Source organism: Neopsephotus bourkii, unplaced genomic scaffold (genome assembly GCF_033783945.1).
Source record: "Neopsephotus bourkii isolate Nb327-2 ecotype Australia unplaced genomic scaffold, CSIRO-AGI_Nbou_v1 NB_1292, whole genome shotgun sequence".
NCBI lineage: Eukaryota > Metazoa > Chordata > Aves > Psittaciformes > Psittacidae > Neopsephotus > Neopsephotus bourkii.
The window spans coordinates 10,483,592-10,555,680 of NW_026901776.1; the positions used below are offsets into that span (position 1 = coordinate 10,483,592).

The 72,089-nt window shown below is 40.2% G+C and overlaps 1 protein-coding gene and 1 long non-coding RNA gene across 2 annotated transcripts; both read right to left on the bottom strand.

Annotated features, from left to right (window-relative positions):
- Positions 1-11,951: 11,951 nt before the first annotated feature.
- LOC133219025 (uncharacterized) lies at positions 11,952-13,290 on the bottom strand. Its single transcript, XR_009727339.1, has 2 exons — positions 12,385-13,290; positions 11,952-12,338 (listed from the first exon to the last, which is right to left on the bottom strand). It is a non-coding gene; the product is annotated as an uncharacterized LOC133219025 (long non-coding RNA).
- A 10,757-nt stretch (positions 13,291-24,047) lies between these two features.
- On the bottom strand, positions 24,048-58,451 carry KCNK5 (potassium two pore domain channel subfamily K member 5). The gene is made up of 5 exons (XM_061365986.1): positions 58,075-58,451; positions 32,039-32,150; positions 30,449-30,615; positions 29,157-29,325; positions 24,048-28,360 (listed from the first exon to the last, which is right to left on the bottom strand). The coding sequence occupies exons 1-5, from the start codon at positions 58,258-58,260 to the stop codon at positions 27,540-27,542; spliced, it is 1,455 nt and encodes a 484-aa protein (XP_061221970.1). The 5' UTR covers positions 58,261-58,451; the 3' UTR covers positions 24,048-27,539.
- Between the last annotated feature and the right edge of the window lie 13,638 nt (positions 58,452-72,089).

The window sequence follows — 72,089 nt, forward strand, 5'->3', positions numbered from 1 at the left end:
CTTAGATTGAATAGGCTACCATTGGTACCATATCGAATATAAATGCTGTCTTGTTCGTCGAGGTCTGCCGTAGCCCTTTGAAGCATCATGCTGAAGAAGATTGTGAATAAGGTTGGTGCGAGAACGCAACCTTGTTTCACACCATTGGTTATTGGGAAAGGCTTGGAGAGTGCATCGCCATACCTGACTTGGCCTTGCTGATCCTCATGTAACAGAATAATCATTTTGAGGAACTTGGGGGGACAACCTAATCATTCCAAGATCAGCCACAGACCTTTTCTGCTCACAGTGTCAAAAGCTTTGGTGACGTCAACGAAAGTTACATAAAACCCCTTATTCTGTTCTCTAGTCTTTTCTTGCAGTTGTCTGAGAACAAATACCATGTCTGTGGTACTTCTATTAGCTCTGAAACCACACTGACTTTCAGGTAGAAGTTCTTCTGCGATAGCAGGTACTAGTCTGTTCAATAGTAGTCGTGCAAGAATTTTACCAGCAATGGAGAGCAGAGTTATACCACGGTAGCTTGAGCAGTCTGACTTGACACCTTTTTTCTTATACAGAGTGACGATGATTGCATCACGAAAGTCTGATCGTATTTTGCCTTGTTCCCAACAGCACACAACTAGCTCATGAAATTTAGCATGAAGTGCTTGGCCTCCATGCTTCCATATTTCAGTTGGGACTCCGTCAACCCCAGCTGCCTTGCCAGTTTTCACCTGCTGTATGGCCTTAAGAGTCTCTCCCATGGTAGGGGCTAAATCCAATTCGTTTTTCACCGGATGTTGCAGAATGTGCTGGATTCCTTCGCCTTGGACTACACGATTAGCACTAAAGAGGGTTTGAAAATGTTCAGACCAATGATTCAGGATGGAGATTTTATCTGTAAGAAGCGTTTGGCCATCTGCACTAAGTAAGGGGCTTTGAACCTGAAATGTGGGTCCATACACTGCCTTCAGAGCCTCATAGAATCCTCTGTGGTCACCCAAATCTGCACATAGTTGAGTCTTTTCTGCTAGGATGAGCCACCACTTGTTCTGGATGTCTCTAAGTTTCTGTTGGAGTTTGCTACATGCAAGACGAAAGGCTGCTTTTCTTACATGGCAGAGTGGCTGAGTGAGGTGGGCTTGATGAGCAGATCTCTTTTTTGTCAGCAATTCCTGGACCTCCTGGTTGCTATCATCAAACCAGTCTTTGTTTTCCTTTGAGGAGAACCCAATGGATTCTACGGAGGACTGCAGGATGCTATTTTTGATATGTTGCCAAAGCGCTTCAGGAGAAGAATCTATAAGTTGGTCTTCAAGCCTAGTTTGAAGGTTAGCCTGAAAGCTGTCCCTCACTGCAGCTATTTGGAGATTATTAACATTGAGCCTCCTCCTCGGAATGCCGCCCCTCTTAGGTTTGGGCTTGAAGTGGAAATTAAGTTTGCAATGCACAAGGCGGTGGTCTGTTTGACATTCTGCACTAGGCATCACTCTGGTCTGGCAGACATCACGAATATTTCTCTGGCGCACTAAAACATAGTCAATAAGGTGCCAATGTTTAGATCGAGGATGCATCCAGGTTGTCTTCCAGCTGTCTTTCTGCTGGAAGATAGTGTTGGTGATGGTAAGCTGTTGCTCTGCACAGAACTCTAGTAAGAGATGACCATTATCATTGCAGCTGCCAACACCGTGCTTGCCTAGTACTCCTTTCCAGGCTTCAAAGTTCTTTCCTACTCGGGCGTTGAAGTCACCAAGGATTATGATCTTATCTTCTATAGGAACTTTCTGAGTGAGGTGACGCAGGTCGGAGTAGAATTTTTCTTTTTCTGCAGGGTCAGCTTGCAGAGTTGGAGCATATATGCTGAAAAGAACAACATGTTGCTTATTGTGTAGTGGAAGACGTAAGGAGATAATACGGTCGGAATGACCTATCGGCAAATTTTCAAGTTTAGAGATGATGGAGTTTTTAATCATGAAGCCGACTCCAGAAAGATGACTTTCAGTTTTGGGTTTGCCTGACCAGTAGAGTGTATAGCCAGCACCATGTTCTTTGAGGCTACCTTCCTCATGAAGGCGAACTTCACTGAGTGCAGCGATATCGATGTTAAGACGTGACAATTCATGGGCAATTAGCGCAGAACAGCGCTCAGGACGCCCACTGTTCACTGTATCAAGCATGGTTCTGATGTTCCAACATGCGAGTGTCAATCTGGACACACCTTTGGAGGCAGGTGTATGCCTTTGTCTCTTTGTTTTTAATTGACCGCAATAGAAGATGCCCGTTGGCCGCGGCTAGCCAACCAGGTGGAGGGGAAGATGAGCTTTGGTTAGGCCACCTTTTCTAGGCCTCTCTCCATATGGAGCAAGCAGTGCTGTCCTTGAAAAAGGCTGCTTGGTCATTCAGGATGCTGCCGAACAAGACTGTCATCTCCTGGGTCAGACTTGAGTGACCAATGTCCTGAACCGCCTGCATGCAGGGTTGGGTCTGCGACTTCCAGTGCACCTTATCACCTGCCGTTTCGTCCCTCGCCTGTCGCTGCAGGGCTTTGCAAGTGTGGGTAAACCCTTCGGGCCTGCGCAGTGGATTTATTTTAGGTGAGGCACAGCGTGCGCAGAACTGGCCTCACCCTTTACGCCTGAGGTTTATCTGCCAGGGCCTAGCGGGCTTGGACGGTGACAGCAAAGTCCTCAGGTCGTAGGTTTGATAGAGTATCCTTCTCTTAGATGGATAGCCTTACAGGGCTACACGAGCTCCATCTGCCCGGGTTTGAAGTTGGAGTTGTCCTTCTCCTAGGATGGTTGCCTGAAGGCTAGTGAGCCCATCCTGCCCATGGACACACTTTGTCTGACCCTTCATTTGAGAGCTGACTGGCATGGAAGACCCTACCGGAAGCATAAGCCACCACCATCATAGCTCCCAAATTCACAAGGGCACGCAAGCTCTTTCCCCATGACAAGGGGGTGTCCATGAAAGAGGGTACTTGTAGTGCCCATGGAATATGCCTGATCATGCAGGAGATACTCTCTGCCCCTATATTTTTATTTTCAACCCTTTCTTTTGAAAAAAACATGAAAAGTTATGAAAAATCTCAGCAAGTATGCAGGTCAGATGTGTACCCTGGGATGTCTTTGCCGTACAAATACAAGGCAATATGTGTACACTTTTTGTGCCTCTGCCAGTGGGAGGTGAAACATGGCGTTACTCAAACTCTCAGTTTTTAAGGGTCAAACTAAGCAAAATGTTTTTTTTCTGTGAATAAAATATATCCTCAACAAGTGAAAAAACATTACTTGTTTCTCCCCAGTCTGTATTTTAGTTACTTGTTCATTTCCACACTGTGTTTTGTCCCTAAAGGAAGCAGGCAGGAATGTACTCCTTTTTATGAAGAATAAAATGGAGAAAATGTGTTGTTTTGGAAATGACCTTGATGAGTTCCTCCAAGGCAGTATTGTTTTACATCTATCAATTGCAAAGATTAAAATACTAATACATTTTTATAGGTGTGCAAGCAATCCTCCCTAGTATGCCAAGGCAGCAACAACAAGGAAGAGGAAACAAAATACCAAATCTAATGGAAGCTGGTGAATCTGAAGGGCAGAATAACCAGTGGGGAATCAGGCCTGCCAATCCTTTGCTACATCAGACTCTTGAGGTAAACTACCTCTTGTGTGTTTCTGCTGCCAACAGGATTCCTCAGGCATGAGCTCTGATGAGATCATTAGCTTGAACAAGGTATCCCTCTCAGCAGAATTAAGTCACAGTCTCCAAGCATTCAGGCACCATGACTCAGGCCTCTTAGAGGCACAAGATTTATCTTTAAAAGGTCATAGATTTGTTAAGTATTTGCGTGTCTAATCTGATTAAACTTTAAATGCTTTTACCAGTCTTTTGCATAAAAGATCAAAACAGATTAGGATATGCCTAATCCTGAATGTGAAATTCCAACAGTGCTGCAGGCAGTGGGATTTCTGCTGGTGACTTCAATAGACCAGATGACTCTCACTTTCCTGTCAGGATCTCTTGTTGCTGGTGAATGAAAACGTTGTTTGTGAATTACAAAGAAAAAATAGTTCTCTTCCTTTGTATTGAAGAAATTGGAGATCAAAGGGTCAATTTGGAAGAAATTCTTACCCTATACAAAAACAGGCGAAGAATTGCATTTTGTCAGCTGTTATTAAAATTAAATTAAATTGCCTAAAATGTAATTTCTTAGATCCTGTGGAAGCAGGGTACATTTGGAGTTCATTACAGAGAAGAAAAGCAAACAGTCAAGGAGATGGTGTGACCACCAGGTGCAGGAAGGTGATTCTCCCCCTCTACTCTTCCTCTGCTCTCTTAAGACCCCACCCCGGAGCATTCAGCTCTGAGGCCCCCAACACAAGAGGGACATGGAATTGCTCTAGCAAGTCCAGAAGAGGCCATAAAGATAACCAGAAGGCTGGAGCACCTCTCCTGTCTAGGCTGAGTTGGACTTGTTCAGCCTGGAGAATAGAGGCTCCGAGAAGACCTTGTAGCAGCCTTCTAATACTTAAAAGGGGCCTACAAGAAAGCTAGAAGGACTTTTTACAAGGGCATGTAGTGACAGGACAAGGGGGAATGGGTTCAAACTTTAATTAGGTAGATTTACATTAGATATTAGGAAAAAATTCTTCAACATGAAGGTGGCACAGTTTGTCCAGAGACACTGGAACCGTTTGCTCAGAGAAGTTGTGGATGCCTCATCCCTGGAAGTGTTCAGGGCCAGGTTGGATGGGTCTTTTAGCAACCTGGTGTAGTAGAAGGTGTCCCTGCATGTGGCAGGGGATTTGGGCCTAGATGATCTTTAAGGTCCCTTTCAACCCAAATCATTCTAGGATTCTATAATTCTGATAAATAAGATGATATTGTGACTAATTTTTGGCATGTCTATTGGACTACCTAGCTATGTAATTTGTCAGCCAGTGGGCTGCCTGTCCCATGAAAGCTCTGAAAATGTTTACTGGCCTGTAGTTTCTTATTTATTCTGATACACTGAATTTTAAAAATAATAAAGAAAGAATGATAGTGACTAAGAGTAGCCTATTAGTATTAGCTACCTAACTATTGCAAGCTATTTTGTATTAACAAGCTCTTCTGTGAGGCTTTTCATAGTATATTTTGTGGGGAACCGAAATCTATTGGATTTTACAGCTGGGACTGATATGAAAAATTCCTTCAGACCTTGCAAGACAAGAATAGGTCATCCTGAATACTGAAACTGTGGTCTGAATTGTCAGAAGTGTTAACATGCTTACTCTATTTATCCCGTAGTTTGTTGTCAAGTTAAAGTGTCCACATCTCTTCAAGTGAATAAAATGCTTTTTCTACTTTGTCCCAAATGTCTACATGCTGTTGAGCAACCACTACATACCACCCCAAAGCTGGTTTTCCAGCAGGGTTCAGTGCAACATTTCAAGCCTATACTGTGTTCAAGCACTGTGTGATTCCTCAGGATTAAAAGTGCCTCCTAAGATTACCAGCCTGTTCCCACATCCATGGTAGCCATTCAAGTGATTTTCTTTGACCACGCTTGCTCCTGTTCCCTGATCTTGGAAACCAGACAGAGGGTATAGAATCATAGAATCATAGAATAGTTAGGGTTGGAAAGGACCTCAAGATCATCAAGTTCCAACCCCCCTGCCATGGGCAGGGACACCTCGCTCTAAACCGTATTACCCAAGGCCTCATCCAACCTGGCCTTGAACACTGCCAGGGATGAAGCATTCACAACCTCCCTGGGCAACCTATTCCAGTGCCTCACCACCCTAACAGGAAAGAATTTCCTCCTTACATCCAATCTAAACTTCCCCTGTTTAAGTTTTAACCCATTACCCCTTGTCCCTAATGAAGAAACACTATGAACAGCAACTGTAGAGCTAGTTCTCATTTCCTAGACTGGCTTCTTCATAAATAGCTTAAAATCAGATATAACTTTAAAAAGTGACAATTTTTTCTCTTTCAAACATCTGGACAGAGTGAGGGGAAGGGGTTCCTGTGCCCAAACTCCTCTAGCAATAACCAGGATGTTATCTCTAGAGGAGCTGTAGGAAGCTGCTCACTGAGCTTTCGTGAAGGTTTTCTCACCACCCCAAGAGCATGGTTCCACCACTGACTGCATGTAGTCTCTGTGTACCTTCTGCTCCTGTCCTGTGATTTTAAATAGCTGAAGTGATGGAGCTGTTTCTTGATGTGCTCTTGTATTTTTACAGGATGCCCGTAGAGGGCAAAGAGTACTTTAGGCTTGATGTAAGAAATCTCACAGGTTGCCCTGCATAGCCGAAAAAGCACGTGAGTTAGGGGGAAACACAAAAATGAATGGGAATTTGGGAAAACGAGAAACCCCAGGACCACTTTCTTAGCTCTTTCTCCTGTCTTGTGATCACAGGTTTCCACATGACACAGTAAAGTGCCGTGAATCATGGTGGTGGTGCCCATGCTGCTCTCACAGCATAGCTGGACCCAAGAGGCTCTCAGCCTCAAAGCAGCAGATCTGTCCTCAGCGGGACAGATATATCCCTACCTGGCTGAGGTGCTGTCAGTCCCTGGCATGCCTAGAAAAGGAAAACATGCTGGTTATGAGCTGTTACACTGATCCAACCTTCACTTCTTCACCAGCTTTCCCTCTGTCTTTCCTGAATGGCCTGCTTAACATGGGCTACAAGGAAAGGCCTTCCATCAGTATCACATGGGACATCATGGCAGCTGAATATTTCCCATTTCTTTACCAGGAAAGCCTAAATACAAGAGTAAATAAGCTTTTTGGCTCTAGTCTGGGGAAATGGAATTAGCTGTAATATAAACAATCTTAAAAGGCCTTGTAATTCAAATAACCCAAGAAATTAAGACTCAGAAATACTGATCTTATTTAGATCCATTCCCTGAGCTGAATAAAACATGATTTACATCAGCGTTTCAGATGGTCTCTAACATACCTTAGTAAAGCAAACTTTATTCTTACTTCAGTTTTGAATCATATGTCCAGCTGATTTATCAGTTCATTATAATAGGCTTCTCTTCTACACAAGCAAATCCTAGGTGTCCAAGAAGATTGTTTATTTCTCTACTCCAGAAATAGCTTAACATTTCGTGAAATTGCAGGCATATATCACAGGAGCTGATGTAAAACCATTCACCAAAAGAAAAAAAAAAACCAACCCAAACCAGGGATAAAATTGGAATTGAATTGTAAATAAGCTTATTGTTCTTTGCCCTGAGAGAGCTGTTTTTGTAGATCTTTCCAGCAGTCAGAGGTTTTGCCAGTTCACTCACCCACAAAGGGAATGATGTTCCTCTGAGATACCAGTTGCTACTTTTTAGATGGACCTATGCAAAGCATCTGTGCTACTCTGTAAGACAAAGCCTTTCACAGAATTTCTTAACTCTTTTTCTATCCCTTCTATTAAACAGTGGGGTAAATGAGCAGGGACTTGCTACATAGCAGTGAAAGCCCACCAAATTCAGAATCCAGAGGATTATAATCAAGAGATGACTTTTGTAACTTTACATGCCTGACAACTGATGTACAGTACAATTCATCCATGTATTCATCCATGTAGTCATTCACGTATTTGTCCATGTCACAAAAATATCCATACATGTGGTTGAAAAGCAATGGAAGGAAAATACGGAGTGGGAGGAAAAGCTAAGCAGAGAGGACACACTATTCAAGGAGAAGCTGCTTGAAAAGGAAAACATCTTTGTCTTCTTTTTCAAGAAGAAAAACAGATGGCTTAGGCATCACAAACTTGACCTTAACACTACTGTATCTAAACACTATGTATTAGGATTGGGAACCAGGCAATGAAGAAGAAGATCCCATACAACACCATTTTCCAATGGGATCAACAACTAAGGAAGCTCAGGAAAGAGAAATGATATGAAATCTCTTTTATCTTTTAATTATTTACATGGTTTCATTCTTTTTTATACATTTGAACCATGCTCAGCCAGCCATTTAGTCTTGATAAGTAGAAGAGAATATTTTATTTCTAAGATGTGTATGAAATACTGCATCTGATTTTTAGCAGATACTCAATATGCTGAGTAACCCTAATAATACAATATAGGAATAAAGTTAGGGAGTGAAAAACGTACATCTTAGAAATGGACACAAGCCACAGAAATGTAAAGCTGAAAAAGGGACCTCAAGAGATTACTGAATATGCCCTTCTGCACTGTACAGTAAATGCAGCAAGACCATCCTTGACAGCTGTTTGCCTAAACTGTTCTCAAGTCCTCCAATAGTTTGAAATCTATGTCCATCTAGGACAGTTTATTGCTTTTACAGTTGGAAGCCATTTTGTAGCATCAGATCTGTCTTGTTTATTTCAAGATTCCTTTGTTTTATTTTCTCCAAGGTCTGCAAGAAACGGTTTAGCCTCCAATTTAGCACTCCTGAGCAGTCTTTAACCCATCAGAAAACCTATGTGTACTAGCTGTTTGCTTTCTTTTCTAGTCTGAATAACCCATTTTCAACCTTTTCTAATTGTTCTCTCAAACATCATGCTTTCTTGAAACATTTCTCAGTTGCTGTGATAGAGACTACTCTCATCTTATCTACAGCTTCCTTAAGATCTGATGAACTGAGCCCATACAATGTCCTAAAGAATGGAATAATACCTCCCATCTCTCACATATGCTATTTTTTGTCATACATCCCAGGATAACATTCATCCTTTTAGAAGCCGTCACACTCCTTTGGTGGGGGAACTTTTATTCCCAGATTCTTTTATTCAACAGCAATTCTGATGGTATTCCAGATATTTTATTTGATTTTACTTTATTGACCTCCTTGAGATGGGATGGATTTTAATAATTACCCTATATGTGCTCTATACTAAGGCATGCTGGTTTTTCTGATTTTAGTTTTTTCCTATTTAGCTGCCCAGAGGCCTCTGCACCCAGAGCAACCGAAAATTGAAATCAACATGAAAATAGGAACTAATTATTTCTACTTGATAATGAGAACAGAAAATTATCATGAAATTAAACTTCAGAGAGTGGCACATAAGAAAAATTATGCTACCTGAAAAAAAAAAAAAAAGCAATCTGCTAAGGGAGGGGGTAGAAACACTGGCAGTAAATCTCTCCAAAGCTACAACTAGCTAGCTACTCATTGTCTGCATACAGTTGTACAAACTTGCTTATTGCAGAGTCAGACGTCAGAGAGGGAAGAGATCTGCTCACACTCTTTAGCCTTCCAAGGCTATAAACAGCACTGAATGAATGAGAGAAAATTAAGCTTGCATGAGGGATTCTGTGAAGAACACTTACCTAGGTTCTTGTCTGATCCCAAGTGATCAGGGGGCACTGCCTCTCTTGTGAGAAGATGAGTGAATGAAGAAGCAGCAACAAGACATGAGACACCTCATAGTTTGGAGCAACAGAGAGCAAGGGTATATCCTCAGTAACTGTCAGCTGCCCTCCTGAGGAGTCTTCTCCACAAGAGAACGTTGTGCACTCCTCACGAAGCACCTCTCTCTACTGTTTGCTCCTTTTCAGTAGATGCTAATTTTTGCTTCCCCAAACTCCTTTCCCAGCAGGTGGCATATGGAAGCACATACTCTGCCTTCCTTTTTTGAGGATTCCTGTTAAGGGAACGTGCAACATCTAAGAGTCCCACTGCACAGGAATACTTGAGGAAAGGGCCTTCAGCTCCAACAGAAGAAATGAGAGAAAGTGCCTTGTTACGGCTGTTGCATTCACCTAAATTCATGTTCTTACCCTTGCCACTTCAAATATCAGCCAGACCTAAACATAAGCCAAAGCAAAGATCTGTTCAGCAGGACACAGGTGTCCTGGGTTCAGCTCAAACCATGACAACAGGTATGTAGAAGAATCTTTGCTGTCTGCAGTTAAGATTTCTTATTCCCCCTCACATGGAGTACCTACTGTGCAGATGATGCTCTGGAGTGAGGGTCGCAACATTGTTCTCCTGCTTGCCAAATCTCAAGATGATGACTCTACTCATCTAGCCCTGTTTCTCATTCCTAAGGTTACGTTTTTGTGTACAATTACCCTGATGGTGCTAGCTATCCCTGGTACTCAGAGAGGACTCCCCTACCTCAGTTGGTGACTAGCAAATTATGTGAAAACCTATAACTCTGCCTGGGGCCAGTGGCACCTTCTATATTCACTGTTTGTTCTTCTGTGTCAGTAATTAGATGATTGCCCCATCTAAAAAGTTCCCTTTATGCTCCCTGGCACTATAATACACTATAATTCAACTGTGGCACACAGTACCAGCTAAACCCATGCTATGTGCTCTCATGCATTACTAGCTTTCTATAGAGTCTTTGATAACACAGATGGCAAATCTCTTGATGGGGGCTTCTGCACAGATGTGATGTGAGACCCCATTCCCACTCCTGCCCTCTCACTGGTGTTCTGGAGCCACTCACATGCAAGTGTTATGAAATACACAAACAGTTCCTGACATTGGACATTAATCTATGATATTTTTAAAGTCACAGTTTTGGCATTTATTGGGAATAAATAACTGGAAAAGTAGCACATGTAGATTTCTCTAGTTCTTAAAATATCCATGGTAGGAGTTTTCTGTACCCTAAAGACTTGATGAGTAGGCTGTCTAGGTTATACAGGTTGCCATCTGGCTCTCAGTCCCACTCTTTGTTTTCAGTCTCCAGGCCATTATGTCTTTAGTAAGTAATCAAACATATTTTGTTCTATTCAATTTTCTTGTTGAATTCTTGATTAAGAGCCAAATGTTTATTTAAACAGGTGATAACTTTGTTGCTTACTTGGTGCAACTGGAACACAGTTTTAGGTCACATCTACATGACAGATGTAGTCATGTCAAACAGCCTGAAGATAAAGTGTTTCTGTAGGGTTCAAGATTAAAAAGAGCTAAGCTTTATCCTCCCAGTTAAGGGGTTGGAGTAGTAGGGACAACTGTGGTCATAAAGTAGAACTGGGGAGGGTAGGAGTGATAATAAAAGGGAACTGGAGTGGGAAGAAGCAGAGGACGAATATTGAGCTGGAAAGGGTGCAACTAAAACTCTCAGTAGGCACAACCTCTTCCAAAAATATTTTGAACCCCAACCTCATTGCAAGTCTCTGCAAATATTAAGATAGGCTTGCCTAGTCCACTTTGTGGCCCTGTAGTGAAGCTCTACCTTTGCCCTTTACCAAACCACATCACTGCAAATCTAAATCCACAGCATTTTTTATCCACAGATAAAAAATGGCATGGCCGAATATGTGCAAAGGCTTGAACTTTTTCACTGAAGAAAGTGAAGGACCACTGATTCAGGGAAAATTCCTGAAACAAACTCGCCAACAAAGTTTTCAAGCTGACAAGCAGGTATTCTTTATTGCGGTGCCGGGAGACATGGGTGATGGCTCCTCCTAACATGTATCGCCATATTGCTGCACAAGCCGTCCTTATATAGTCCCTGGGCATACATACATATTCATGAGGATATGTACTAATTACATCATTTTCCAGAAAGTTTCCCGCATGCGTACAAAAATTTGGTGGTGGTCTCTGAGTGTCGTTTATTTCTTCCAATAATCTTCATCACTTTTGGCAGCCTTTGAAGAACCAGCTTAATTAACATTACAGACATAGCAATCATCCTGTCCTACTTATCAGTTAGTTTAATTGCGCCCATCCTGGACCTCTGCTAGTCCCAGTTACTCCCCATCCCCAGGTCCTGTTTTTCTATCCTGTTTTTCTTACACTTTTTGTACTAAGGTCGTAAGGACCTAAAACTATGTTAACTGCAATGATTCATCTTCAAGCACCTCAGTTATTTGCACTACAAAGCCATCAAGCTTTACATTACTTAGAACTGATTCATTCTATGCTTTTGTGCCTCTTTTTCTCAAATCCCCCCTTTTTCTGTCCTTTTGCAAATTCTTTTGTAACATTTTATATACTACTGTTACCATCTAGAGTCTTTTTTAAATAATTTTCTGTATCTATCTCCTTGAAGCTTGATCCCATTTCTTTTCCAATATTCACAATTTATCATAGATCATTTACAATACCAGAAGGAACATTGTATCATACCACAAGTAATCAATATTAAAACAATTAACATCAATATTCCTGCAACTAGTTGCCTCAGCCAGGAGAGGTTAGGTAACGATGAAGTTAACTTTTTCCATATTTCTTCAAACCCCCAGGAGGTGTCATCCATGGCCATTTCATGGAATATTTTAGTTGTCTCCAAATTTCCTCCAGATCTGTTTCAATTCTGCCACTTAGATCTATGTAGGAACAGCATCTTTCATTGATTATAGAACAAACCCCTCCTTGTGAAGCCAATAACATGTCTAGAGCCATTTGGTTTTGTAATACCACTTTAGGTAGGCTAGTTATCTCTTTTCATTCTGCTTGGATTATATCAATAGTTTTACTTTCTATTTCCTCTATGGTTGCTGAGATATTTACATTGCCTTCTCTAATTCACTTACTCCCAAAGATGGAATTAGCCCTCTTACAAAACTATGAAATGCGGTGTTCTGTTCAGCAATAGAGTTAAACCCTCACTTAATCTGTTTAGGAAAACTTCTTATCCAGGTTTCAGAAGGATACATGTCAATAATAATAAGATTGAGCATCACAGTACCTAAGGTGCATCCCCCCTTCCAGTTGCAGGGTAGAGTCTTATAAACATTTTCTCCACATAACCAATACCATCCTTTCCCTTCAGGAATGGGCCACCAATGAACTATGATACCATCTATATTAATAGTGTAATTGTAATTTGAATAGTGACCTACACCTGTGGCATTTAAACAACCATAATCTCATACTCTGGTTCCTGCTGTAATACATATTTGTACACAGGTATAATATTCTTTACTTGGATTAGGATTAACTGTGCCAAATCTTAACCTTTCCCATAGACGCAGATTGCTAGTGTTCACCCTCAAATTTGTCCATGAGATGGTGTTGGAAATTGGAACGCCAATTAATGAAAAGTCCGGATTTTCTCCTAATTCAGGCAACTGTGCACACACCCAACAGTCACTATGATTAACAACTTTAGTAACAGTCTGCATTAATTTCAGGTATAAATTTTGGTCCCAAGTTTGTACACCAGTTATCGTATAAATCCAAATTATGACCAATGCAATTTCATATGTAAGGGTCCCAAAGGTTCGATCCGCCGTGTCTTCTCTGGCTCTGGTGCTTTCTTTATTCTTGAATAATGTATCCAAGCAGGTTGTTCCTTTACCTTCACTGCTGTAGAGGTGGTCAGTAATATCTGGTTCGGTGTGCTCCACTCTCCTGTAGAGGATCTCCTGAACAATTCTTCACATAAACCCAGCCTCCAGATCTGAAAGGGTGAATCAGATAATCCAGACCTCTTGCTCTTATCCCTACTATTCTTTTATTTATCTCCTCCAATTGTTTTCCCAGATTGAACAGAAACTGCCGGAGATAGCCTTCTCCCTCTTCCTGAAGATTTTAAACTGGGACAGATATCGTCTTCCATATAAAATTTCAAATGGGCTAACCTCTTCTTTCAACCAAGGTTTAGTTTAAATTCTTAAGAGCCACTGGTAAGGCTTGGCAAATTAGTTCCTGACATATTTTATTAATCTGTTGTTTGATCAGATGGTTCATCTTTTCTACTTGCCCACTGTCCTGCGGCCTGTATAGAACATGTGGTTGCCAGTCAATTTCTAATTTTTTGCTAATTTATTGCAACAATTTTGCACTAAAGTGCAAGCCTCAGTTGGAAGAAATTGCCACTAGTACTCCAAAACAAGGTTTTATATTGTTTAACAATGTTTTAGTTACTTGTCTTGCATTATTTATCCTACAAGGGAATGTTTCTGGCCACCTTGAAATGTTACACCAACAATATCGATAACCCCCTTTTCTTGGTAATTCAGAAAAATTTATTTGCCACTGCTGTCCCAGATAACTTCCTCTACCAATTGTCCCAATCTGATTTCTACTTTCAACTTTAGGATTATTCTTGAGACAGAGCTGACATTGTCACTAACTGAACTATGATATATAGATTCCTTCCTACAATTTGTCTGTCTAAGTATTTATACAAAGAGTTGCTACCCCAATGAGTTTTATTATGTTTCTCCTGAACTAATTTCCACAGCCGGTTATAAGGAGTTGCAATTCACCCATCAGGTATCTGAACTCAACCCTGTTTGTTTTCCTGTCCTTTCAGATCTTCAATCAACTTTCTATCTTCTTTTGAATATCTATGGTTAGATTTCTCAATTGTTAGTTTGCCAACAGGGGTTAAGGACATCATTTTAGGTTGTTCAGCTGCTCATTTGGCTTCAAAATTGGCCAAATTATTTCCAGTTTCCTGATTAGGGTCACCTAGTTGATGCCCTCTACAATACGTAATAGGTACTTCCTCAGGTAGCTGAACAGTTTCCAGTAGTTGTAGAATTTCTGTAACATATTTAATCTGTTTCACCTGTGTGTTCAAAACTTCTCGTTCTTTCCAGATGGCACCATGTGTATGGACCACACCAAATGCATATTTAGAATCAGTCCTAATATTAATCCTTTTGTCTTTAGTCAATTCTCATTCAGCATGTTCCAGAGGCTTTTCTTTCAAATCTGGTAGGCTCCAATATACAGTCTTTATAGTGGCCAAGCAGTTGCGTGTTAGTATTTCTGTCAGTTGTTCCTGCAAAAAGGATGCTGGATTCACAGCATTAGTGACCACAGTTTCTATATAAACTTGTTCCACAAGGGTGGGCTGTTATTTTAAAAAACATGGAGGAGATAACCAGTGGGCTCCTTTCTATTCCAGGATGGCTGATACAACATGGGACACTAGCACAGTAATCTTTTGCCCCAAGGTGAATTTGTGAGCCTCTTCAGTATTCCTGACGACTGCCGCCACAGCCCTTAGGCACCTGGTCCATCCTTTACTCGCTTCATCCAGCTGTTTTGAAAAATACGCCACTGCCCTCTTATGGGGTCCTAGTTTCTGAGCAAGGACCTCCAAAGCTATTCCCTGTTCTTCATAGGAATATAGCCAAAAGGATTTAGTCATATCCAGAAGTCACAGACCTGCAGCTCTCATTGGCTCTGTTTTTAAATTTCTAAAAGCCTCCCTCTGCTGAAGGTACATTCCAAAGAGGGAGTATTTTCTTTGAACAGTTCATATAGTGGTCTTATCAGAACACCACAATCATGCATCCAAAGTCTGCATCATCCAGTCATTTCCAGGAACGTCCAGAGCTCCCTGATGGTTGGTGGTTGTGGAGTTTGACAAATAGCTTCTTTTCTAGCGGTTCCAAGTTCTCTCTGTCCTCCTGTTATTTCATATCCTATTTAGGAAACTCAGGTTTGGATTAGTTGGGCCTTTTGTTTGGATACCTGGTAACCATTCAGTCCCAGAAAATTCAATAATCCCACCATTCACTGGACACATTCTTCCTTTGTTTCTGTGGCAATTAATAGGTCATCCACATATTGTAACAGTGTCCCTGTCTGAGTGGGTGGTTTCCATGATTCTAGTTCCTGTGCTGATTTCAGAAAATCATTGGACTGCTTTTAAACCCTTGAGGTAATACCATCCAAGTTAGTTGGGTTTTTCTTCCTGTGTCAGGATTTTCCCGAAAGCAAGTAAGTTCTGGGTTATTTTGGCCGATGGTAAGCAAAAGAAAGAGTCCTTTAAATCCAAGACGGCAGACCATATCTGATTATTATTCAATTTAGCCAACAAGGCATACAGATTAGCTGTTACTGGATGAATATCCTCTGCAAATTTGTTGATTGCTCTGAGATCTTGAAGCAATCTACAACTTTATTTCTTTTCTGGCAAGATAGGAGTATTATATTCCAATTCACATTCAATTAATAATCTATATTTTAAAATTTATCAATGATCATTTCTTCTTTTTATTTTTTTTTTAATTCCCTTTGATCCTCCAATTTTCCTTAACTTTAAACATCTTTCCCCAGTATCACAGGATGAACAACATCTCTCCAGCTTAGCTTTCAGGTTTTCCCTGTCTTTTTCCAAAGCCAAAATTAAGGGATCCTGTGGAGCTATATTAATTTCACATTCTGTCTCTCACTCCAGGTGGTTTCTGAAAGTGAAAAACATATCTGCATACATTCCTTCATCTTATTTTCCTTGCCACCTGAAAAACATTAATTGTAAGAATGTAGTTTGAAGTCCCATTTTTTTGGCCATTTTTCTTGATCCTCCGGAGTATACAATGGCCACCATTGATTACAATATTTCACCAATGTTTTCTCATTTACTGAGCCTCCAGGAAACTCCCCAAGTTCTTTCCAGTGTGCCAAAATACACCCCAAAGGACTCTTTTTCAAGATCTCTCCACTCTGCTGATTTCCCATTATCAATCTCACACTCACACACACACACGGGATCCCACAGACACACTCCACACAGTTACACTTGAGACAGAGACTAAAACTCTATCAAATGAACAGCAGTTAATAACAGTTATAACATCCTGTTACCAATACCAAAATCACAAGACCAAAATCATCACTATAACAAGCCCCAACATAAGCCAAATACCAGTAAAATCCTAAATCGTGTCTACAGACACCCACCGCATCTTGTAGAACCCAAACCACAAGATGCCCCCTGCTTCTTGTGGGTGCATACCAAATGGATGCTAGTAGCCGGGTATACACCTTTACCCACGAGATTTCCTATCTTGATTTACAGAAGACTTCCAAGCCTTGCGTACGCTTACCAAACCAATTTAGTCTTTATGCAAGATGCCCCCTGCATTTTACAGACTATACAAAAGAAAAGGAAACCTTTTATGAGACAGTCCTTGTATGCTCCCACAGCAATTTGAATGAGTCACGAGTCCCTCCCGGAAAAATTCCCGAGGGCCCTAGGAAGTCCTGTCCTCAGCAGATCCTGCAGCCGAACAGAGAGAGTCCCATCTGGGGTGCCAGATTGATTCGGACAAAACTCCAGGAACAAGTTCACCAACAAAGTTTTCAAGCTGACAAGCAGGTATTCTTTACTGCAGGCCTAGGAGACATGGGGGATAGATAGCTCCTCCTAATGTGTATCACCGTATTGCTGTACAAGCTGTCCTTATATAGTCCCTGGGCATACATACATATTCATGAGGCTACGCATGAATTAAATCATTTTCCAGAAAGTTTCCCACATGTGTACAGAATTGTGGTGGTGGTCTCTGAGGGTCGTTTATTTCTTCCAACAGTCTCCATCACTTCTGGCAGCCTTTGAAGCACCAGCTTAATTAACGTTACAGACATAGCAATCATCCTGTCCTACTTATAAGTTAGTTCAGCTTCGCCCATCCTGGACCTCTGCTAGTCCCAGATACTCCCCATACTCAGGTCCTGTTTTTCTTACATTTTTTTGTACTAAGATAAGGGCCTAGAACTATGTCAACTACAAGGGTTTATCTTCAAGCACCTCAGTTGTTTTCACTACAAAGCCATCAAACTTAGAACTGATTACATTCTATGCTTTTGTGCCTCCTTGTCTGACCACACAGCTGTGTGCCTTGGTTTTTTAACCTCCATCTCCTTTAGTTGAAGCTGTTCAGGCTGGTGTTCTTTGAGTAGGAGAAGCCAAATCTATCTTCCGGCTATCAGCCTGAAATGCCAAATGGCCTCTGTGTCCTGCCTGCAGGCAGCAGTGACACTCCTAGGGGGCCATGGGGATTGTAATGAGACAGATCCAACACAGCAAAGAAAAAGGAAAATTAAGACCTGTAATCATGGAGAAAACTGGTGAGAGCCAGAGGAGACAGACAAAAAGGGTGGAAGTGGCATCCTTCTGTGAATAATGAGTTGGGTCATTACTGTGTAGGTGTGAGTAGAATAGTGTTGGAAAGCAGTTGCTGCTCTCCCCCATCCTGAATCTCGTTGTTGTTTTAAAGAATGGTCATTTTACAGTAAATAAGCTGTGATAACCCCAAAGCCTTTTCCTTCGTCTCTGTGCCAGAGGAAGCTAAGTTTATCCCAAGCATTTCCAAAACCACATAGCATTTGAAGGCACAGTAATTTATGGGGTCACAAATTTTAAATAAAAGCCAGTTAGAGCTTCAATCCATTTCCACCTTATTTTCTTATTTTTGCATTCTCTAAAAGAAGAAGTCTGTCTCAAGCCTACACATTTTAACAGCCTGACAGTTCTTTCCTGCAGATTTTGTAGCTTTCAGCTATTATGCCCACAAAAGCTACAGATAAGCATCATCGAAATAAACTCCCTCAGAAAATGCAGTATCACTTGGCCAGACAAGATTTTCAGAAAACTGCTTGAAATTATTTGCCAGAAAACTTATTTTCATGTGTTTTAGAGAAAATGTCCCCACAAATAACGGATTCCTCAGTTACTACAGTTTTGGGTCTCTGATTTCTTCCTGTACTTGATAAAAATTGTGTCTCTTGCCCTAAGATAAAAATTCCTCTCAGTTCAACACCACTTCCCTTTAACTGTGCTTGAGTGACATGTTGGGGTTATCAGAGTAGGGGCTAGATGTCAGGCTCTCCTCAATTTACGCAGCCGTAAAGGATAGAGAACTTGTACCACAGAGCTACTTGCACCATAAAACCTGAAGGTTGAAGTTTAGGAATAGATATTTGCTTTGCCATCATTTGTTCCTGTGTATATCTCAGTGTACATCTCTGATATTTTAGAGAGCCTCACTTTCTGAAGAAACACGGCATAGAAGAAAATCTTAAAACCTGGTCTTTTTTACATGAAGGAATTTTACATGATTGATTGCCTTTCTCACTTTGAATTAAGACACAAATTTTCTATCATTTATTAAAATGGAGAGCCACAAAACCAGCTAAAGAGAGTAGCATCCCCCTCAGATGGCCACTCTGTTTGCTCCTGCTCTTTTACTAATTTCCCATGTTAATCAGCAATTAAAGAGAAGACCGATTAGCTTACTATTTTTCCTTCCTTTCCAGCCATGCCAGAGATGGAGTTGGCAAAAGTCCTTGGCTGAGAGGAATAGAATATATAGAAAAGAGAAAAACAAGACTTGTGCCTCAAGTCTTGATTTGCTCCCTTACATTTCACTAACTGCCAATGCACAATAAATAAGCAGCAAATATGAAGGTAGCCAGAGAAGAACAACACAGGTTTATGAGTAAACCCTTATCTTCTAGCTTCAGAATCTTGTGACTTCTATTTCAACATGAACATGGATTTATTTCACATTCACATGGACATGTTTTGCAGTTCTGCCCAGCAACCAGGAGTATGTAGGAATGAGTGCTCTTCTGTACCCTGCTTATTTTGATCAGTATGGGTAGGGTCCAATCTGCAAAGAAGCACACAAGAGGATGTTTGTCTCTGATATTAGCAGTATTAGCAATTATACTTCCTTATACACCCAGAAACTTAACCAGACAAAGAAAAATGTGATTAAGAAGTGCCCAAAGCTGCAAGCCCACAGAACAGAGCAAAGCTGATGACAGGCCTTGACCAGGATTTTTGCTCTCGGTATGAGAATATAGTTATTCATACAGACTGGATTCATTCTCCTTATAACTAAAAGGGACAGGATGGTGCCACACACTACTTTTATAGAATCATAGAATGTTTTGGGTTGGAAGGGACCTTAAAGACCATACAGTTACAAACCCTCTGCCATGGGCAGGGACACGTACTCCTAGACCAGGTTGCTCAAATCCCCATCCAACCTGGCCTTGCACACTTCCAGTGATGGGGCAGACACAGCTTCTCTGGGCAACCTACGCCAGTGTCTAATCACCCTCATGGTGAAGAATTTCTTCCTAGTAACTAATCTAAACCTATCCTCTTTCAATTTAAAGCCACTCCCCCTTGTTCTATCACTACACACCCTTATCAAAAGCCCCTCTCCAATTTTCTTGTAGGCCCCCTTTTGACATTGGAAAACTGTTGTATGGTCTTCCTGGAGCCTTCTATATTCAAATATTATATTAAAATAAGGATAAAACTGTGTCAAAGTGCTTGTTTTTTTCTTGAATAAATAATGCATAGATCTAATTTGAAAACACAAGTACTTTTATTTGGCATATTTAATAAAATTCTTTTGCATACTTTCCTAAAAGGTTAGCATGGGAAATTGCAAAGACTGTCTATGGGAAAACTGCTAACTTTTACTTCAGATATTTTGTGTTTTAACCTTCTCACCCCAATTTCAGAATTCATTTTTCAGTTTGTTTGTTCTGCTTTCTTGGTCATTCACAGCCCCACCCCAGTAAGGAGAAAAGGGGGCAGGGTGCACTTTCCACAGCTTCCTCCATCTGCAAAGCAACATAACCAACAAAATACAAAAAGTTATCAGCATTTCTCTTCTACTTTTTCCTATAAGCAGCAAGGAGCAACGAAAGGGGATAACTTCAGGCACCCCATGAAAAATATTCTAAAAATAGCAAATAAACCTCTTTTAATTCACAGTTGTTTCAGTCTGTAAAATCCAAAGTGACTATTAAAATATTTCCATCAGAATATTTCTCCTATTTCAATGTATTTCTTATATATATTTTTTTCCAATCAGGAAGAGTTATGGCTATGGGCTGTACTTGGAAACTTGGCCTTCAGAGGAAGCCCTACTAACTAGAACCTGGTACCTGGCTTTCAGGGAGCCTCTGTGAAGGACAGTGTCAGCAACATCCCAGCCCACTCCCCCTTTCAAGATAAGCCGTTCTGATCTGAAATAACAAATTTCCTTGGTCAGTGAGCTGAATTTTTGTGGGTGTTTTGTTCTGGGCCTCTGTGCTCACATCAGTCGCAGTACAACTCCCTGTGCTAGGGTGGCTGTGTAGTCCAAGATAACCACTGCTTGAATTTATTTTCATCCCAAGACAAAAAGCACCTGGTTTGCACACTTATTTGTGTTTCCACAAAACACCACAACCCTCACATGATGAGTCTGGTTTTCTTGGGAGCTAGGTTGGAAATCAAGGCAGTAAAGGTCAGTAGTGCACCCCTTTTCCCCCCTAAGACTACTTGTTGTACCATAAGTTGGCAGCAGTCACATCAGCTGCATCGCAGAAGGTATCTGCTGTTGTGGTTTAAGGCCAGGACATCTGTCAACACATTTAGTAGAAATAAATCGTTTAGCAAGCTTTTCAAGTATCCTAGGCTGCACAAGACCTGTAGGTGAAGAACATGTCTGACGAATTGCTAAGGGCCTGACAGGGAAAGGCAATGCCACAGGTTCTCTCTCAGCAAGACACATGGCCCCTGAAGCAAGACACATTGCTCCCACCCTCTGCTCACCCTTGTTTCTCAGACATAGAGTCAAAGCCACAGCCTGCAATCACACTGTGAAGCCAGGCAGAGGATGTGAAAGAGACCACATCTGCAATGCAGGTCAGGGAAGTTCTCCAAAGGCTTTATGGAACAAAAAGAAGCCAAAATCTAACAGGTGTTGTGCTCAGCCCACACTTTTTTTATTCCAGAGGAGATTTACATTACATATAACGAAGAAATTCTTCACTATGAGGGTGGTGAGGCACTGGCACAGGTTGCCCAGAGAAGCTGTGAATGCTCCATCCTTGCCAGTGTTCAAGGCCAGGTTGGATGGGGCTTTGAGCAACCTAGCCTAGTGGAAGGTGTCCCTGCCCATGGCAGAGAGGGTTAGAACTAGCTGATTTTAAGGTCCCTTCCAACCCAAACCATTCTGATTCTTACTCATAGGGAGGTAGAGGCTAAAAAAAGGTTTAGAACAAAATCAAACAAACAAAAAACACAACCAACCAAAGAACTAAAACCAAACCAAACCAAACCACAACCAAACATCACTAAACACCCAACCCTTGCTGAAGGGCACAAGATACAAACAATGAATTTGAAAAGAAAACTCTTCCTGACCTCCCCCCACTTCCCCACAGGTCCTTGCATAAGAGCTGAGTTATTCTATAGGTTCTTCAGGATTTAAGTCCAGCTACAGAAAATACCCTCGAAGGGAGTGAAATAGCTTTTCCCTATATAAAATGGTCCTGAAAAGCAACCTGCTCTGTCATTGTCTTCATCTCCCAGAATTTAAACTTTGAGCTCTCCATTTCCATGAGCTACAGGTTGCTGGGTATCATGTTGCACCATGCATTGTAAAGACCCATAAGTGCTCAGTGAAAAGATTAGGTTTTTTAAGTGTCAGTTGGTCTGTGATTTTATCTATTAAGCTATTGTGTTCAGGGGAACCCACAAGCCAGGCATGGACTATAAGAACAGGCACTTAACAGATACAGGTTTGTCCTGTTTTCCTACTTCTTACTACCCTGCCCCCTACAAACGACTAACACACTACTAAAATACCCAGGGCAAAAGGTGAACAACAGTGTGGGTTCCAACCGGCTGGGACCAACACAAGTGTTATCAGGTGCTTACCAGACTATGGCCTGCCCTCAGCTCCATGAAGGGACCCCACCTCCCTCTTTGGCTGTTTTTGGCATCAGTCACCCTTCAGGCACCTCTTCCTCCTCCACTACTCCTCTGTTGTGGAGCTGGAGGAAAACCCAAAGATCAGCTACTTTGACTCAAATGATAACAGCATCCACCCTTCCCTCCTGTGCTGATGCATCTCCCCACTTTCCTAGCTCATGCCTCAGCAATTTCAGTTGCCTAAAAGCTAAGGGTCAGTCTCTTCCTTCAGGCTGAGGTTGGCCTAGTTTCTGCAGATGGCTCCATCTCCACCATGGGGATCACAAAGCCACTTTTTGCTACTCATTAAGGTAAGTAGTTATCTATTTTCCAAGATGTTTTAAGGAAACTGCTGGAGTTGGACTGTAAATGGTGAGCACTGCTGCTAGAAACCTTGTGAAAATTCATAAAGATCCACTCAGCTCTTTTAATAGCTCTGGCATAAAATTCAGATAGCAGTCAAAGGACCATTTTATTTTATTGTAGTACCGTCAATTCTAACACTTCCTGTCTCTACTTTAAAAACAGCCCCTTGAAAAAAACACTGCCCCTAGAATAAACTTTCATTTATCTAATTAAAGACCAGATGCTGTTGAATTGAAGTCATCAATGCCCCATACAAGTACAGGTGTCTGTGTGCATAAAACATGCTTTATCAGCTCCTTACCTTCAAGCTCTTTGGACCAGGACAACTGTCACCTGTGAGGTGCATTGCAAACATAGATATTTGTAAAAAGGAAATCTAATTTCTGGATAGACATTCTACTCATGATGGAGAGGATAAATTGTAAAAATTTTATTGCAAAATATTAAAATAAATTACATTTTACAAAGACTTAGCAAATATTTACATACAGTGTGATTCCAGTGACAATCAGCAACAGAGGACAGATGAGCATATTATGGAGTGAGAGGAGTCAGAACTGTACAAACTTCAAAAGCCATATGAAAGACAAGCTAATTTTTTAAAAGGTAAATCCAGGACAAATGAACGAATCCCACGAGGCACAAAAATTATAAGTCTATAATAAAGTTCTTCGGGTGTTTTTTGAGGTCAACAGACTTTTATATAGTTTTTTGCTTTCCTCATCAGTGACGCTTGTCTGTCACTACACATACTCTCCCAGATCAACTGGAAAAAAACCCAGTAAAATCAAAATCTCAATATATACAACTGTGTCACCATGGATCTGATTATCAAGCTGGTTTTATTTCTGCATGCTTTGTGACATCCATTGCCAGCAACAGATTCACAAACCATTCAAAACCATTAAAAAAAATTTAACACGCCACTTTCTGTATTTCATCAGTGATTTCGTACCAGTGTATCAGATGTGTTAGTCTGCCTGATGTATGTATCTGAAAATTATGCCCCCCTGGTAATAATAACCTTCAGTAGAAGAAGACAATCAAGGATTGCCACAATGAAGTAAAGAAGGATGGGGTCACAGTCTATAGCACGTAGCACTTAAGAGGGCTTTTGTAGGGACAGATTTTTGTTGTCAAAAGAAAAAGGCTCATCTTGGCAATGTTAGTAAGTTTATATTGTGAAAGCAGACCCATGCTTCACATGATGTGACTGAAAATGCAATCTACTTGTAGGTAATAGCTAGAAAGAAGAGTTTCCACTGCTATTCCATCCCTTCCTTATATGTGCTTTTAGGTTTAGGGATTATACTTTTTTTCCCCCCACACATTCTTTTTTAAAAATCCCCTTTCCCATCTGTCTGGGAGGAGATGTGTCTCAGTTATAAAACTAATTCCACAGCTTTAAGACAGCTGTTAACATTATCAGTTAACCAAACAAGATCTGACATGACATCTGAAGAAAATATTTCCAGATGGACCAGGTAATTGAAATAACTAAAAGACTTTACCAAGTAGCATGGGGGAATTCACTCACAGGCACTTCTGGGGCTGAATAACTCAGAATACAGCCTGGATATCCCTCTAACTCACTTCAGAACATGTAAATCTGAAGGCAGAAAGACATTAATTTGGATCCACCAGGCAGCTGGTTTTCTCAAGATGTGGAAGACAGGCAGGCAAAAAGCTGTCTTGCTTAGCACTTCGGCAAATTTGAGATGGCACCATAATCCGGAATGGGTCATCTTCTTGGAGAGAAACAGTGTGAAAGCTATGCACCAACTAAACCCTCCAAAACACTGAAAACAAGTAGGGCTTAAGGAGACCAATTGTGATGGCCCTTGTGTAAAGAGGAATTTTTTCCCAGTGTCAGGATTACATTAAGGCACATGGTGGGATGTCTTGAGAACAGTTTTGTGAGGTGTGATCATGTTTCCCAAAAAAGTGGGAATATTGTACTTTGTTTTAATAAATTTAAACTATTACTTTAAATCCCATGATACTTATTACGCAGACTTTGAGTTTATGCTGACTACACTGGGAAAGGCCAGAGAACCACTTCTAACCTGATAATACGAAACAGATCCCAACCATTCTCAGCTCTGGCGTACAAGTGCACTTTGCTACAGAGAACGCAGAGTCTGGGTTGCAGTGTGCAACATCCTCTCCCAGTCAAAGCAGCCCAGCCAAGTGTCTGGGTTGTATTATTTCTGTATTAAAGAGAGGTTTTATTTTTCTTATTGAGAATGGAGAATGCTTATCCATTTCACGTACTTTCAGCAAGCCTCTTCTCTCTTCACTGTCTTGTAGCTTTCTAACTGTGCCTAAAATTTTGATCTTTGCATCGATAACGGAAGACAAGTTGGAAAACAACAAAAACTATATGGAGCGCTTTCTCATTTTCTCTGAAGTTAATGTATACTTTTTAAAACGAAAAAGAGAAGGCTGGAATTGCTACACAAGTATCCTGTGTATAATGCATGTAGTCTTACCTACCATTTCTTACAGTTACAAGCTGTTAACCACAATCCTTCAGTTATACAGAAACACTTCGAGGGCTTGGGATTAATTTTTAAATGATGGGGGTGTGGGTGTCTATTAGAAATAAAACAGAATCTTCTCAGTGTGGCCTCTCCCTCTTTCCTGTCAGATACAAATCAAATTAATCCAGCCACCCCTGCTTCAAATAGTAGTAATATAATAAAATTTTATTTCAAATTATAATCTTTGTTCAGTGATATTATCATAAAATACAGATTAACTACCAAATCCAATGACGCTGACTCCACATTTTTGCCAGTATAACAGAGGTGGCCTAGTGTTCAACTTCTGTTTGAAAGAAAAAATATCATATACATGAAAAATTCTGAAAAGACAACTGGTAAAGACAGTCCCTTGTTTCACAGTAGATGACTTCAAATCTTCCCCACCAACAAGCTATACAACCAGAGTGTCAGTTTCCCATATGTCCTTCTCCCCCTTCTTTTGAGGAGGCCAGCAACTGAAGCTACAGCCAATATTTGCAGTTATTAGAAATAGCTAGTAATTCAAGATTAGCATTGCAAGATTCCATAAGCTCTTCTTACAAAGCTAGCGAGTCTGCCAGCATTCTGAAAATGAGAATGAGAACTTTTAAGTGTTCGCTGAACTTCAGAAATTTTTGGACATACTAGAATGACTTAAATACTGTAAAACTAAACAGAACAACAGAACTTGACATATTAAGGTTCAAAGGCCTTGGCTATTTTCTGTTCCAAGTATACTGGATACAACTGAAGTCAGCACAGTACCTTTTGCCAACATGTAATCAAGAGCCTCATTTGAAAAAGTTGTCGGGGTCAATACATAGATATGGAAAAACAAATAAAAATAAAGCCATGGTATAATTTTCTTCCTAGACAAAACAATTTGGGCAGAAGTGTTATAAAGAGACATATTTCCTTCTCAAAGCCCATCTTCAAGCCAAAAAATAATACTTTCAGGAGCTTAGAGCCAAAGTTCCTTTCAAAAACTGCCTTATGGCCCTAAGTCACTAGATCACCTCTCAGTTTTTCAAAGATTTGGCATTGCCCAACCTTCTTGAAAGTGGAATAGAATAACCATTGTATATGCACATAGGTCAAACTTTGAAACAAAGTAAATAAGCAAAGTGTAATCAACTGTTTCCAAAAAAATCATATCTCGTTCAAGTCTAGTGTGAAGTACCAAGGCAGGGAGGAAGGGAAGAAACATGAAAGAATACTGACTATCCCACTGCACAGATCAGCAGCAGTACTACAGGTTCCTTCTGACAGGCATTAGGGCATTTGGAGATATCTGTGCCTCCCAATGTGATTTTGTCCTCAAAACAGGGTCAATGCAACTTCACCTGTACATAGATACTGTATAAGGTTCATTCAAGTGTTTCCTCTAGGAAATAGATAGTGGAAGGACACTTTCAACATTAAAAAAGTTCACTGCATCCTGCATATGCTCATACATGCTTTGATCAATAGGTCTTCCAGTCACTTTACTTGTTAACTGTTCTAGGGCTGATGTGCTGTTTAGCAGCCCAATTGGTGAGCTTCATCCCAGGTGATTCTTCCTTGTTAGAAGGCTCCTTCTCAATCCACTCCTTTGGAATGTTTAATTTTAATATTTATTTATGAAATTACAGTTCACTATAATTTGACAAGCACTGACATATTCTAGACAGACATTTCAGAAGCTTCCTTCTCAGTCTGCCAGCATACCTCAGCTCAGATCTGTGTCCTGGTATTTCATCTGAAATTTCTCATTAAGTATGACTAATGGTTGCACCATTTTATTTGTGATAACAACTTAGTGGGAAACTTGGGAGGGTTGGGGGGGAAAGCAAACCCCTTGTTTTCATTTGTAATCAAAGCAGGATTCAAATCCAGATTTTCAGAGTTGAGAGGCTAATGCAGCAACCAAACACATTTGGTGCCCGGAACAGTCTCCTTGCAACAGTACAGTTACACTCGCAAACTACTTCCTCAATGAAATGCATAAACGTAGAGCAGGTCCAGTGTATTAACTAGTCTTTTCTTTTCTACCTTGTTCAAGAACCATAAAATCCCAAGAAGAAGCAGGACTCCAAATTCAACTGTTATTTTACAAGTTTTTCAGATAAGCAAAGCTGACTGGCTCAGAAACCAACTTAGGATGGGAAAAGGACACTGGAGTTTATTAGTTTGGAACTTGCATTTGTTTTCAAAGAGACAGGAGAAGCTGCAAAAACATGCTTTTCTCCTTGTTCCATTAATTTTTTCAATATGCACTGACCACTTTCAGAAAACCATTGTCAAAAACACTTCACGTTGCAACCTTCACGTTGCTTACTGTATTATATTCATTCATCAGTTGTTCGTAAGGCACAGAAAGTTCTAGCTCATTATTGGTAAAGGTAGATTCATCAGAGGATGGGAATTTTACCAGTTTTTTTGCAGTTTCAGATTCCTCTGCAAGATTATCATCCATGGAGGATTTTGAGGTTTCCTCATCATCAGAGATATCGTCCTCTTCATCATCATCTTCATTCACAAATGTTATATTAGCATTTTCAAATATTAAGGGTCGATAGTCTCTGGAATCCCATACTTCACCTTCTTCTTCACTAATCCTGTCCAGCTGGTTTACAAACATGGTTCCTTCTAGAGGACTATCTCCCATACGTTTATCATGCATGGGTCTCAGTACATGACCATTCTGAATGTCCAGGGAAGCCTCATCATACTCAAATGACTCTGTCTTTGTGTAAGTCACCTGGGCATCTATACCGGCATTCTGCATATTTTGTTTGGCATTTTCTACTTTAATAATTTTGTCATTGCTTGTTTTCAGGGCTTTCTTCCCAATTTGTTTAATAAGATCATTGTAGGTCTCTTCCTTCTTTGAAAGGAAGCTGAAAATGTTGACATCCTTTGAGGTACCCATTTGAAGGGGTTTTTTAGACCGAGGATGGCTGTCAAATGACTCTTTTCTTTTTTTCCTCCGTTTCTTGATTGCTTTATGGACTTCCACAAACATACTGACCTTCCAGTTAACAAATAGTGAAAGCCAAGCTAGTCCCAGATAGATCCATAACTCCACAAAATATCTGTAAAGGGCGTGATAGTTTGCATCTGGATTTACACCTACAAAGAATTGAAAACAAGAACATTATTGAAAGAGGATTCACAGCTGATAAACCTTTGAAGTTATGACCCTGGGAACTACTCCCTTCTACACTAACAGAGCCTTGTTTGAACACTGCTCTGAGAGATGGCAAACGGGGATCTGAAACCCTTCTGAAAGAAAAAATTGGTCCCAGGTTTTCCACTTCCTGGCTGCATGTATTCTGGCCACTGGACTAAAACAAAATGGCAGAATATTTAACCTCCCTTTGTAAACTATGAAAATGAACTTTTTCCCTGTTTGAAAATTATAAGCCTTCTCCCTGCCATTGAGGTATGGATATAAGTACCTTCCGTAAGAAAAGGATTCAGAATTCCATTTACAAGGACCATCTCCAAAGCCCTTACCACTACAGTGGATTCAGGAGGGAGATACCAGTATACTTAACATTTCCTGTTGACTAGTTCTAGACAGCTGCAGAGAGCATTGCCCAGTACTTATGCATCTGCTCAGTAAACTGGATCCCATTCAAAGGTGCTTAACTGTCATGGTGGATAGGATAGGTCCTTGTCTGAAATAGGGACCTGGGGCACCTGAAAGAGTTTTGAACTCCAGACTTAGCCCAATAAAGGCATTAAGTATCTAAACAAAGATTGAAGAGCCATGATTCAGTCCACTAGATCAGTAGGAAGCATTAATTGGAGCTTCTATTCAGCAAAATGTTTTGGGAAAGCACCTTTTCTAATTAGAGTTTGGAAACAGAATTGCTACACTATGTGTATGTAGTGAAATAACACATAAAATACAATTACTGACCAGCAACAAAATCTCCAAATCCTATGGTGGTGATGGTGATGAATGAGAAATAGAGGCCTTCAATGTAATCCCATCCTTCAGTCACCATAAAGACAAAGGGAGGAATAACCAGATGGACCAAGACACCCCAAACAATGAAAATAGCTGTGCATGTAATTTGAGCTTTCCTCTGAAAAAAAAAAAAAAAAAAGGAAAATAAAAAGTCAGGGAAAGATCGCCAAATTTTCTTTTCCCATCCATGGCATCAAGCATCATCTGACAAAAACTGACAAAATCTGACAAAAAGGGGTTTTCTCCCTTACACAGGACTCACTATTATTGTAACTACTTGCTCAAATAGGATTACTTCCTTCACATTCTTGAAAAGTTTAAGGAGTTCCTGATATTTTATAAATAGGCATGGGATACAGACATAGCACTCTAGTCTAAAAGGAAGTCAGTACCTCTGATTTTCCCTTTATTCATTTGAGTATAGAGGTTCAGAAGTTTTTAAGATGCTTCTCTCCTATTTATGTCTCCTACCCTTTGCCACTCATGCAACCTCTGCACAAAGCTGCACTCACCATCCTTTCTGTACTTTCATCAGAAAAGGCTGCACTTCACCATCTTTTTCTGTACTTTCTCCTCAGGTGCTGAACAAAGAATGTAGTGTTCTTGCTTTGTTTCTGAAACCAGGACCTAAACCAGTCTCATTGCTACCCAGGCACTATGGCACTGCACTGACTTGCATCTCCATGCAGAGTGAGAACTTACTTATTAGGAGGGGAAAGCGATGGAGGATAGGGAAGTCAGACAGTCACATCCAAGACACCAAAAGAACAACAAAAAGACACAAACAAAAAAACAAGCCAGTAACTCATACCAAACATTATTTTCCAGATGGTTCACTACACAGCAAGTTCTCATACTAGCATAGAAGCAGGTGGGAACAAAGCAGGACAGCTTATTTCTGTGCCAGGGGAACTTGCACAAAATAACTGTGAAGTGGAGCCTCACCTATCTTTGTCCTGCAGGTTATTAATGTAAGGAGATATATGTTTCCATAGAAGCTACAAGATCTATATCTAGTATCAAAGGTTTTTGCAATATCTTATTTTGTTAAAACTTCTTGCAGAACTAACTTATCAGACCAAATCCCATTTTCAGTTATTTATATCTAACACCATTTGGGAAAAATCTACATTTGTGCAAGTGTTCATTTACTAAGATTAGCAAGCAAGTTAAGAAGTGTAAGCTTAATTCATACATAAAAATACACAGCACAAGGGTAAACAAGCAAGAGCCTTCCTTACCAGGCTTACTCCTCTTTTCGTCAGAAACTGGCCCAGCCTCTTGGCACGTCCTCCAAAGAACTTCCCCAAAGCACTGATCCATGTCAAGCAGAGAGGAACTCCAAAAAGCCCATAAAATATGCAGAAGAGACGCCCAGAGGGTGTCTTTGGAGAAACATTTCCGTAACCTAAGAGAGATAAGTTGTGCACGGTCTGTTCTTGTTGCAGAGAATTCAAGGCAATTCTACCTATGCACAAAATAACATTGTGTGGGCTTCTGCTGTATCAGATGCTCCCTACTTCACCATCTGTAAGAGCTTTAGTCTACTCCAGCTGTTGATCTTCTGAATTTGGATGCCTTCCAATTCTACTCTAGCAAACATATCTTCCATTAATGCAAGCTGAGAGTATTACTGCATTTTAAATGATTCCTAGATTTTATGAATCTTTACTCTTGACAATATGAGATAAATATAAAATAAACCTTATCTCAAAACTTCTAATATGATTGTCCAACCTTAATCAGCACTGTTAAAAGCTTGACTGATTCAAATTTAAAGAAAACCTCAAAACACATCCTGAAGCTAGGTTCCACATAAAAGATCCACTTTGCACATTTAACCTGTGACCTGGTACTCTTCCAGGGTAAGGGTTTGAGAGTTTTAAGTGCATGGTGAGCTATGACATAGAAAGATATTTCAACTGAATTTAGGTCTTTGCTGGTCACAGAACCCAAAAGAGACAAACTCAGACTCTAAAATCAGCAGCCTATTTTCTGAACTTCTGCCAAAATTTTCTTACTTATGGGTGTTCCTGACTTCAAGCTTTTGTCATAAATTATATTATAAGCTGGGTATTGTGAGTTTCAAATAATAAAGAAAACCACAGTACTGTATATGGTTTAACAGTAAGACTTCCATTTCTGTACACCTCCAGCCTTTTCTGGTTATTTTGCATTCCTGGGGGATTTTTTGTACTGCAGGTGTATAGCAAGGGTGTAGCAATATCATGTAGCAAATATTTTTCTGTAAAGCAGAAGGCAGATGATGTTGAGCTCTGAAAAATCTGCATATCAAAGGAGGAAGAAGTCTTTCAGTGCAGATGGTTTCACAGGCACGAAAATTTAGAAGACAACACTTGTTACACTTGGTCTTCTTTGATAGATACAAAGTCTAAATTGTTCTGCAAACCAAGAACATTTCAGTAGCTTAAAAGCATGCACCTGAGTAACAATACAGCTATACAAACACCTCATACGCACATGCTTCAAGTAGTAGTTTAATGGAATGCTTTGTAATGCTTTCATTTGGGGATGTAATGATTTGGAAATTTAAGTGCATGGATTAAGGGAATTGGAATGACACCAGTCATCCCCAGCACCACCTTGAATCCATTACTTATTGGAAAAGCACACGTTTCTGCATACTCATGGAGATAGTTCCAAAAAAACTGTTTTTTTTCCTCTATGAACCTGCAGGTGAACACATACTCCAGGCAGTTCCAGCCATGGAGACTTTATTCAGTGGCTAGCTTGGCACATAAATGGGAGAGTACATACAAACTAGAGCAGGTAAAAAAGTAGTTAGGAAAGTTGACATAATAAATACTTACCAATTGTAGTGATCACAGTAGCAGCAAAGATAACAGCATTAGGCCAATTCCAGTTGTTAAAAGTGTTGTTCCCAGTGATGGCAACCCCCTGTCCAGCAGCATTCGACACAACCTGTAAGAAAACTCTATAGTCAGTCAATCTTGGAAAATCCTGGCAGCCTCAAGAAAAAAAAAAGGTCTGTTCCTCTCAGGTTTTCCATCATTGTTCATACTTTCAAAATAATCACTGAAGTTCTTTGTGAATGCTAGCCTAGTATATTTGCTAACAATAATGCAATGAAAAATTAAAAACTTGCTTCACCTAAGAAAAAGTAGTGCAAGTGCTATGGCATTCAAATAGAGGGGTTTAATTAGGTAAGATGTTACTTGATTTACCAGTTTAACCCAAATGGAACTCTTCCAGAGACAAAACACACTCCTCTAGACTGAACTAGAATTTAACTACCAGTGCAGTTCTTGAATTTGGTTTAATATTAGGGACTTCATCAGAACTACTATCAATTTCAAAACACTGTTACATGCCTCAGCTTGACTTGGGTATGACCAGGACATCACAGAATCCTTGGCAAAGCTAGCATGGTTAACGTTAATTCACCTGCTGCCTTTGGCAAAGTCAAACCAGCTACAAGCCAATGTGCATCTCTGGTTTTCAGCAAAGACAGAAAAATTAAGACTTTTCCACAGTATTTCATGCAACAGGACTACAATCACTGTCCTTGAATCAGGCCTCTTTTTTTATCCCATCTTTGAACCCTAGTATGCCATGATGAATGTAAACCATTTGATTACAATGTTTTGGGGAAGCAAGCATAGTTACTGGCATTTCCAGATTCAGCAAGTCAATTTTTTTAACATCTTTTCAGGTCTTTAAGTGCTCAAGCATTATTAACCATCTTCATCTTTCATAGAAAGGTACTTGGAAGACCCACAGCCTTCCCTGCCTTTCCAGACCTAGACTGAAGAAAACTTGTTGATTTAAAAGAAAAAGTAATGACTACTTGGTACAAAGAGTCAAAGTTTCAGATCAAAATCATATACCTTGCTGACTCTGACATGTATTTCTACTTCCCTGAAGTAAAAGAGAAAAATGATTGATCATGTTCTCTCCTATGCTTGGTTAACATTGTGATGCAGTTAAAGCCTTCTCAGGTTACTCTGCTTTTTTGCCTTCAGTATAAACCAAGACTGCCTGAACAAAACTCTGAGGCTACATCTATATACAGGAGAGGTGAAGATATTTCCAAAAGTTGATTCATAACATTATCCAACTTCCCTCAGTAAGTGCTGGACACAAAAACTATCTTTAGCTAAATACCTAAAACTGGAGACAATACACATTTTTTAGTAAACATGACAGGTGAAGTTTCTGCTAAACTGGTAAGAACTTCAGAGGTCCCTACAACCAACTGTTCTTTCTCTCATAATCCCTTCCTTCCTTCCTACTTGATTAAGAACTGATTTTGGACCCAGCAGAGACTCAACACTAAGTTCAATCACTATGGAAAACATACACAAGTTAACACAGGTTTTAATTATTCTTGAGACTTATTACATATCACCACACTGCTGCTGTAATAAAAATACCCTCAAAATAAATGTATTGTGCATATACAAGATGCAAACAATTTAATTAAAAATGCACTTTCAACACACAAGCAGAAGATAAAAGGAGAAGCACTGAAAGTAACTGAAGGGTCAAAGCTAGATTTTTCTCCTGGTAAACTTCATGCAGTATCTTTCCATAGCCTACAGGCTCTGGGTAGAAAAGGATAGAGTACTCACCAAGGCAGTCATTTGTCTTAAGAAAGTAGCTGCTGAAATGAGAAGTAGCCCTACAATGGGCAGGTTGAGAGCGGGCAAGTAAATACACAAGGCCACCAAAAAAGATATTTGAGGCAGGTACAATGGATCATAAGAGTTCATCTAAGTAGAGACCAATCCAAGTAACTTCATTCGTTTCTGCTAGGGTCTGCAGATGAACTGACTAGAAGTCCCAAAGGACACTCAAAGTACCTGACAGATACAATCTGTGATCTATTATCCCTGAAAAGATGCCTTAACTTCTGATGCTGACCAGAATTTAATGCAATACTGTGTTAAATGTTACATCAAATACCAGTTCTCCAGTCATTTTCCATGCAATAAGCACACTTGGATATTTTTTTATTATTCCTTCCTCACAAAGCAACTGATCTCATAAGAGAGGCACTGAAGTATCTGTTTCCATTATCATTGGGCCGTTATTTCATTGCAGTACTCCACCTTCATTCTGAGCTACTGAGCACTACTCCCCAGTATGTACACATACATTAAAATCCACCAGGTCCGGAGGCATGAAGGGGGCTCAGACCCAACAAGAAGAAGCTGCTGGACTGAGCAGCACGCAGCCGCCCTTCACACCCAGGCAGTTAACATTTTGGGGCGAGAGACAGCCATGTATCTGTGTTATAAAAACACTTCATATAGAGAATCACATACTTTCCAGCCAAAGCTGCCACCCTCTTCCTGTCCCTATTTACACACAGCTGTCTGCTATTAGCACACAAACATCCATGATCTGCAGTCTAGTATTTTAAGTTACTTTATGACTGCAATAAGCCTGGATGCACTATATGCATACCAGCTGCAGGAATAAAGATGGTCACAAAACATGCTTTAGATAGTTTTGGTGCAGCTGGAAATACGTATTTGCTTTCCAAGCAGGCAATGTCAGATATGCCTTTATTTTCATATGCTAGGATACAGACTGCCCCAAGTTGCCTGTGCTGGATTTTTTAAACTACAGAAAAGTTAGAATCATAGAATAGCTAGGCCTGGAAAGGACCTTAAGATCATCTAGTTCCAACCCACCACCATGGGCAGGGACACCTCACACTAAACCATGTCACCCAAGGCTCTGTCCAACCTGGCCTTGAACACTGCCAGGGACTGAGCATTCACAACTTCCTTAGGCAACCCATTCCAGTGCCTCACCACCCCAACAGTAAAGAATTTCTACCTTATATCCGATCTAAACTTCCCCTTTTAAGTTTGAACCCGTTACCCCTTGTCCTGTCACTAATGAGTAGTCCATCCCCAGCATCCCTATAGCTCCCCTTCGGATACTGATGAGGTCTTCACGCAGCATTCTCTTCTCCAGGCTGAACAGCCCCAACTTTCTCAGCCTGTCTTCATACGGGAGGTGCTCCAGTCCCCTGATCATCCTCTAAATCACTTTTGGTTGAGAAAACAGGGGCATGGAAGAAGAGAATTCATGGGGCAAATGTTCTTAGTGTCCTGATGCATGCCATTTAGAAAATACCTTTTCAAGTATGCCCATATTCAAAAGCTGAAAACAGTTAACTAGGAATTTATGCATTGCCTTAGCCCCCCACCTTATGACAGTTTGTACTGATAAAGCAGGACTTTATTTTCAGACAACTTTTGTCTCACAGGGATCAAGCCCCCTCTTCTCCCTCACTCCCCACCACTCCAATTCTGCACTTTGGCAAAGGAAAAAGGAAAAGAAGATCTAGAGCCTCTGAAGCTATTGCTGAAAGTAAACAGACTTTCAATCGCAGAGGGAGGTATCAGACACACATAAAACTAATGCATCTTCTTATGACACTAAAAGATGTATCCCATTTGATCATAAGCAATTTGCTCCATTTTCAGGTACTTCCCCACAGACAAACCCCAGCGCTGCTCCAATAAAGACTTGTATTTTCTGGTCTTGGGGACGTCTTTATTAACCCTCTGATGAGCAGGTTCATTCAAGGTTTATGAGCTATCACAAGAACTAGTTGTTCTTTGTTAAAGGAGAGGAGGTTCTCTCAGGTGCTTAGGGCACATGTCACTTCCATGCCTCCCTATAAGTAAGTAATAACAGGGCTCAGAAGTTCTCAAAAATTTAAAAATAGCAAGGGGAAGCCTTGACTCATAGAAGTATTATGTGTATATTCCTACAGCTCTTTATTCTACTTCTGCATTTTCTGCTGGAGGTAAGGCCAGAATAGCAGCAAGGTCTTCCCGAACTGGGAAGCCACATATTAATTCATTTATGCCACCTTTTTGGTGGCCAAAAAGCTTGCAATAGTCAGCAGACCCATTTCAGCTGTTCTTGTCTTGGTTTTAGCAGGAAGGATGGTTAGGTTTGAAATTTGACCAATGCCACTGCCCAGTAAAATGGTTGACAACAGAATGACATTTAGCCTCTTGGAAGTAATGCAAGGGTACAAAACTAAGAGCAAGCACACTGGAGACTGTCTCTAGGCAGTCATATGCCTCGAAGCATATCATAACTAGGGATGCTCAATATACCATTTTAGTTTGGCTTCTTGCCCATCAGAAGGAAGAAAAATGGGACAGAACCTTCTGCCTCTGTAAGCATGAACAAATGCACAAGGCTTTCTTTAGAAAAAGAAGAAAACTATTATTTTACACTCCCCCTTTATATACATTTATATGTATAATAAATGTATTTATGTACATTCATATAGATTGATGAGATCTTCCTGAGCTTTTTCTTGTCCAGGCTGAACAGACCCAGATTTCTCAGCCATTCCTCATAAGAGGACTGGTGCATCCTCCAGTCCCTTGACCACCTTAGTGACTCTTTGGTGGACCCTCTCCAGCATGTTCCATGTCTCTCTTGTACTGGGGACTGCAGAACTGGAAACAGCACTCCAGGTGTGACTTCACCAGTACAGATTAGAGGGGAAGGATCACCTTCCTTGATGGGCTGGCAATGCTTTGCCTAATGCAGCCCAGGATACCTTTAGCCACGTTTGCTGCAAGGGCACATTGTTGGCTCATGTTCAACTTGATATCCAGAAGGATCCAGGTCATTTTCTACAAAGCTGCTTTCCAGCATGTGCTGGTACATAACTCTTAAAATAAAATGACTGTGTATGAATTTAAGGACCACAAGAAAGTTGTGACACATGTTTTGCATATTAAGCAGGAATAATTTCATATTTGGCATGAAATCCTAGACACATTAACAAGAGTTAGTAGAGTCTGATAACAATGAGCAATAGAAAAGGAAACTGACTTCTGGGATACTTACGACCAAATAGATAAGACAGACTAAAGACACGAGACAATAAAGAGGCTATATAAACTACAGCAACAAGTCCTGCCCCACAGGCACCTAGAAGAGTCAGATATTGCTCAGTGCCAGGTCTCTTTTGAAGAGGCTGAATCTTCCCATGTTATTCAAAGCATTCTGTGGAGATCTGACACGTAAGTCTAATGGCAGTTTTAAGCTTCTTCCAGTGGTACGAGCAATACTGTTTCACAAACACTAAGTGCTTCTCCATAAGAAAGGAGATGTAATTGAACTATTTATTAAGCCTGAAATCAGAACCAGTGGCTTTCATTCTACTCTCAGGATAATCACCAGATACATAAAGGACAATCACAGCTGGCTGCTGCATCCAAAAGCAATGTATCCTTTCAGGACTCCTTGGCTTTATCCCCACTTCTGAATCTGAAGGAACACAGACTAATTTTGATTCTTTCTCAAGTTCTTTTATTGAAAATTTAAACATACAATGCACGGAAAAAACACTGAGAATTACAAATATACCAAGTACTTTAGAGACCTTCTTACAAGGAATAAAGCTCCCACAGCAATCTCTTTCCACACTGGCATCCAGGTCTTTTAATATAATTTGAAGAGATTGGAAAATTGTGCAATAGTGGGTACAAGTAACACTGGCAACTTAACCAATCATATTAGTTTGTATAGGGTAAAATGGTTTAAAATTATAATATAAAATCAAACTCTACACTGATGTTCACCTTTAGGCAGATTTTAAACGAAGCCAGCAGCAGCAGAGCAAAACAAACAGGTTAAGTGGTATAAGAAGCTGTATGGGCATTTTTCATGGATTTTAAAATCAAGAGAAGGCTTAATGTAGCTCCTAAGTTACTTTAAAAATAATAACTTAAAAAAATCCATGACATACAAACTACACACTCTCCTACTTGTCCTGTTTTCTGCAGTTAACTGGGTTTTCTGGCTCCAGTTATAAAATTACAGTAGCGTTCAGCTGTTCATAATAATCAGATTTTTAAATGCAAGCAAAACATATTTAATTGTTGATGTCTATCTTTCCAGTAATAAAAAAAAAATTAGTTAAGACTCCCAGGCCAGATATGCATTACAAAGTTCTATGTGCGTTATGTAGGTCAGCAGAACTTTGTGATATTGTCTTGGGATGACATATAAATAAAGAGAACTCTCAGTATTGTTTTTGAAGGAATAAGTCTGTGGGTGGTCACAACTAGATTGACAGAACAACCAAGCAACCCAGCCGCCATGGCCAGAAATGTCCTGCCCTATTGGCATATTGCACTTTGACATCTGCTTGTATGTTATAAGCAGCAGAAGCTCTTTCACAGGCGGTCTGAATTTGTCAATACTTTATAGCTAGGTCAAAAGTAGCAGATTCACAGTCAAACTAGGAATATACTAATCCTGGCTGACAGTTGTACTAACTCATCTCTTGAGTAAAATTGTGTGTCTAGTTGTTAAGCAACAAATATATATTTAATATAATAACAAATGCCATGATCTACTGCTTAGAGAAAATGAAAAAAAAGATAAATTTAAAGCCAACTGCCTTCCCTCTGCACCTCTGATGTGTCCTGGCTGAAAAGAGGATACTGCCTATCACAGAAAATATTTTCCTCACTAGAATATCTTGGCAGCTTAGGATTTGGGTAAGAAAAGGGAAACAGAAGCCAACTATGCAACTAATAGTTTTACCAATGAGCAGAACCTTCCTCCTCTCCAGTTACTTTTCATGTCTAGATATGAGTATATACACATAATAAATTATTAAATTTTTCTGAGTTCTCCAAAGCTTTCATATTAACCTATATGTTTTTGAGACTGAAATATTTCACTTCTATTCTCAGGCTTCACTTCCAAAAACAGCTGCTGAGAAAATCTTGCTATGCCACAATGCTCACTTTGGTAGACAGAGGCACAATGTGACAGTGCTGCAAAAAGATGAGAGAATACATTAGGTTAAATGATTTCATCATGACAGCAGAAATACCAATGTCATCCTTAGGAGGGCTGCTATACACATGTCTATGCACAGAGAAATTGAAATTCATCACTTCGGGGGGGGGGGCAAATCCTTTGAGGATCAGAATACAAGTAAACACAGCCTGGAATACAAGACAGCAGCACTCTACTTGTGCACACATATTTCTGACAGCCACTTAGCCTCTTGGCACATCTGGTACGTCATTAGCGCAATATGTTTCCAGGGAAGGATGTTGGTAACTATCCACCCCTCCAGAGCAGCTCAAAGTCACCAGAAAAGCATACACTTCTAGTACCTGACTCCCTTCTTTTCACCCACATCTCTAGTGTAATGACAGGCTTATACTGATTGCTCACTTGGACTCAATTCGAGCCGAGTGAAACACACTGACGTACCAATAGGGCCATCACGCAGGGCCAAGTGAACAAGCCTGTCAGGCTGCCTTAGCCATTTCACAGTCTCTGCAGGACTATGCTAACCAGCAGGACGAAGGATAGCTGACCTTTCATTTCCCTCCCATCATTAACTGTGTTCGCAATATGAATTTCATGTTTGTCAGGACAAGAACTATGACAGATGTGAAAAGAAATCTTTTAGCTGAGCCCTGGATTTCCTACTTCATTTCTGTGGGAATAGTTTGCGACCTTTTTTGTAGAAAGAAAAACAAGACAAGTGAACCACATTGTCTCAGTCTAACAGGCAACACCCATGTGTCTTGCTAATCTGTGAAAGTTTTTCTGTCCTTTACTGACCTATGCAGAGAGTCAAACTGGAAGGTGGTTGGGGCAAGAGGTGCAGGATGTGAGTCAGCAGCACCTGCATTAGAGAAGGATGGTGGGATTTCATAAATTCCTCATTTATTATAGAGGCTAACTACACAAGTCTGATTCTGGATCAGCTGGATCCAGGAGTGAATCTGCAGTTAATACAACTGCTGTGCATAGCATTTCTTCCCAGCTAACCTACACTAAGTGTTGCTAGGTTCTCCAAGACACTCACTAATCCCAGAAATTCCATAGTCTATTTTAACAGTTGTAAAATCTGAGGCAGAAAGAGCTTGTTTTTAGTAGCAGAAAGAGGTTATGGCAAATAGCCACCTACTACAAGAACAAAGTTGAAATTGAGGCAAAAAATAGGAAGTAGTCATTGAGGGAATATTACTTTCACTTCTAAAAGAATAAAACCCACAAGCTTCATCTTGGCGTTGACAGATGTAAATAATAAACCTAACCAAAAGCATACATGAATATTACCCCAAAATCTAGAGAGATCAATACAGATACACAGGATTCCTTCCCCCATATCTATCAGTTGAACTAGGACAAAAATCAAAATAAAAGCCTGGAAAGCAAGTGTTAGTCCCAGTGTTTACATTCCTACATAGATCAACTACAAATAGCAGGGGACAATTTTTCCCCTTACTGTCACAATCAACCATTTTATAAATGCAATGTGTTATTGCAAAAAAAACCAAACCCATATTTTGCACTTTTCATTCAACAATTTAGTTTTACAATACAATTCCTACCAAAGGGCAAACTTCTAAAAATTCCCACTTGCGAAAAAAAAGAGTCCTGGCAAAACTGGATTTACATAATCCATTGGAGGGCTGGTTTTTTTTTCCCCAGCAATAACAAGATTTAATCCAGAATGAGATGGTATTTTTATACTCCTACTGATCCGGCAGATAGAATGTTATCTAGTCAGTTTTCCAGTCTTCACAGAAATGAGAATTCTTTAAGTTATAGTCAACTGCCCTTTTTAATTTCTTCAAGAGATCAGTGTTCCTTTTATTTTTTTTCTATCAGAATAAAGTTATTTAAATTTGCAAAACGTGACATTAAATGATTCACCAGTATCTTAGTGTAAGAAAAACAAAGGTACCACATACAGGTCAAATGCACTGCCAATATCACATTTTATCCAAAGGATTATAAAACAAGATTGAGCTTGCTCTACAGAGGAAGTTTAGCTAATATTGTTGATTCTTCATTCACTCAGGCAACCTCTCAGTGTTTCATGCTATTCATGCAACAGCACTTCTCAATGCATAAATGAATTACAGAACCAAAATACTCTACTGGTTTCCATTCATTATGCTTAACTTTGGTTTGTCAGCAACTTGGACCTCCATTTAATTTTACCTGATAGAGCCTTTTCTTACCTAATAGAGCCTCCAGCACATGCAAATTCATACAGGGCTGTCCCTACATCTAAGCATGATATTTAAAAAATGCACATAAATACATGCCTGGTTTTCATTTTGCATAGTTTTGCTACATAACTGGACAACAAACCAGACATCATTTGGTTCTATTAATTTAAAATACAGCACACCCAAAAGGCTTTTTACATGCATCTTGGGGTTGATTTCTTAATTAGACCATTTTGTCATAATTCTTTAATTTTTTTTAAGTATTTTTATTTTATTATTTTTTGAGGGGACATTCCCATTGCTAGATTTCAGCGTTCTTACCTTTTTAAAAATTTATTTATTTATTTATTTAGCAGCCTTGATAATTTTATTAGATGGAGAAAGCACAGACTGGGGTACACCATCTTGTACTGAACTTTGAAACCAGATTACAATTAAAGTAATTAAGTACATGCTATGAAGAAAGCCAAGGATAAGAGCTGTTGATTCCTTTAATTTACTGATTAGCCAGGAAAGCAGAAGAAGCTGTCTAGTAAGAACACCTTAAGATTACAGCACTAAATGCAGTTAGACATACAAAATACTACCAAACACAGAGAAAAGACACAGAAGTGGTCTTCTGCAGAGGGAAGACTGTTGACTAAATACATCACTCTGTGCTGTGAAAAAAACTTTTGTGTGTCCTTCAAAGAACATGACAGTGCTTGAAAAGGGAATAGAAAGCATTCAACATCTTACATACACTGACACTGGAAAATATTTGCTATTTAGTGCAATTCAGAGGAAGCTTCATCTTAGGTTTCTTTAGGTGCTCAGAACTGAGGAATAACACAGAAATATCTCAAAACAAACTAGAACTGCTCAACAGTAAGCTCCAAGATATCTCTGCAAAAAAAAAAAAGAAAGTTTGTTGGATAAGCCAATGAATTCCTATTGGCACCTGAAGTTATATCAATTTAGCTGTTCTTTTTAACATTAACACAACCCCATCCAAAAATAACTAGCATACGAAAAGAAGATTTAAACAAGCATTCTTGCTATGGATTGGTGCACTACTGCATACAGACTCCAGGACTTTCAAAAAATGTTGTGAGCAAAGTTTTTCAAATGCACTTGCTAAAGACAGTACTAGAGGCACAAACACCTTTCCTTGCCACTGTATTCTCTTACTCTACATGCTTCCTAGTTGGCAAAAAGAATGAGCATTGAGAATTCACATTTGTCACAAATAGGAAGGCTTGTTATTCCAGTCTTTAGTGTTCATCTGTTTTCTTGTCTTTCGATTACAGTTTAACCAGACTAAATGATCCTTTAGAAAGGCATCTGTTAATTAACCCATACTGGGCAGGACAAATCATGCTCTTCAAGCACAATCTCATTTTATTAACCAGAATATCTCTAATCAGTCAGAGACAAGAAAGGGGAGAAAGGTTTTTAAATGCAAAATTAGAAGACATATGCTCTAGCCTGGACTTAGCTTGTTATCTGAAGGCCGTGCAATAAATCATGAATTTAGAGGAGATGTAAAGAACCATCTTTGTACTTGCTTGAATCTGAAAGACTCAAAAATGTGGCTAATATTTACGAGTCAGGAGGCCTCAGGACACAGTCCAGTGGAAACAATTTGCAAGTCTACAGTCAAATTAATTCCACATTATTGTTTGGAAATACAGAAGGTGAATTACTGTGCCAGCTATTCCCTGCTTAGAAAGCTGATCGAAATTAGACAAAGTATGAGCAGGATGAAACAGGATTCAGAAGAAGTAAGGATAAATATCTTGGACAGTTCTACAGTCCTAGAATTAGATGTACTGAATATTATTCTCTTCTTCCTCCCCGTGCCCTCCCACCCCCAATTTAAACCAGACATTAATCTGCTGGCCATTTTAGTTCATATAGATGCAAATGCTGATCACTGCAATGAATTTTACCCTAGCTAACAGCAAGTCTTAAGGGTTCTTCTACTTGGAGAAACAGTCTTAGTATTGCTGTAACATACTGTAAGAAGATTACCTGCTCAATCAGCACTGGCAACTAGCACCATCAGCTCTTCATTCCCAACCCACAAGCTTCACAAAACATATTGATAGCTTTTAATTTTGCATGGAAAATTACAGCTGAGTAAAAACCTAATAAAGAGGACATGGTATTTCCCGAGATGAAAATGCACTCATTGTGTGTGTATTGATTTTGGTGTGTTTTATTTTGGCTGGAGGGGAAAGTGGAGTGTTTAGGATGGTGCTTTCTGTTTGTGGTTTGATTGTGGGTTATTTTGTTATTATTGTTGGAGATGGGGTTATCCCTTGGCATGGAGAACAAGGAATGAGAGTTTTAAACTTAATGGAAAATAACCTGGAAACAATCACCATTGACATGACCAGAGAATTATCTTCAGTGGGACAAACAAGTGGGTGGGGAACAAACGTACCACTCAACACCCCCTGCTTCCACAGTATCAGAAAATTAATGGAAAAGCAGTCATTCCAGGAAAGGGTGTTGATTTAACAGAAAATGCCTGCCTGTAGAAGAAAACTGGAAAACCACCTGACTTAGTTCAATTATATCCTTCCACAAGAGAGAGCAGACTAACAAAATACAGCTTAAAATGTATCTAGTTTCTGGAATGTCCTCCTTCAGCCTATACTATGAACTGAATTTCTCCTTCAATTAGCCTGAAGTTCAAAGGAGAGTTCCATAACTTCTGTATCTTGAACTCGACTTCATTGCCCTTGAAAGTAATATAGGTTTTGGAATCAATTTTTATTTAGAGAAGATAAAGTTCTATTGAGGTAGCACATGGGTTGTGATAAGCCCCAGAAGTGCTGTAAGCTTAAAGAAAAAGTAATGACAGAGCAATCAGTTGGTACAATGGCCATATCTTTTGAAGTCATTTGGCATTCATGGCAAATATGGCAGTAGACCTTTCATTCGTATTACCCACTTGGGCACCCTGTAAATCTAGTCATATTACAGACCTTGACATGATTTCGACATAAAAACACCTTTTTCAAGCATTTATTGCTCAGCGGATTTGAGAGGCCTGTAAACAGTCTTGGCCAAATGTACACTAAATCATTACTGCTTTAGTTTCAAGGAAACATATCTTAATGAAGAAATAAGTTTCAAGAATTAAATATTTTTAAAGTCTGCTTTAAGATGTCTTAGTCATCCACTGCCATTTATTCTGCCTCTCCTTTTCCATTTAATGACATAAAAGTGCTATCATAACAGCAGTAAATGCAAGGGGAATACTTTTTTTTCTTCGTTATATCTCATCACTCAAGTCGTACAGTTTCAGCAATTCAACAACAGAAGCACATAAATAAAAACAAAAGGGAAAGAACTTGAAGGAACAGTTAGATGCTAGAAATATCTTTCCTGATGTCTTGCTGTCATTTCTGCAAAGCACTGGTGAAAATTAGCCAGCACTAGTTCTACAGTTCTGGTCATCTCCCTTCAAGAACTGGGAACAGAGGCAGACAAGGGCTAGAAAAATAAGACAACCCTTATGGGTCAGTCAAAGTAATTTGTACTCCAAAAATAAAACCAGTAATTGCTTTTTTCTGTACTATATCAAAAAATACAACACAAGACCACAAACATGTCTGAAATTAAGCTGTAATATAAACAGGTTCTCTACCTATGCAATAGTTTTTAAACAAAGCATTCAGCATGGTAGTGTAGAGGAACTTCCCTGTCTAAACCAAGATCCAGCTAACCATTGATTGGTCCAGTTTAATGTAAATATTTCTAGAACATGGTATTACACGTAAGAACTTTTGATCCCAAATCCTTATTAAAATTATAATGCATGGGGGAGCATATTATTGCCCTACAGTGAAATCCTCTTAGTAAGACGAGTTCTTCGTAAGATGAAGTTCCTCAGACAGAAGCTGTGAGAAAGAGTAAACAGTTCCACCTTTTCTGTGGCACCATTCAAAGGCTTGCAGTTCTTCCTCAACAACTGACACAATGCAGAGTAGGTGAAAAATAAATGCTAGAGTAAAACAAATTACTTGGAAAGACACAACTGTACTGATAAATAGAACATCAAAACTTTAGCAGCACCAGCTTGATTTATATTTTTTTTTCTGGAAGATCTTTAACAAGAGTTTTAAATGTCTTAAAAAAAAAAAAAGGCTCAAGAGTCATAGAATACATGTAATTTCCTTTACTGAGTACTCTAGTGGTTCTACAAAGTGGACACACTGCCTTAACTGATTTTGGGAAGCCTCACCTTAAGGCCATTTTTAACAGAAGTACAAATTGGGATTATTGATTTTGTAATGATTATGTGCACTTATTACCTGTAAAACGAGCCATTCTACTGAAGGTTTATAGATGGCTACAGCTGTCCTCTTCGGATTAAGCAAATTTTGCATGAAAATATTCCAGCCAATAACAGAAACAAAATGCTAATCAAGGACTGCATCAGAAATACTACATAACTGGAGGGGCAGGGGAATAAAGAAGTGCAGGTCTTTGTTCTTTTGTTTCGTAAAAAGTAAGGCAAGTTTTACATTTATCCTTGCATTTATCCATCATAAACCTCTATTTTACAAAAATGCATTTAAAAAAAGGGCAGTTTGAGAAATTTTCTGATGAAAGACACTTAAGTCTTCACATTGTGTTCATGTGTGTTTGTGGAAACCTGCTGCAGTGTGCCCAGCTGGGATTTGGATAATACTTACTGATTTCATGGTCTGCAACAAATTCAGTGTTTTGCCTTTTTCCTCCATCCTTCTGGAAACTCCCCATTGCTCTCCCAAACTACCTATACTGAAAGGAATGTCCCAGGTTTGAGGCTTCAGTTTTCACACAGCAAATTCAAAAATAAGGATGCAAAAGGATGTTAAGCCCAAATAAGGCTGGACCTAAGCACATGCCCCTTTTTCCTTACCAAGGCACACTGAGGCCAAGCCAACATTGCTCACGTGACTCTACAGAAATCCATGATCAGGTCTTTGGAAATATTTATTATGTTTTTGTATCTTAAGTGTGTAATCATGAACTGTCTTGTGGCCACATCAACAGCTTTAGTTCTTAGAAATTAAATCAACCACGCAATTGAGCCCTTGCGAGAAAGCACTGAAGAATTTAAAGCCACTGTTTGATCAGAAATCAAGGAGCTGTAAGGTGATACACAGTGAATTTTGAGGTGCGGTATTTTTTGCAAATTGAATCATCATATCTGAATTAAGTTTGTTCTCATTTTTAACCCTTGCTGTCCTGCTGATAACCTCTTTCCCATAACAGCTAGCTAACAGCATACCTTATTAGTAACTTCCCAGACCAGATGTGTGAAAAAGTAGACTAAAGGCAAACTATTGCAATTAGAGAATGAATTAATTCTGCAATAAACTCTCAAGTTTTGGAACAGTTTCTAGTTTAGGATGAAATTTAAAGTCAAGTGAGACTTAGGTGGTAAGAGCCCATTACAAAAAAAAAAAGTAAATGAATGGAGCTGCACTTCCATTCTGCAGTAAAAATAGGTGTTACTGTTTCCTCTGGAAAAAAGTGATAATTTGTAGGGATATTAACCTCTTGGAGGCATGTCAATATTTTTACAGCATTCACTGTTTAAGACTTGCTTATGCATGATGTATAGCATGGGCAGTTAATTTTCCTATAAGTCATAATTCATAGGACAAACAATGTGAGGGATATTAATGGAAAGAGATCAACAAGGTTATTTCCTTTTTGTGGTTTTCTGCAGAATTAAATAAGTGAAACTTCATAATTCAGCAAATTAGTTAACTGGAATTATTTTGTTATTGCAGAACTATATGCTAAAGCTTACCTATTTGTGATATGAACAGATTCTATACCTGAATGAACTAATGGTGCTTAACTTTATTTCTCCTTTCCTCTTATATGTGGTGGATGTAAATACTAGCAGTTTTGAAGAAGCAGCTGACTTCTTTACAGCAGATGGCAACTACAGAATTTAACAGTTGATATAGATTCCCCCCTCCCCATCACTTTCAGGACCAAATTCCAGTTTAATGAACTAGTTAATAAACTATTTTGATGAAAAGCATATTCAGTGCTTTACCAGCATCCCCTTGCTCTTGTGATTAATGCAATTATAGAACTGTTTCCTTTTCACTTTCCCAAGTTTCACATAGACATGTTTTGAAGACAAATTAACTAAAGGTTACTGCTGCATGAGAACTGCAGCTGTTCAGCAGATGCTGAGTGTCCCAACTTTTCTTTGGCTGTTTTTATTTCTCATTTTGAAATACAACCTATCAGACTATTTCATAGTTTTCAGTTATACAGATTAATTTTGAGGGCTTCTGAGTCAATATGATGGTAACACACTTTTCCTTAGTTGGAAGCGGGGAAAGTATTTCAAGAGCTTTTCTGTTACATCAGCTGAAAATAAGACCTTCGAATAATCTGTAATAGCAGATTAGGTTTCCTTCCTATCTGACTACATGCATGGTGACTAATGTAGCCAACTCCCCTTTAGAAGGGTTTTGGAAAATGCTGTTGCCCCCCTTTTAGAGATAAGAAAGTGGAAGCAGAAGAGTCAAGAGCTTAATCAAGCTCTCACACCAGTTGGCGAACTATGTTAGGCAGGATTAGAACCAGACAGTGTTTACATGAGACTATTGCAACAGAGTTGGTACCAATTGCATAAACAGATGCTAATCCATGTAGCAGTGAGTTTCCAAAATAATGTATTTTGGTTTAGTTGAAATTGATTTAAGCAGATTTACATTAAAGCAAAACAATCCTAGTGTCAACAAAAACAGTTTACTGAGATTCATTAACTAGATGGGGAGGGGTTGGACCATACCTTCGAAGTGTTGCAATCCTGCCCCCCGGCCCCCCATCCCCATTTAAACAAGGCCTCAAGCACCAGAAGCAGCAACCCAGCAATCTAATTAACCTTCAGATTTTCACTCACTCATAAAAAGGTGTAAATTGGAATATTTAGACAGAAACGCCTTGATACAACACACAAGTAGTAAAAGAGGAAGCTGAGTTTCATTTTAAACTTCCCCCCTACCCTCACGCTTTCAGCATATAAGAATAGGTCTCTGTAAGCAAAGTTTTCAAGTTTGCATTACCTGTGTTTTGATTTGTCCTAATGAACTAAAGAGGCTTCTCAACTCAGTGAATGAATTGCAGCAGTAAGTAACACTGCATTAAGCAGCATATTATGCTCTCTTCCATCTATAGCCATGCATAAAAACAAGCTTCAGAACAAGAAATATACAAAAAGTCACTTTGCTAGAACAGCTTAAGAACTATTTGGGTTTGCTTCTCAGTAGCTATGACCAAAATGTTACAGGCTTTTGGGTTCATCAGCATTTTTGTATTTCACCCCCCAAATTTTAATACAAAATGTTATTGCTTCTCTGAAAATATACTAGAAGTTTCTGACAAAGTGGGCTGGTAGCACAAGTGAAAAAAAGAGGGGGATAAAAGTGAGCAGGTGCTGCTAAAACAGCAGCACCAAATCAATGAAGCAAAATTGAAAGTAATCAGACTTGGGTGGAGCAGTAGACTTTTGAACTACAGAACAGGAGCAAGACAATCACATTGTTGGCCATGAATTTTGGGGTAGAACCTTCACTAACTCACGTTGGTAAGCCAAACAAACAAAAAGTTTGTGGGGTCAACCAAAAACTTTACATAACCTCAATCTAGTCTCTCTCCCTGTATTAGTCCATCAGACAGCAGGAGGAGGAGGCAAGGCAAGGTAGGCTTCCAGTGTCAACATGGACAGGGATGCTTTGTATGAATGGCAAGGTGATTAGTTTATGTTAAGAGGAGCAACAAGGGGACAAATACTTTCAAATAAATAACAGAATAATTTGCCTAGTTTATCTTGTTTCTTCTGCAGGGTGAGTGAATTAAACTGGCAATAACATTGGTCTGCTGGTAAGAATTGCCTACACATTAGATTATTTGCTAAACACGGTTGTGTCAGCATACACACAACTCCCATTTTTACAGGGATTGTATAACATTAAAAACTAAATACACACAACATGCTACACTGGAGTATGATCTGCTATTTTATAATGCTCTGTGGCATATTACAAAGTACACAGAAGAGGCTTTCTTCCCAAAAGAGCTTCTAATCAATAAATTTGACAAGAAGCAGAGCAGATACTGCTTCAATAATTCTTCTTTTCAGTCCTGTATCACATTGGTTCCTGGGCAAAACCTGATGGCAAACAAGTCATTGGATATGTCCTGTAGACAGTGTTTTGAATAACTGAAAAAGCAAGTTAAGTAAACTGAAAATCCTGTCAATTTTAAGATTACCAAACAGTGCACACTTTCAGATTCATAAAGTTTCCCATATATTTGCAGGCCACTCCTAAACACTTAACACGAGTCAAGTTAAGGCAAAGAGTAATTTACAGCATTGACATGTGGCAGGTAATTAACAGACTGCTCTGTCACTTCTTAACCATCCCACCCCTGCAGATGTATGAAAGTCAAACCACTCTGTTATCTTCTTGCTATTGTATTAAAGGGAAGAGGGATCAAATGGCAGGAACACTATAGCTGCTGTCTTCTGTTTGTTACTCTTCTCCTTCCTAGCCTGGATTTCCTGCAACTGACATTTCTAACCATTCAGCAGGCTGAGACAGAGGAAGCACTTGCACATTGCTAAATACAGAACCCGCAAGATTAAAAGCTGCTCAGCATATAAGAAGGTCAGTCACCAAAACCACAGAAAAGCTGTAGTTACCTTAAAGTCAGATGGTTTTCTTAAGATGCACAAAACTCAGCTTAAAGCACCTAGTCAATGTCTAGTGTGAAACTACTTTACTGAAGTGTTTCTCTACTAGCAAACAACATGCGGCCAGCTGTGGGGACATTTGTCCAAATAACCTACTGTCCTAATTGTAGCAGAGATGAGCAAGCATTCTTAAAACACATGAAAATAAAGCCAAGGCATGCTCAGAGTGTGAACTATATTTTACTGCTTTTAAACATACAATAAAGACATCTATGCTCATTTCATTAATCAATTTGACAGCTTTAGGACCCTGCAGAGACTATGTAGCACTTCATAAAAAGCAGTTATCCTACAGTCACAATCCAGCTATGATACTACCTTGAAAATCTAGTATTACTATAACAAATCATGTAGAGACACAATAAAGGTAGCAGAAAAAACAGTAGCTACAACAGAAGCAACTTCAAAGTTTTTCATTCTTCCTCTCACTTCTCTTGCTGCCTTCTCTCTAACCCCCCCCCAAAATTTAACTCTGAAAAATGCAAGTATTATTTTAAGAGGGTAAATTATTAGTGACACAGATAAAAAGCTTTCAGAGTGCACTGATAGCTATAAGAAAAAGTAGTTTTTCTAAGCATGAATTCCAGTGCCCTTCAAAAACCTTCATGCCAACAAGGCAAGCATTGATTACAGAACTGCCCTTATTCTGCAGTCATGTACACACCACAGCCTGAAGCTTGAAATTCAAACTCAACTGGCAAGTTATCATAGTTCAACTATTTAGCTTGATTCCAATATATCTGCATTACAGTCTACGAAGCTGGTTAGCAGCGGCTGTAACAGCTGAGCATGCAGTAGGTTGAGGGTTCCAGTCAGACTGATGCAAGAAAAAACAAGGGAGAAGTCTCAGTGCCACCAATGAGCTTGATTAGACCCCTTCTGTTTTTATACAGCTGCTTGGCTCCAAACACTTCTCCTGCTTCCTTGGTGCCTGGAAGAGGCTCATCAGCCTCATTTCCCTCACAGGCCAGATCAAAACACTTACAGCTGCTGTTTCTCTGACAGATCACACATGACTCTTAAGCAACTTTCCTCCAAAGCTTTGTGCTCCTTTGAGGGGGCTGGGAGTAAAAAAAAAAGCAGCAATATGAGCACTTCCATAGGCTACACAAATGCAGGTAACATTTGGAGGTAACATACAGAAGTCACCACTGATGAATTTGGTATCTTAGCCAAGCCACCAAGACTACTGTACCGTATATATGTTTTCTATCTCAGGACCTTCACAATCATTTACAGAATTGTCTTCAAGTTCCATTAGACATCACCCATTTGCTGTCATTATCTGACAATCTCATTACTTAAAGCTGAAATATTGTTAAATAACTGTCATCTTTGTTGTTAAGGATCAGAGTTCAGAGACCTGTGATAGGTCTAACTGGGACTTTTTTGCACCTGTTGCAACCTCAGAGACACACAAGTCTGGGTTTTATTTCTCAGCAGTTGGAACCTACTTACACAATATTTGTAAGATGCCAGCACAGAACAAGGTCAGTTTAGTATTTGCCAATTTGCTCAATCACGATCCATGTCTACCTTTCACCAAGGCAGAAATATAGTCCTACAGATGGGCTGATCTATAGCTATTGATCCCAAAACAGGGGTTAACAAGGCAGGTCCATCACAAGAAAAACTACGGCTAGACCTATTGTAAGAAAAGGAGCTTGATTTCAGATTCAGAGGCTATCATATACAACCTAGTTTCTAATTCGCTTCTCATCATTCATGTTTCTTTCTCTTAAAACAGTGTACAAGGCATGAATGTAAAACATTTCAGCAGCTACTTTGCACTTAATGATGCCTTTGATCCCCTGGAGTTCACACAACACAATGGAAAAAAAATATTATAACTTCTTTACTGATTTGATTGTAAATAGAGCTGCTAGGGCAAGGCATGCCTAGGAGGCATCTCTCCTGCCTACAATTAAAATGTTGGCAAGTACATAACTAACATAGCAATATCTAAGAACACTAACATAAAGACATAATAACATGGGTGGACACAAAAAACTGCCAGTCTGAAGTTCCCTGCTAAAGAACTTGGTGTTTAAAGGAAAGATATGGTAACTAGAACCAGCAGTGCTGTTGAGGAACCTAAACCAGAATGAGGACAAAAAATAAAGATGAAGTTATGCCTTCAAGCCTAAGCCATCCCTTCAGTAAACAGAGCTAGTAAAACTGCAGTGTCTATTGCATACCTCAATTTAAGGGCTCAATCTACATCTAAGCATGCTTCTCTTGAGAACATCTGTAGCAACATGAAAAGCTTCAGATGGGGTTTTAATTTAGATGAAGAGTGCAACTCTTCCAGTTGTACCATGACCGTGTTTTGTTTCATACTACAGGGAGGCTTAGAGCTTATGAGCTGATTTTGGACTAAACAAAACCTTAGAAGAAATTTAATTACTTGCTCATAGGCATTCAATCCATAGGATCATAAAGAGTCAAAATCCCTGCAAATACAGGCACTGTGATCAGCAGGTCTACAGCACCAAAGCACAGACATATGCTCACATGCTCCCCTGCTAATCAGACTATCATATGCCACTTACAGTCCAGCCTGTTTCTGCCTCTATGTTACTATGTTGACATCTACGTGGAGTACTGGCATGAAATGCGATTGCTCTGAAGGTCAACGGCATTCAGAGAAAAGCAAAAAATAAATTGTGTTTAATTAGTATTAATAGCCAAACAACAATTTGTTTTTTAAGAAGGAAATCTGCACAAAGTCATAGTTGCACTGTACCTTCACTAGTAAAAGAAGATATCTTGCAATAACCATAAACATACTATGAACCAAAGCAGGAGTTCCAAGACCTTTCAGGACAAGAAGCTGTTGATAACCTGCAAATCTTGCATACCATTACCTCTAAAGCAGAACTTGCCAGAAAACACACCTAGTAGCAGAAGGTAACATGTCAGGTAATACAAATCTTCTGTCCTAAAGTAACAAGACAACATATGACAAGCACTCAAGGAGTAAGTACATTTCAGGAAAAAAGAAAAGCCCATGGGCTTTCTTTTGCAGGAAAACTTCTGATCGACTACTATTGCTCCATCAGCAGAGACAGTTGCACTGCATGCATTATCAGCTTTGTTTAACTATGTTCCAAGAAAGTTTAAACAATTTAATGGTTAAACAGGAAGGAAAAAAAAAAAAAACCCACAAAAAAAAACACACAGAAAAAAGAACGTCTGCTTACATTTGAGTTTGCATGTAGAAGCACACAGGCAAAAGCTGTGGTATAACATAGTACTGCCTGTTCTAAGTTTTCTTCTTCCAGTGTTGCAGTGGCAATATCCGTAAGACAGTCTGAGATGCCACAGAGAACTCGGGGCAGTGGTCCTACATTTTTCATCTCAGTTCATCCCTTCTGAACTTTGTAGGTGCATAATTAAAGATACCTGTTTGAAAAATCTAGCGATACCTATTTCTCAGGCATAAGCCTAAATTTGCACCTTAAAGATTTATACAAGGTGTATTAGATGTAGTTAACAACTCTGCAGTCAAATATTTTCCATTGGCAGCCACCTGTCCACATCTGATAGCTGCTCAGCTTTACTGCATTAAGCCCATACAAAAGTCTTAGTCTTGAAAGACAGCTTATCTGGCATTCCAACAAAGGAATACCCTCCACGGAAAGGATCAGGAAGTTAAAGACCAAACAAACAAAGCCTAGTACTTTAGAATCCCTGAAGAACATGTGGAAAGACTACAAAAAATTTGTTCATATTAACTTTACACTGGAAAAAAAAAATAACAATCATGCTACAAAGCATAAGCAAAAGCCATAATTTTTTATTAAATATTGAACTAACAAAAATAATTTAAAACCTAGCTCAGGTTTTTAAGAAAACTGTAGTTTGCAGACTCTCCTAAGAGTATTGCACATAGATTCAAACCTTGAAGTATCAGCTTGTAAGTAAAGAATTATGGGAAAAAAGTGCTCAGAATCAGAGAATATTTTTAAAGTTTCGTAATATAACTGACAAATTCCAAGAACAAACAAGTCTAAAAGCAAACTTCGGCATCCTCACACAAACCAAAATCCTGTAAATGCACCTGTTGATATTTGTGAGTAGAGAAGACATCCTGACTTAAAAAAACAAAGGGGAAAAATTACTATTAAGCCACTGGACTGTTACTTCCTTTAGCATAAATGCCCTGTTTGCCATGTATATCCCAGGAGAAGCTTTCCTTAAGTCTTCTAAATGTTTGTTCACAGCACTGGGCTTTAGATCTAAACATTTAGGTTTCTGAAGTTCTCTCTGAGCCCTGTTTAGAGTCTCTATGCTTTCAAATGAAGATCTCAAGTTTTTGTTCTCATATCCAGTATGTTTGTCTGTGTCTCCTAAATGGAGCCAACAACTTCTCTTTTCATTTTATTGCTCTGTTTTAAAGTAGCCATTTTCACTCATCTTCAGATTCTTCATTTTCTTGTCATCACTCTTGATGCTTATCAATAGGAAGTATTTGAGTTTTTGATGACTCTGGTCACCAGTAAAAGGGATTTCCAAGTAAATAAGATGTGGCCCAGTGCTGGCTAACCTTTGCTCATGTGAACAGTAAGGTGAAGGTCAAGAGGGCTCCTCCCTGCATGAATAGCTCCTTTATCATTAAGCTGATGTTTCACAATCAGGATGGAGTAATAAAGAGTAAAAGTAAGGAACTGAAGAAGAGTGAAATGACTGAACTGCCTTAACATTTGCTTTACTCTCCAAATCTCATTCGTACAACACTGCAGGCAAAGGTGTCATCACTGTCATCTTCGTCTTCTTCCCCTCTTCCTAAAGGGTCCTAGGGCTTTGTCCCACAGCATCAAGAGGCAAAGACAAGCCATAGATTTTTATTAAGACACAGATATTACACTACTTTTAAGGGTCCACAATGCCAATATATATGGCAGTCACACTACTATTAAAAATGCTTATTTTTGTAGATATTCCAGTGTTATAAGATATTTTGTTCCAAGGTAATAGTACTTAGTGAGGAGAGATTACATAGTTCCTTGTGCCAACGCATGGTTGTGGCTGAGTGCCTTTGGAGGCCTGCATAAATGCTCATGTGAAGCATTTCAGCCACATTTTCATTTAAGAAATCAGCTTTATCTGGAAGAACATGGGCAGGCAGCAGCTATCCTATACACCATTCAGAGTAAGTCATCTTTACATAGCATTACTGCAAGAAGAGTTTAAGTGCTTTCTCTACTACTTATACTAATAATAACTAATATAGTATTTAAAATAATCAAAAGCAAATGGATTCTTCACATAAGAGACTTTCTAAAAGCTGTTTTTAACAAGTTTATTTTTAGGCATGTCTCAGGACTGGGGAAAAGGGCTTTCTTTTTAGCATATGTTACCATTTGAATTTTCTGAAAGCGTACTAAACACGTTTTGATAAACATTTATTGGAGTGTATTTCTACTGTAAAGTATTATGAAATCTTTATTACAGAATACAAACTCTAGACAGTATTTGACCTAATACAACCCACTTCATAAATTACTTGAACTGTTGGTACAAAGATACTAGTTTTGTACGTTAATTGAGAATCTGTGCCAATAACCTACTTATCTTTTTAGTGGTTAAGATGACACTACAGATCTTTGTAGCCATTCCACACAGAGTTCCCATTGCACTTACACCTAACATTAGGCTCATACGAATACACAAGCTAACCTGGATGGGGAACAATGGCAAGAGAGATCAGTCTCTGAATAACTCAGTCCTTGTCACCTTTCAGGCTGCTTCTGGAAACGGAACTGTTATTGCTAACACAACATTTCTTAGCATCCTTGCATTCTACCAACAACCATTTTAAGTTTTATAGTTGGTGATATTTGTAGATCTTTATCCAGTGAGTTTTAAATGGGGATATTAAAGAAAGCATCAGCAAAGTAATAGCAAAGGTCAATGTGGCTCTGAAAAGGCACGTGTCAGCGAGGATCTCAAGCAGACTGAGAGAAAAGGCTCTAAAATAAAGACTAAATTTAAAAATAAATAAATTTAAAGAGACAAGAGCAGAAAAATGAGTCAAATAGTTAAAAATCTTATGAATAAGTTTGAGTAGTCCTTGGAAGAGGCTAAAGAAAGACGTTCACAGGAGCAAAACAGAGGTGGGGATGGGGATGCACATTTTCAAATCTACAACATTCTAGATGTATTTGGAGATTTAACATGAGACCGGGATCATTGGGACTTGCCAAAAGAGAACATATGTTAGCAATGTGCTAAAGATTCAGCAGAAACCGACAGAAGCAGCACAGATAGCGGTTGAGGATGGACAACTACAGACTTTTTCTGATACACTTTAGAGTTCTCTCAGGATAAAATCCTGATGTCCTTACATGATTTCCCCCATCCCAGCGAGCTTCAGCTGGGCTAGATTTCATCTTGCCATCCTCCTCTACAAGAAATGCCACTCTCTTTCAATCACTTCTCATATAGAAGTTGAATAAGAACAAGAACAAAACTACAAGTCTGGAAGAAAACAGAAAGTGAAGTTTTCAGAAAATTCCTTCTGCCACTTCGGGATTAATTGGGATAAGGATCACAGGAAAACACAACAACTACTGATCCTTTCATACCAGTATGAATTTCATCCTAATTTCAGCCAGAATCTAGATTTACATTTTGTCTGCAGCAAGTTAAACATGCCAGGCTTAACACACATCCCAATCCAAATAAGGGTCTTTTCTTAAGGATATGAGAACAGGTTTGGGATATAACCTAGAATAAGATTTCAGCAAGATTCCAGGAAAACCCTGCTCAGAAAACCCAGCATGTTTCATTTTCCAACATCCCTTTATAATTTCAAGATTCTATCCAGCCGTTCTACTTTATACCACGAAAACGCATTTAATAGGGTACTAAGATGGTAACAGGAAGAACAATGCCACCAGAAAGCTCTGCTATCTGGAGCAGACAGAAAGCAGCCACCAAATGAAGAAAGAATTTAAAACGCACACTCTTAGGATCAAGAACTCTTCTAAGCTTTCACAGTATTGATCACACTAATACAAGTAATGAGCCATTTCCTCAGTCTTCTGGATTTTAGCATTGTAGTAGACTTAGTGACTTTAAATATAAAATAAAAATTTAAAAGAAATCCAAAATACAATGACCAGAAGATCTAGTCAACATAAACATCTCTGGAGTAAAGTCCCAAATGACTCATTCTCACCACTGGAGTCCCACATATCTGAGCAAGCTGCTTTTTTTATGGCTCACCATTTCTTGTCATCACATTTTGATGGATGTCACATCCATAAGGAGGCACTAATCAGGTTTATACTGCTCTATGATTTAATACACGCTATTAATTAATTATTAGTTTTGAAGAAGTATTCTGCCAGATGAGTAAGACAGGACAATTATCAACTCCTTATGGCTTGGAAGGAAGTAATTCTCCTAAAATCAGAATAACCGCACGAGAGTTGTGTGCATCCCTCCACGCAAGACGATAACCCCAACTGACCTCGGGACCCGCACCCAACCCCCAGGCACATTTTTAGGATTTAATATGAAAATAAAGTAAAAAAAGAGAAGGGGAAGGACACCAGACCAAACAGCACAGGATCAAGACTGGCTTCGCCTCATAACACAAGACCCATTGAGGCAGAAGAAACCACCCCATGTGCTAAAACAAGAGCTGCATTCACGGCTACCGGAGGCGTTGCGGGTGCACACTGCGTGCGTGAACCCGCTCCTCCAGCCCCAGGACCAGCCAGCAAAAAACTGAAATCAACCCCGACCGCCTTCACCACTTCTCGGGGGAAGAGGAGGAAACGCGGACCTATTTAATCACTCTATCATTAAGCAGTTAGGAATAACTGAGAGGTTTCTCTGCGCTCCCGCTAAAAGGGCAGCTTTTAGGCACCGAGCTTTGTGGGGACGCAGCTGCGGTGGGGTGCTCCCGGGGAGCCGGCCGGTTCTGCAGCTCGCAGCTCCCCTCCCTCCCGTCCACCGCCCCAAGGCGCAGTATTTTCCGCTCCGAGGCGCCAGGCAGCACCTGCTGCTGCCGCCCCGCACCCCCCGGGCCCGGCTCCGGCGGCGCCCGCTGTACCTGCAGGATCTTGTCCAGCCCCTCTTGGCCCAGGCAAGGGAACTGCTTAAGCAACTCCGTCTTCTGCCGCTTGTAGTCGTCAGTAGCCGAGCGCCAGTGCGGCTCTTCCAGCACCTCGAATATCGCCGCCCCGATGGACAGGTAGAAGATGATGGCCGACGTCAGTAAGGGGCCCCTGTCCACCATGGTGCCAGTGGGAGGACGGGCTGGGGCGGTTGCCCCGCGCTGCGGCCGTAGGTGCCCGAAGCCGCCCTATCCTTCCCCTGACAGCTCTGGCTTCCCTCGCCGTCCGCCGTGCTGCCTCTCCCGGCCTCTGCCGCGTTCCCTTAGTCTTCCACACTCCCCTCCCACTCTCTCTTCTCCTCCCTTCTTTCTTTCCTCCCTCCTCCGCTCCCCCGGTCTTCTCCCCTCCCTCCTCAGCACCAATTTGAATTTGGTGCTCTCCCGCTTCCTCCCCCTACCCGCCCGCGCATGCGAGGCTGCCGCCAGGGGAAAGGCCGGCGGGGCGCCCCGGCACCCGCCAAAGGTTGGCCCCGCCCCACGGCTGCGGTGAGCGGCGGTTGGGTGCGGTCACCACCGTCGGTCGCCCGCGGGGGTCCGCCTGTAAGGGAGGGGAGCGTGGTCGCGACCTCCGCTGTTCCACCCCTGCTGTGGGGAAGAGTGTGTGGCGGCCGCTGAGGTGAGCCCGACGCCTTTCCCCTGAGCGGGTGGTCCCTGCGCACGGAGCTGTGCTTCGCGCTCCGTGTTTTGCCTTAAGGGAGACGGGTTGACATCCCTCCGTTCCCTCAATTTGCCAGGTTCAGTGGAATTTCTCGTTTTCGACGCTGGAACGCTATGAAAGGAGAGCGGTGGCAAAGCAGAGGGGGAAGGCAAGCAAGAGCTCTGAGAAGAAAAAGGGGGGCCGTTGGCTGGTTTCCCCCATCCCCGAGATTTCCACAAGCGTGTTACAGCTCCTTCACAGCAGGGACTGAATCTGCCTTTCTTCATGCATTTTGTGCTTTCAATAAATGCTACTGTGCATGCCTGTGTGCGTGTTTGGGAGCAAGGGAGAAACACTGGCTAGTTATTTTCCACAGGATGCTCAAAACCCCATCTGGGCTGAAGCTGTGTTGAAGCTCACCCCGTTCATGAAGCCTTTCCTAGGAGCTGCTGCTTACACCCGTGCACAAGTGTAAGCCTCTCCATGTTCACACTTCAAGGCAGAAGGAAGGCAACGCGACTGATTGGAATAGATGGGGCTGGAAATAGGGTTAAATGGGTCAGGGGAAGAGCAAGTCAGTGAGAGGGTACAGCAATGTGTTTTGCACCCTGGCAAAATGCTTTATGGTTCATCATATAGACACTGTTTTTGTGGGGATAGCTTTTTTCTGCTTTCTCCAGATACATACAACCCCCAACAGGAAGAAGACACTAAAAAATAGAGTTGTCCATAATCACCTGCATTAAGATTAAGGATTTGAGGATATATAGGTATGTCAACTGGAGTCCACACACCAAGAGGCTGAGAGGAGCCAGATGAAATTTCTCACACAGACATAATTGAAACAGGAGAAAGGAGACTCGAGCAGTATGGAAAAGAGGAAGAAAGTAGAAAATACACAGCAGAGTATCAGAAAACAAAAAGGAGAGCATGCGGTAGGCAAAGGAATGTCTTGGTTAGGAGGTATCCAGAGACACCTATCTGTAAAACTTTGAATCATGCACAGTGGATACTCGTGTGAGACTACCCACAGAAAATTACATGTCCCTTAAGCAGTCCTTCCAACTAAAGTGTCTAGTGCTCAGTGAACATACGTCTGCAGGAGGTTCCCAGCAGCCTATAAGAAGGACTGGAGAAACCACAAAATCCACAAGCATGTTACGTGATCAGCATCACTCTCTTTGCATGGGATTCCCCAGTTGTGTAAAGGAAACATTAAGAAAAGGATTGCCAAACTGTAACAGTAATAAAAATTTAACCAACCAAACAAAAAACCCCCATGTATATGTGCTAGAAGAGGGATCAAATAGAAAGTATCATAAGAAACATTTTTAAAATAACAAGTGTCTTAGAGAAACTACAGTAACATTTTTTACTAAGGCAAAAATAGGGGATGTTTTATGAAGCTGTAAGGCAGAGCTCTTAATTAAAATGCAAAGAAGAATTTCATTATGCGCTAAAATTAATCCCGGGTGTTATCACTTGGCCCACAACCTCTGCAAAACTTGAAAAGACATTGGCCACATTGCCTCGCTTGCTGATTTAAAATTAAAGTTTAGAAACTATAAGGTATGTAAATACTTATGGCAAGTGACTGAAATTATTGAGATAGAACCGTTCCCATAGGCAAACTATGATACCATTTTCTTTTTGGTACTCTTGCACCTTCTGAGTCACCTGCAAATGGTTAGATTATTCCAACAGCAGCAGCAGTAGCCTGACACATTATAGCAATATTGCACTTCTGTGTTCTTGACCCTGTAACACATCTGTGCTTCCTAACTGGAAGGTATTTGATTAAATTTTGAAACTGTACCCTTCTCCATCTGCCTTCCAGTCTCTAAAGGCCAATTTATACCACTGAAACACTATCTTAAAGGCACAAGGAATGACATGAATGACCCTGAATCTACTGCAATTATAAAGCACAGATGAGAGCAAAATCAGTTCCAGGCATTTTATAAAAGGTTTGCAATTTCAATTCAACATTTCTGCTTTCCAGTCTAAACTCCCAATCATGATTGTGATAATTAGTGCTCTTAGTAACTGAGTCAGTCAGTGTTTAAAAACAAACAAACCTGTAAATCACATACCATTTTTCCTTGTGTTGAAATGCTATTGCTGTTGCTAGACTGACTCCTTGAGGTTCTCCTAGTTTCAAAGAAGTGAGCCTGGTAAGGAGGACCATCCAGAGGAATAGTCTATCCCCTTAGGAACTGCAGCCAACAGCTCCCACAAGTAGAAGCAATCCTCTGAATATCAACAAACTTCTTGCATTTAGATACTTCTCTTTGAGTCCTTTGTCTTTTGCAGAACAAATTACAAGGCATAATTTCATGCTGCTGTCCAAGTGAGTGTGGCAAGAAGGAATATTTTTCGTAGCTGGCCTCTTTTTGCACCTCCTGATCTAAAATACCTCTCCTGACCTCATAGAAGATCCTATATCCTTTTATTCATGGCCCTTTTCTACTCTCTGTTCCCCTTTGATTAAACAGTACCCCTATTGTTAACCCACAGCACCTGCCACATAGGCCCCACAGCTTTTCATGCTGGCTAAGTTAATGAAAAGGCTGGGGTTATTTACTCAAAGGCTTGCAAATCTCATTAAAAAATCAGGCGGGAAACAGCAGGTAGCACTGTGGTGAGCAATACCATAAGTATCAATCATTTATATTATTTGCATAGGTCATTATTTCAGGCTGTCCAGCCCAAAAGGAAATCTCTTTCATCCAAGCTGTATGTCTAACACACATTTGCTGTACAGATGTTTCCTAGAACAGCCTGAAATGAATGGATAAATGTCAGAAGATGTTTTAGATAGAGCAAATAAAAGACATTATTTGGGCAAAGGAAACCTGTCATGTAGTGGCAAAGACTGCAGGTTGTACTAAGTATGAAATATGACCTTCTCTTCAAGCCTCTGCCATTTTTCACTTGGAAGTCTGGTTTTGCCTGGTTGATGGCCTGTTCTCAATAGTGCCTGTCAACTCTGCATCTTTCACTTTTCTCTATCCATTCAAAGTTGGACACCTCCAACATTGCTTTCAAGTGCTATGCATCTAGCCGTGTATGGTTTTAAGTAAGTTGAAGGGTGTACTAGTGTGATAAGCAGTTTGCCTTCTCTGGTACAGTCCAGTATACGGAAAGGATAAGGGGAGTCTGCAGATGATGTAGAATTTAATATGAGACATTTGGAGATAGTTCAAAAATTCTCTGTGGGATTGTTCACAATTCTTGACCTAAGTATTTGCACTTAGCATGTTTTGTGTCCTGAATGTACAGTAACACATACTAAACAATAATAAAGAAACCAACCTGCATACCACTGCACCAGACTTCTTCACCCGTGGACAGATAATGAGTGAACAAACACCACGTGACAGACATTAGTCATGCTGCTTAATGAATAACTGGTGATGAGTACAATACCTGTGTGGAATGGCTGTAATGGGTTCAAGGAAAAAATATGCATTTGGATCATTTGTTTTTCACTGAGATACCTGCAGTATTCAAGAGAAATGTCTTCATCAAGAAGCCCAACATTTTTTCTGTGTATATTTCCATGACTGCCTTCCTCAGCCATGCACAGCAGTCACTGGATGATGACAAAACTCAGTTTCCTTCACAGTATTCTACAAAAAAAGACTCTGCCCTTCTCTTTCTGCTTCACCATGGCCTCAGTCTTGTAGGCAAACATAGGTAGTACCAAATGCTTATGATAGTCCTTCACACTGACAATGTCAGTGACCTATGCAGTTCAGCATACACCTAGACAAAAACACCCAGCTAGGACAATGTTGGTCCTGGGTTTTACCATCATGATACCTGAAGCACATTACTATTCTAGATAGTATGCTCAAGGCTAGCTGAGCACCATGGTAACAGAGTCAGTGAATAATGCAACAATCTGTTATTTGGTTATGTAAAACATCACTGTTGAGTCTTGTTTTTGTGTCATTAAGATGGATAAATGTATGCACATTGCTTTGAGACTTATTTCCCAAGCCAGTTTATATTAACTTCTACAAGTGTTGTGGCACGAAGGGCAAAAGTCTTCTCCAGTGTGACTGCTTCTGCCTGAATGTGACAGGGGCATATTCTAGGGGAGAATTCAAGGAGCTGTTTGTCTCCCCTGTCTCCCAGTTGGGTTGTGCAGCTGTATGCCAAGTCCACAGAGAATCTTATGTGTGTGACCAGGCAGCTTCCACATCCACATCAAGCTCCATTCCATGTGTGTCATGTAGTGTTCACATTTTGTAAGCCAACATCCCTGAAGAGATGTTCCCACCTACCTCTTCCCTTTATAGAAACAATGTCACCACATTAATTTTGTCAGAGGAAAAGCAGAGGGAGGGTTGATGGCTTCCTTTTTTTTCCCTTCTTGAGTGAATAAAGTCTTGTGGATAACAAATGAGGACAGCTATACACCCTAAAACTATTGAGAAAGAATCATATAATTTATTCTCCTGTTCCAAATCCTGCAGCAACAGCTTGGGAGGTTAAGTTGGGTCTTACATGGGGGTAAAAAATACTGGGTAACCAGCAAGAGAGCTGGCTACATACAATTGAAGGGGTGTGAATTTTAAAGATTTTTTTTAATGGACACTGGTTGCTTTGGTGCTTGGGTCATGTCCCATGCTGTCTTCATGCATGTGCTTTTTCCTTCCATGAATAAAGGAGTTTTGTAAGAAGACAAGTGTTCCTGGCATACCCTACCTTCACAGACCCTTCAGCTGTCACAATGTCCTTTGTGGTGACTCTTCTATCATGTGTGGTATTGGGAAAGAAAGTGGGAAAGTCTGAGCCATAAAACCCACAGCTGTCTGCAAGTGAAATGCTTGCCTGCTGCTAGTGGTTTTTAACTTATGATGTATGCCCTCCTAGACCGTTATTAGGAGGAATATTAAGAGTGTTTGGAGGGAACTTGGGTTTCAGTGTTTGTTGCTTTCCAGGGGTGCCTCCTACGTGCCAAACCCAGTGCAGAAGTAGCAAGCAAATCCAGATCGCTAGCAGATACGATTCTAGGGAGGCAACCTGGCACGAAAATTACTAAGTTAGAACATCAGGAAAAAATCTACCTGGTTTAGCGCTTCTGGACAGCTAGACTGTCGTCACTGTTAATAAGCATAAGAGCTGCCTGCATGTTATAACTTACACTGGTTCTGGTCTCATGGTGAGCATCATGCTCTTGGCTCTCAATGGTTTTTACAGAATGTATGTGGAGGGTCACAGTCAATTGCAAGATAACCCATGACTGAGGTAGTAAAGCAAATCAGATGCTGGAGGTTTTTCTCGTATTGTGTAGCACCTCAGCAGTACTCTATTCTTCATTCTGTTCAACTGCCTGTTGGCCTCAGAACTGGAACAAAGTCCAGGCAAACTGAGAAAGCAGTGAGTGAATGGAAGCAGGTTCAAACTGCCCATGCTGCAGTTCTTCTTCATGAGCTTATGGAGGAGTCTTTGTAACTCAGGTGAGACTCACAGTGCTGCCAGGAATGCCGTGTGGGATAGGCCTGGTAGGAATCAGAGTTGAGGGGATGGCAGATAGCATATAAATAGACAACCTCTAACCTGGGGATCTGGTACATCTGCAAAAATCTATGGAGCAGTTGGTGGGGAGAAGGAGAGAAGGATGGGGAAGGGAGCACTGACTTCATGAAAATGAAGTGATATGGTGCTCTCTAAGGACATCCAAACAGAGGTGAACATCCCTAGCTGCTTTCACTGAAGAGGACCATCGGAGTCAACCAGAGGTCCCCAGTGAATATTGCATTGCCAACATGAGTTATAGAAACTAATGGTTAGCAGGCTGTAAGAGGTTTCACAGCTCATTTCCTTTGAATATTAGTTATTTCTTTTGCCAAAGAGAAAAGAAGAAAAAGGGAGGAGAAGGAAATAAAAACTACATGTAGTAGTTCATTTATTTTAAAAGATTGAGCTAGTAAGGAGATGGGAGAATTCTGCAGGTGGCATTGCTTCAGTCAGGAGAGAAAACTCAGTGCTTTTCTTGCATGTGTTTAAGATTTCCTTGGAACAAAGAAGAATATGCAAATAATGGGACCAATCTGCAAACTCTTACTCAGGTCAGCGGGCTTTGCTCAAGAACTCTCACTGATTGGGGATACTGGTAACAACAGTTTCCCCAATCTGGGGAGCCTGGCTCTTAGGTCTGCCTCATCTGCTACACTTGCTTCACTCCCTACTCTCACCCCTGATCTTTTGCAATTCAGTGACAAACAGAGTTAATAAAAGGTGTGTCTGTGATCCTATAAAGCAATTTGCATCATCACCTTTTTGTGATGAAATGTTCACAGGAAAAGGAGGAGCAGCAACATTTTGCCCAGCTTAAGGTTGCCCTGGCACTATACCAAGAAGCCTGAAGCCCTTAATTTTCATAAGAGAGATCTGATTACCCCACCCATATTACAGTGCAGAAATGCGTCTAGCAGAAAACATACTCCCCATCCTTCCCGCTCTTCCCCCACTTCCAAGATAAGTCTTGCATTACTACCATTGTGTCAGAAGCACATGGCCAGGCTTGGGCTACCTTGCTGAAGTTATTGTACTGCGTCTGCAACAAATCGCATGCCATCTACCTCTGCCCTAACAAAACCAGCATTTTCCTTAACTGGGTTGAAGAAACTGTTGCTTTCACTTAACAGAACTGGCCAGACCGTGCCAGTTAACGTTAACTGTGTTGTATGTTATTTCAATGTGTGTCTATTATAAACAGATGACAATGCAACTTTCATTTTGACTAAAGGAACTGATAATTGACACAGAACTGTTAAAACATGACAAATAAGCAATGTCTAAGCCAGCTGAATAAAAGAAATGTCAGCAGTGTCTTTCCTCTGCTGTACTCTCTAGTGCAAATACAACAGCCTTGCTTAATAAACAAGGCTTCATTCAGTTCTGGACTTGTCTCAACATTAGCCTTTTTACAAGCACTTGGGACAAGATCATTAAATCTGCACATATGAGCTGAAGACCTACCTCAAAATTCTTTCTAATGCTAGGAAAGGCCCTCATTACGCTATTATACATTAACTAACAAATAGTAATTCTGAGCAGTGGGAAGTGATTTATTTTGCAGCTCTCTGTCAGACTGTTCAAGTGCCTTGTATGAAATCTAGAGAGACTAAATTCCTTTGCTCTTCTTTATAGTTGGACTGCTTGTAGGGCATGCTACAACACTGGCATCTAAATATGCTTGGACAGCAATATGGAAAGATTACAGCTGAAATATCTATTATGATAATGTGTGGAAATCTGGCACCTGTTAACAGAGCAGTGTGGGAAGGACATTACTGGGGCTCATAGGTAAAGCAGAGAGGGGAATTTGATACCTAATGTCACTAGTATACAAGAGCAGGACAATCTGGTGTGGTCATTCACTGGCAAGACACAGTGGAGAGGCTGCTAAAGTGGTAAGTTGGTCACTATAAGAAGGGGTGCACTGGAGCCTGTAGGAAGGGTTGTGCAGGCTGGCTGCCATTGGAGGACTTCACTAAATGTGTTGTAGGCAACAGGGCCACATGATGAACAGATGCTACAGCTATCATCTTTATTTCCCAGAAAAATGTTAGCTTTCATATCTGGAGTTACTGAACTAAAATGCCTTCATTTAATCTTGATGCGAACTCATATGTGTTTCGGAAGAGACATCCCAAGTCTTAAGATCCAGTTTGAATCTTTTCTTTCCTTCTGGTCTCCACTTTGTGGAGATTGCCTCTGAGTCCAGTGTTCTCCGTAATCAGAAATCTAATGTTGTTACATTGATTGTGGTTAAGATGTAAAGCCTCATTTCAGTCCTGTGTGGATAGCAGGATTTAATACCTTCAAATGTTGGCAGAGAGAAAAAGAGAGTGAGAATAAAAATTCCTTGAATAGTATAAAAGGTGCAATTTGGCATTGCTAAGGAGACAAGTCTTTTCTATTTGTGACTGTTGCAGTTCCACACAGGCTTTTCACAACAATCAAGTACTCCACATCAGGGCCAGGGTGCAGTGATAAGGAAGAGCTCTCGCTAGCAGCTCAACAGTTTGCCAGTGCATGCAGCAGCAGTATGCATCTTTCACTCACTGCAGTGAATTATGTTTTCAGTTTTACATTGCAAAGTGAATAGCAAGTAACTTCAGACTGTAACACTGTCTAATCTGTTCCCCCATATGCACTCCTTTCCCAAAGAATATACCGTACCATGCAGTAATGAGGGCGTTCAAGTAACAATGGAAAGAATGACTCTGAGATTCTCTTGAGCTAACTTTAAAGCTGCATATCCAGTTCTCTGCCTTTTTTGGTCAGTCTCTTCACACCATTTTTGTCTGGTTTTAAACAGACTGTGTAGGAGAAGAGATTCCAGCACACCTGATCCAGCTTTTAAACTCAGCTCCTCAGAAAAGCAGACATTACAAAGTCATAGGGGAAAAAGTCAGTAGAACTTTCACTGCTCCCAGCACATTTATATTTCTTAAAAGTATCCAAATGATATGTTGGTAAAGTAGGTAAAAATGAGAGTGGGAGGTTACATGTGAACTGGAATGCAGAACACAGAAAGTTGTATCTTTCTGTAACACTATTACCTCACACATGGGAGGCCACTTCCAGGCAATATATCCGAACTCACAAATCATCTTTCAGACACATGTGGAAAACCACCAAAACCAATACAGGCCACCTGTGATATGCAGAGCCTGCAGCTGAAACAGTCACATTCACAATGCTGAGCTATAAAGTCCTCAGTATTAAAAAGTTCTTCAAACTAGATAGATTTATTGCCTTTTTTTTTTTTCTGGTGGGTTGGAGAACACAACAGGCACACACCTTATTCCCATTTTGCTCTGACAGTTTCACATGTTCTGTTTCTTCTCACAGTGTCTTCTTTATGGCCAGCCCTGCAGCTAGCTCATCTTCTAGCTGGACAATCTGACTCTGCTGTAACACCAGTGCTTGCTGGACGAACAAAGAAGACAGTGGAATCAGATGCATAGGATAAGAACGGCAATACCAGTATATGCTTTATTCCTGTATTGACTTTCTCACAGAAGGACTATGTAAAGCACAATACTGAATTTCAGCCCTGTGTGCAGAGTCAGGATACGACAACCAAGTTCTTCTTAATCCTCAGGTTGGCTGTAAAAAGGAGGTAACTCTCATGTCATACTTCTGCACATAGGAGAATTTTGATTAAAGAGAACTAAAGATGATTTGAGAGTGGGGATCTTTATTTTTTCTTCTCAGTCTGGAAAAGACCACAAAAGTCCTTATGCCTACTGAACTATGAAGACAGAGAATGAAGTTTGCAACTACTATTGGCAGGAGAAAACTTCTATATCACCACTCTGTCCTGTTTGAGGGGTCTGCCTCTGTACCTTGATTATGCTTGGACAGTGCAATTTCTATTCAGAAATGTTCCCACTTCAGTGTCTGCTACATGGAGTGATAGTTAACAGAACATTGTGCCATATATAGTACCTTGAACAGAGCATTGGTCTGCCTTTCCAACCTGCTGTTACAGAGCTCAGCTGAGTACAGTGACTGTGATGGCATACATGGGTCAAGGCTCCCAAGCATACTTGCCAAAGCAAATAATTTTCTTCAAAAACAGTGTCTTAGAGTTGGACAAGCAAAACCCAACAATTATCTCACTGAAAAACAAATGGTCCATTAATTCTTTCAAATTTTTCCTCTCCTGTTAGTCCAGACAGGAACCTGTCTTTTCTATTAAAAGAAGTCCTGTTTATGCAGTGGATGGATACAACCCTTCCATACTTCTAAAATCCTCCAGGTCTTAAAGACAGACAGGTTTTGTTCTGTCATCCCAGATACATTTCTTCCTAAGGAGTCTGGCTCAACCCGAGTCTGGCTCAACCCTTTGCAGACCTCTGAACTGTCAAAAGTCTGGAACAGTAAAGCTCCCAGATAGTTGCATCACATGAGAGGGGAAGAGGTTGAAGGGAATCATCACTTGAGAGTGCATGCCCACCTCTCAGCTCCTATACATGGTCTGACACTGGTCATGTCAGATCATGCATGGAGGAGATGCACAGGGCATGCCACTGCTGGCAGATGCATGCTGCTTAACAATATTGCTTGGAATGCTGTCCCCTGTGGGGTCTTCTCCACCTGCTCCAGATCCGGGTTTGAGTGTTTCCTCTCTGCAGCCACAGTGCTGGCAACAGCTCTTACCTTGAGAGTTGCTATGAGGAGGGGTGAGTGCAGCAGAAGAGCAACAACAGAGTGAATCTCACTCAAAATGCTTCAGGATCAGCAGGGCTCCTTTTGGCATTTACCAAAGGATCATGTCACTGCCTTCACAACCACAGAAATAATGACCAGCATTGACTTTTCCTTTTAAAAATGGAGAAATTTCATATATTTCTTAGATGTTATTTGGCTTGCCAAATGGCTGTAACCTTTCAGCCATCAGTTTATTTTTACCAGATCAGCCCAAGGCCATCTCTAATCTCCTAAAAATGCTGTGTCTTGTATCCTATTGCTGAAAGATTAGTTTGTTCATGCTATGCTAGGGAGGCTCTTTTCATGAGAATCTGTTACCATACATGTTACTAAGCTCCTTGTAACTTCCTCACAAAGCAAATGTTGTTCCCTTTTACCTAGAAAAACATTGAAATTGTCAGGGGATTAGCATACATTAAAGCATTAAAAAAAAAAAAAAAAAAAAAGACAATATATAGCAAGGAGGTCAAAGAATACACAAGTTCTTTGGGCTCCTATATTTTAGAGCCAAAGTGCTTAAAAGCATTTCTGTTCCAACACAGAAACTGTGGCTCCCTGTGCTCTCAGAAGGGTGTAAGCAAATGCAGAAGTGTGGAAGAGGAGAGGAAATATCATGGTGCCACCTGAAGGAAGAAGAGGCAGTGAGATTAACAGTGCCCCTTCAACCAGCAAGAAAAAGAGGAACCATGAACCCTGAAAATGCCCTAGGTGAGGAGTAACTTGTATCACAGAAAATGAAAGGAACCCATGAAGTCAGGAAAAAAAGGACTTGAGAAAGGGCTGAGTTTCTTTGCTTTGCGCTTCACTTTGAACTTGCTGAAGTTCAGATTCATTCAGAACTGAAGTTTTGGAGTAGACCCATTGCTGTTGCCAACTCATTTAATCTCTGCTGTCATGGACTATTTATTATAGAATAGTGTGCATAAGATATCACTCAAGGTAAAAATGTAGAAAAATGAGTTGTGGGTGCAGTGGTTGTAAAAATTTCCTTGTTTAAAATGCTTTAAATAATTTTCTTAAGCTGGGGACAAGTCCATGTGAAAATATACTGTTTAAAACAGTGAACTTTAGCCATGTAGGTCTGCACATTTGTACAGATAGCCACATTATAAACTCAAGCATTCTTAGTTCAAAATAGGCTGGATTCATTAGGAAGTCTTTATCGGTGGAGAGAATATATTTCAGCAAGTTGGAAGTAGTACAAAATGATTGTGGGCTGAAAAGGCTTTTACCCTGCTCTGAGTTGCAAAAAGAGCAGGACTTGTCAAAAAAATAAACCAAAAATAACCTCTTTGGATTAATGTAATGATAGAAATGCAGTGGTTTTATACCTTTTATGTAATGGCCCCAACTTAACTCATATGCGTTATTTAGCACTGACTACAGCTTTGAGCTGTGTGAACCTGTTTTCACAGGCAGCTCTGATATGGACGTGTGAATTACCCTAGGTCATAAAACTAAAGAAAAAAAAAAAAAAAAAACCCCGAAAAAGCAGGCACGAAAAGGGAAGCAAAAAAAGGACTGCAAGAACAGGACCGGGGAATCAGTCAGGACTGGAACATGATGATGGTTTCACTTCCTATTCCTGCTGGATAATAAATATTCTCTATCACCTTCGTTCTCACTGGTTTACCTGACCAACATGATGTCAGGTTACTCGTCATGGCTGTATATAATGTTATTTTTGAGATCTTTTATTTGCCATCTTTCTGAACACTTACCAGTTTCACTTGGAGAAGCATACTAATGTTTCCCCTCAGAGAAGCCCAGATTGTATTATGCTCTAGGAATAGTTTCCGAACTCAGTTGCTCCTTAGATATTAGAACAGGCTGTATCTGTCAGCCCATCCATTTAACTGTTCCAAGCACTGGATGTTTTGCAATGCTTTACATTTACATAATTAAAATGACACAATTGAAATATGCTTTAAAAGGTAGTTTTTAAGCCTCTGGGTTGTGACTCAAGAAAGGTTACTTCAATTTCTGGCTTGTCACAAGAACCATCCATATAAGAAATGTATGGGTCTTTTCATAGAATCAGAATTATATGAGAGAAAAATTAGTATCAGGAACTTTAAGTAACTAAGAAGATGTTGAGAAATGTGCGCCCATTAAAGGCTCTGACTAGCAAATCAGGGAAAGTATAGCAGCCCACAGGTTACTGCGAGAAAGAAGCTCTTAGAATTTCCTCACCCAGAAAACGCAGGGTCCAAATGTTTGTTGTCAGTTGCTAGAGAGCCTGTAACTTGACATAACCAGGCGCTGATGTCAGGGCTAATACTGAGCTAAGATCTTGCCAGCATTTATAGTTAACCTGTTTGTACTACAGATTGACAGCATGAAGCAAACTTAACTCAATGTTTACCTCTACTGTTAAAAGCAAGGGGAAGGGGAGAGGAAAGTTGGTGGCCCCAAGAGGGCTTGATAGCCAAAGACCGGTGTCCTTGTAAATCTGATAAATAACAGACAGTCCAAATTTTTGTAAGAGCTCCAAGGTTTCCTTTGGGATTCCTTTAGATAAGAATTTGAAGGACGCTGGTCACTTCTGAAGGTACATTCCCCTCTCAAGGTCCAGCATATGAGGAGAAACCACACTTTAAAAAAAAACAAAACAACACGCCATTTGTCCCTTCTTTGCATAGAGATGGATGTTCTACACTCTTTTAGAAGAAGCATGCACTCAGTGGATGTGTAAAGCAAGAGGAACAACTAGACATGTTAGTGCGAAACATAAAAAGCAATGGAACTGAAAAACAAATAAACCCTGCCATATGTAGCCTCTTGAGTCAGGGTCATGCACAATACTGTCTGAAAGTAGCATATATAGTACTTAAGCATCTAAACACACTTACTACATACTTATAAATTTTTTTCCAGACCCAGCAAAATATCCTTTTACTTGTACAATATGTTCCTTTAATAAAGAAGAGATGCCAATCCAGAACCTGCAGTCGGAGGTGCTTGTCTTAGAGAAGGTTCCTGGAACCATCTAAGCTTAGGTTCAAAGGCTGCTTGAATGTTTAGGCTCAGACTAATCAGGTTAAGTATGTTCTTGACAGATAATTTTCTCCTT

Bases quoted from the DNA above. Each gene is read 5' to 3' on its own strand.
- KCNK5 (XM_061365986.1), bottom strand. From the start codon at position 58,260: ATGGTGGACAGGGGCCCCTTACTGACGTCGGCCATCATCTTCTACCTG. The intron at 32,151-58,074 runs GTACAGCGGGCG...GTTTTCTTACAG, and splicing joins GGCTGGACAAGATCCTGCAG to GTTGTGTCGAATGCTGCTGG. The intron at 29,326-30,448 runs GTAAGGAAGGCT...TTTTTTTTTCAG, and splicing joins CGAAAAGAGGAGTAAGCCTG to AGGAAAGCTCAAATTACATG.